This window comes from Lethenteron reissneri, chromosome 9 (assembly GCF_015708825.2).
Source record: "Lethenteron reissneri isolate LAM-NWPU_2019-01 chromosome 9, ASM1570882v1, whole genome shotgun sequence".
NCBI classification, from domain to species: Eukaryota; Metazoa; Chordata; class Hyperoartia; order Petromyzontiformes; family Petromyzontidae; genus Lethenteron; species Lethenteron reissneri.
The window spans coordinates 6529906-6601994 of NC_083787.1; the positions used below are offsets into that span (position 1 = coordinate 6529906).

General features: G+C 47.0%; 1 protein-coding gene across 2 annotated transcripts; it reads left to right on the plus strand.

The window, feature by feature from the left end:
- Positions 1-682: 682 nt before the first annotated feature.
- LOC133340499 (thyrotropin-releasing hormone receptor-like) lies at positions 683-23415 on the plus strand. Of its 2 annotated transcripts, XM_061548798.1 has the most exons (3): positions 683-783; positions 5020-5961; positions 20638-23415. In XM_061548798.1, the coding sequence occupies exons 2-3, from the start codon at positions 5044-5046 to the stop codon at positions 21310-21312; spliced, it is 1593 nt and encodes a 530-aa protein (XP_061404782.1). In that variant the 5' UTR covers positions 683-783; positions 5020-5043; the 3' UTR covers positions 21313-23415. The 2 variants fall into 2 exon arrangements, with proteins under 2 accessions (XP_061404782.1, XP_061404783.1); XM_061548799.1 differs by lacking the exon at positions 683-783 and having other exon boundaries at positions 4995-5961.
- Positions 23416-72089: the final 48674 nt, after the last annotated feature.

Here is a 72089-nt window from a genome sequence, read left to right on the forward strand (position 1 = left end):
TCTTCTTGGTTCTTTCGGTAAAGTCACGTAGAAGGGAAGTAATAAAATAATAAAACATAATAAAATAATTATCACGACGTTTCGGCCACAGCGCTGTCGCCTCTACAGACCTGGTTTTCACCTGAGGACGGCTGCTTGCGTTGTGGCCGAAACGTCGTGAGAATTATTTTATTATGTTTTATTTTATTATTTCCCTTCTACGTGACTTTATCGAAAGAACCAAGAAGATGACCATGCATTTTTTTTAAATAATTTTCCCGTTAAAAAAAATATATATACCTCACTAAATCAACATCAATTCACTGAAGATCAAGATACACATTTAGCACCCCTTCGTTGAGTTTTTCTTTCTCCCGAATGAACGTGTTTAGGACGCAGGGACTGAGCACGGGAAAAAAAAAACGTTTTCATTCATTCAACAGAATTTAACCCACGTGCAGTCGCAAACCCAGCGTAATCAGAGTAATACGGGTTGGTATTATATTTGCATGAAAGCACCATCACTCACGTGCGAGCGAGCGAGAGAGAGGCAGTAGAGTCCTTTCAACTGCTGAGAGAGTGTGGAGGTAGAGGAGAGTGGCTGTGATGAGATTGGGGGGGGAGTAAGGGAGTTGGAGTGGGGGGAGAGAGGGAGAGAGCGAGAAGACAGCCAGCTGTGTTAAAAGCTCCTTCCCTGCACACACACACACAGAGAGCTTCTACCCGCATTGGATTTGGCTCTGGGCACAACAACCCCGAGGCTGTTAGAAGTGCAAAGAGTAAGCTGCGTGGAAACTTTAGAAGGTGAGTTCTATCTCTTCCCTGACATTTTCATGTATTTATTCACAACATTAACGATCGTCTCGTAACAAGAACAACGACGCTTCTGTTAACGCTCTCGTGAACGTATTGTTTTGTCGATACGTGCACGGCGGTAGGCGATTTACATGGGATTGAAATAAATGTCTGCTTTAAATTGTCGCAGGGACTATAAACAACGTGAAAACTAGACACTTACCTGGGTCGCTGTTGAAAGAAATACGTTTGTACGACGTTTCATTTCAAAGATAAATGCACAGCATCCCCCGTATCGCCGAGGCTGCTGGGGAAAGTGCTGTTAGCGAGCACCTACAGTCAGGAGTGAAACTAATTTAGAAAACAATATTTTGGCCAAAACGTCCTTAAATGTGGAAGTTTCCTATTTCCCATTGTGCGTGCAAATAGACGTCACTTAAGCGGTTTCGTGTTTATTGTCACATACGCCGATTACAAGGTGCATGCTGGCTATATCCATCAACATCTCGTGCATACGATTCAGCGCAGTTACCATAGACTGCATTTACGTTTTCATATACTGTATTCAATGCATATGGGGGTGGAGCTGTGGCGCATTGGTTAGCGCATTGCACAATGCACCCTCTCCGAGTTGAATTCCCGACCACGGATAACATCAGTGGCGAGTGATATGCGAACTGGCCCTAGGACCGACTTCCTCTCTGCTCACCAAGGCGCGTTGACCGTGGTGGTGAAGTATGGTCCAACAACCCCCAGCCACCGACAACAGCGTGGGGAAGCCTTCATCCAGCAGTGCATTGACAGAAGGGCCCTCTCTGTACGTGTTCCGCCTGTTTGTGCATGATGTATGACCTCTGTGTAAGTGCTGTCACATGTAAGAATATGATTAATTATTTCTAAGACTTTATTAAACTGCCACCATGTAACGCAGTTGTTTTTAAAACGTTGATTTTACGCATTTCAAGACTCTGTGGTCGCGAAATTGTTTATTGATTTGTATGCATACACTACCAGTGTACACTGCTGTTTTTTATACATGTTTATTATAAATCAATAGCAATATCGATGGCTCAGCGCACGAACAGCAACGTATGTACATACCGTTCCACAAGTATATATGTGTATCTCGTTTCGCCTTATATACTGTCAAGGTGAGTAATGTTAGCGAGCACCTATTAAGCAGCTTCAGGGGCATATGTGAACCGGCATGCATATCGCACCAAATACTCATTTCTGATTGTCGACCGATGAGAGGACCGAGTCTGATTTTAGACACTAATTTCCACTGTTATTCGTGAGTAGCAATCGAATCGGATAAATATAAATCATCTGGATGTTACATCTTTAGGAAATTCAAGGTCTTCTATAAATGGAACGAGCATTGGGAAGTGATCGTTGAAGCTGTTGAAGTCTTGAGCCATTGGTGGTAATTTTAGATAGATAGATCGTTTATTGTCATTGTCACCAGTACAACGAAATTAAAAATGCTCACGAGTCAGGGCATCATTCATAATTTTAAATTAAATAAAACAAGAAAAAAAAATTCCACATTGCTATGACAATGCCCATATGATTAGAGCAAGCTCATTTTGCTTGCTTACCATATACCGTAGCGTTAAATGTATCCACCATGGAAATATGGTGATGATTATGAGTAAATGTTGGATGGGATTAAACGCTTGTTTTTCAGATTCACAGCTACTCGGCATCTCCACTAATCTGAGTGTAAAGGATAATAATTTACCACCAGCTTTGCTAATCCACTGCTGGATTGTGACCTCTCCATTCGGTGTCGGTCATTGGGGTTGCTTGCCCATGGTTCACCACGCTGGTCAGTGGGGGTTGGTGATGCAAGGGGCCCAAGACTGATGCAGATATCACTGGCCACTGATATTAGCTACGGCCCGGAGTCAAACTCTGCACTAGCAAGTTCACGGCGCAGTCCGCAAATAATTGCACCGCTGCTTGCACCCTATGTTCTGAATGTTGAAGTGGCATTCAGCTGGGGTTAAAATGCAACACAAAAAACCTTGTTCTACTGAAGCACTTTTTTTTTGCGAACGCCCAGCACTGCCTTGTTGCTAAGCTATGTTTATTAAGTCCTGGGTGATTGGATGGGCTCCAGAGCTGCAGGGTCTTTCCCTTGAGAGCAGTGTTGTCTTTATTAAGAAAAGGAGCCCTCTTCAAAATTTATTGCTTAGACCACTTGAGCCATTGACCTCCAGTGGACGTAGAAAAAAAAGGAAGCACCATTGACATGAAATTTAAACCTCAAAAATGTGAACGATCTCTCTGCACCCACGTGTGGATGGGTTCTTTAATTAAAATGATCAATTATTATTAATTCGTAGCAAACAATACTCGTATGGAAATAACTTGACATTTGTGAATGTCATTGGCCATTTAAATGAGATCTGGGATTTGTGTAAAAATACAGATGACAACACAGAAATAAAACATGGTTCGATGTTGTATTACATTATTAATAATGAAAATCCTTTAGATATAAAAAACGAGTTTATCCACTACAGCCTCGTTGAGACTCTATGTCAGATGGGTCCTACATTTATGTATGATGTATGGTAAACACACTGGACTTGCAATCCAGAGGTCATCCGTGCAAAGTGCCCACCCAGAGGCATGAATGGGTCGATCGGAAGGTCACCTGCGGTGGGGTCAAGAGTGAGTACTCCCACCTCTACAAAGACGTCTGGCCATCGTGGAAGAGTAGGCCAAATCGTTTTTCGCGGGGCTCTTTAGAGCGCCACATAGTGGAGGCCCTTCCAACAGCAGTGGCGTGAGACGGGAATTGCAGGGCTGCACTTTTATCTTTGACCTGGTCCATAAATCAGGCACGAAGCTGTTGCACTGACAACCTGTGGCAACTTGTCACACACCAGACGATTGCTAATGTATGGTTTCACATCATTTGAAAGCTTTAAACTACGTCAGGCCCACGAGCGATACAGCTCTGTTTCAGATGCGACCTGGCCACAAATGATAGCTCAACGAAGTGGCTTATCGTGTGGAAATTGATAGCAGCCAAATACTCTAAACGCATGATGTCGATTCTAAATATGGAGGGAAAAACCGGAGGACCCGGAGAAAAGTCGAGGCAACCAGGGGGGGAGAGACATGCAAACTCCAAATATACAGCAGCAAGCGTCAGGGTCGGGATCGAACCCACGACCTCCTGCATACCAGGCGAGGTAGTCAACATCTCGCCACCGTGGTGCCCTGGTGAGGCGGTAAATTATGATTCCGGGTGTAACGATGCATCCATTGATTGATTCTTAAGAATAGATGTTTATAATTGGTACATTTTGTCATTTAAAGGAATAAAGTGACATATGCAACCTCTAGAGGCCGCTATATTGGCTGCAGTGTTAAAATTTTAATTAAATCATGATTTTATAACGACCCTCAATAGTGATAATTGAATCGTCGGGAGAGTGAATCATTACTCTGTGCGTAACCACACTCTTATTGGTATTGAGATAGTGCTCACCTATGCTGGTGGAAATTCCACAGTCATGTGACATGGGCCAGTAATTCTCACAGGCAACGAATATTGACTGCTCACAACGTAGTGCAGCACTCATTGTATGAATCATTTTCAAGGTGATAAATTCTCTGAATGCAATATTGCACGGGATAAAAGGACAGACTTCGTAATCTCCAATTTTAAGATGGGTGGTGGCGGCGGCGGTGGTGGTGATGATGATGATGATGATAACAAGCATGACATGATGATCTCCGTGTGATTCACCAACCCCACCTGCAGAGTTTGGGATTGGGGGTGTGTGCGAACCCGTGGTGGTTCTGGCCCATTGTGGGGACGGGGGGGGGGTCCTCAACAGAAATTAGTTTTGGCAGCTCCACTTTCAAATAATACACTTCGTGACCGATGACAGAAGAGATTGGGACAACAGATATGGATTCGAGATTCCAGAAACGTTGACAAAAATTTCATAGAGATGTAGTGAGATGCAGACGAGATCGGGATGTGAGAGATTTAATTGGGTTTAAAAAAGGTTATATTTGTTATTAGGATTAGAATTGCGAGATATTTGACGCACCTTCGTTTGTTTTCATGAACTGGGGCTCCTTGAGTAAGCATGCTTGGGGCCATACACCTCAACTTGGCTTGCTTTTATATTTTGGCCAGGGGGGGGGGATCACCGACGCGATGTCACACTTCGAGCAGGCGTGTCGACCCCCTGCGTCCCCTCTCTCATTCCATAGCCGCCGCGAGGTCCCACCGGTGGCATGGACGCCCTCGCTCCCAATTCCACGGCCACGTCGCTCGCGGGGGTCAACGCGAGCGCCAACGTCACCTTCGCGGCCCTGTCGCCGCCACCCGGCCACTACACGGCCACGTACCGCGCCGTGTCGCTCGCCCTCGTGCTCGCCATCTGCGGCGCGGGCATCGTGGGCAACGTCATGATCGTGTTGGTGGTGGTGAGGACCAAGCACATGCGCACGCCCACCAACTACTACCTGGGCAGCCTGGCCATCGCCGATCTCCTCGTGCTGCTCGCCGCCGGGCTCCCCAACGTCTCGGACAGCCTGGCCGAGAGCTGGGTGTACGGCTACGCGGGCTGCCTCGCCATCACGTACCTGCAGTACCTGGGCATCAACGTGTCCTCGTGCTCCATCACGGCGTTCACTCTGGAGCGGTACCTCGCCATCTGCCACCCGATCCGCGCGCAGTCGCTGTGTACCGTGTCGCGGGCCAAGCGCATCCTGGCGCTCGTGTGGAGCAGCACGGCCATCTACTGCCTCATCTGGTTCTTCCTCGTCGACGTGCACCCGCGCAGCCGAGGAGGGGGCGGAGGAGAAGAGCCGCGCTCGAACGTCACAGAGTGTGGCTATCGCGTCAGCCGCAACCTCTACCTGCCCATCTACTTCTTCGACTTTGCTGCGTTCTACGTGCTGCCGCTGGTGCTCGCCTGCGTGCTCTATGCGCTCATCGCCCGCGTGCTCGCCAAGGGGGCGGCCGCCGCTGCTGCCAACCCATCCTGCCTCGCCTCGCCGGCACCCGTTCCGCTCCTGCCGCCTCCTACCGCGTCGCGGACGCTGGCGACGCCGGCCGTGCCGCTCTCGCTGCCCCTGGCCGCCGTATGCTCGGGCGCGGTGCCGTCCGTCAATCGCCGGGGCAAGAGCGCCTACTCCTCCCGCAAGCAGGTGTGCGCGCGCGACCGGGCGGTGGTGGTAGTAAAAACATTAAGAAAGTAAAAAAAAAGTTGACTTATTTTTAAATACGGTTAGCTTATTTACCCAGGAAAGCCACGCTACTGGGTCTGCTGAGCTTTTCTGATTTTTTTGAGACGTTTGGCCAGAACGAGTGCTGTTGTATGTTTTTAGCCACGGGAGAAAACCGGGAGAATCCCCAGAGAGATCTCACGCAGAATGTACAAACTCCACGCAGAAAGATTCCCAGGTCAGGAATTGAACTGTGGACCTTCTTGCTGTGAAGTACAAGCGTTACCAAATTCTTAATCAGGTGAAACCACACGACAGCATTATTATGTTATGACTATGAGACATCTCCTTTACCAGTGGCAAAATATAGTAATAGGTTTTTACCCTTTCAACTGGTACAAAAACTGACACCTTTATACAAGGCATCATGTTTGCAATAACCACAACACAAGCAGTCAAAATGCAAACAAAAAGAAACAACTCTGATAATGATATGCACTTATCCCGAGCTCTCAATACTTTGATAGTGCATTGTTTTTGAGTTGTACGCCTTTTGGCGTCATCTGGTCCAACACCAATGGAGACTAGGCTCTAAGAAAAGCTGTCTCGGGTGTGGACCAATCAACTTCAAGGACAGTGCATATCATTATCATTATCAGAGTTGTTTCTTTTTGTTTGCATTTTGACTGCTTGTGTTGTGGTTATTGCAAACATGATGCCTTGTATAAAGGTGTCAGTTTTTGTACCAGTTGAAAGGGTAAAAACCTATTACTACGACAGCAACATTGTTCTATTTTCGCCTACTACTATACGCATTTGTGAGATGGCGCCTTCGGGGGTGGCCTTGCACTATAAGAATGGCGGAAATAGCAAATCCACTAAATTATTTTTATCACGAGGATACATTCCACTTTGACTTTTTCCAATTTCAGGTGACACGAGCAGATGAGTAAACGGAATGCAAGAGCGCCGGCTTTATCGGAGCCTCCTCCACCAGGCAGCCGCATGAAATCCACGCAGCTTCCCTAGAGTGCTGGCGACAATAGCGCGATAGCTACGCATTATAAACTCTATCTTCTCGTGGAGACGGCCGGGTGGCGTGAGGAACTAGTACTGTGTCAGAGCACTGAGCTGGTGATGGTGAGAGCCGGGATTTGAAAGCGTGCGGTTACCCATGATTCAACTGGATTCACAGACCAAGTGAGTTGATGGTCCCGGCTCCATTAATGACGACTGCGCGCACTGTCACGGCAAAAGGACCGCAGTGCCTGTCAAGGCGAGGGATCAAGTGGCCGGCTTCGGGCGTACACCCCCTTTGGAGTAGCATTGTCAAAAATATCGAAATAATAACCCCTGTTTATCATATATTCACCCAAAAATATGGAGGCTCAGCAGCCTTAAGCACTTGCGCTATCAGACACATTCCACTCAAAGTAATCATGAACACTCATGGAAGTAGATTTGTACTCTTCATACAGGGTAGAGTTGCTGCACTAGTTGCTATATCACAGCTATTAACGGAACACAATAGCATGCAATCAACGACCCAACGCATACACCACAAGCAACACAACACAGAGCATATAATTCCAGACGCTCAATCAACCACCTATCCACTTAATCCAAATAGCCCTGGCATCTGGGTACTGTGGGTATGCGACGTAGAATTTCCCCGAGTAGCGGGCACTCTCCCCACCAACACGCGGAGACACGTAAGGATTCCAGTCCTCTATCCCACCTTCTCCTTCACACACAGCTCCCTCCTTCATCCACAGCTCTCTTATATTCACCCACAGCTCTCTCCTCCCTTCAATTCTGCTGTACGTCCCCTCGTATCCCTACGGGCCCCCTCTCCCATTCCCTCCCTCTACCCTCATCCCCGTCTTCTCACCTCCAGTCACCGTCTTCGTTTCTCGGGGTTACTCGCGGTCACCTCGGTGCGGGGATCGAGGCTCTCGAGCGGGGTAGGGAATGCTGATGTTGCAGGGACCGTTATGGAGACTGTCACACCCTAATTGTCCCCTGTTTCGATGGCCTGGCGTAATACCGTGCAGGATCACAAAGTGTCACGTGTGGCTGCTTGGTGAGGTCCCCCCGTTGTCATAGAGATGGATGGAAGTCCGCCTTGTTTGAAGACGATGACACGAATCGCGCCCTTTCAGATGCGCTTCTGCGGCCGCCTGGAATGCTCTTTCGTCCGATATTAGGAAGCCACTGGAGCTATGCAACTTTTAAATATAGATTGAACACTCCGTTCTTTAGAACTGCTTGCTGTTAGTTTGTTGTCCTTTCTCCGCACCTCCGATTAGCACGGTTGGCTACGTACGCTGGTGCGAAATAAGTTCAACATACGTACATACATAGGTTCTGTCTCGGCCCGTACTCAATCCGTGGTGCTCCTGGCCCTGGTACTGAAGATTTGGTCACTGGAATGCTGCGAGGCCGCTTTCTCGCTGACTTAGCCCACGTGCTTGCAGCGGAGTGCCTTGACTCGGCCTCGTCAGCAACACTCCTTCTTCTTGTTGGAGTGACCGACTCCTTGAATGCCAGCACAGTCATTCAGAGCTGCAGCAGCATGTTCCGCATTTGCTGGGTTGTAAACCTCAGCTGGTGAGCGATCTCGGCCATCGGTGGAGGCCTCGTTTTTGACGGTTTGTTGTTTTTCTCCCTTCTCCCCACCTGCCTCGCCCTCTCACCTCTGGCCAGTGTGGAGAAGTAGGCCAGAGGGCTTCTCTTAGAGCTCTTGGCTCATGCCCGCAGTGGCATGAGCAATGAGCAAGAATTCGCTGGGATGCAGCTTCAGCTGCTCACAGGTTTCAACGTTTCAGTTTGATCGCCGTGCGATAACGACCTCTCACGAGGGGTGTGCGGACAAACTGCACGCCGGTGAGATGTTCATAAATAGTTCTGATACCGTTGTACGTGAACCAAGGCGGTGCACTGCCCCTCGTTGTGTGATTTTTGTCCGATTGGAAGTGCCTACACCTCGTGGCACGAAGCCGACAGGACAATTGGAATTTAATGGTTGGAAAGAGCAAAGGTTGTCTTCTGGTTCTGAAACGTGCATTTGAACGACTTTCTCGTGCCACCTGCGGATGAAAGACCCGGCACGGAGTGCGTCACTCTGCATAGCTGGAGCGGAGTGCCGACCTTAAGCTCATTTGAATGCAGTCAATGCTTTGATTCCACAAATAATGCACGCGGATATGAGTTTTTGTTTTTGTTTGCATGCATTTTTAGAAGGGACAATGAAATGTTGAAGGTCAACTTTTCAGCCAAATAATATAGGTATTTTATTATTATAATTATCGTCTATATTTACTCATTTCTTCCAGTTGATGGAATGCTTGTTTAACGGTGAGTTATCTGAGCTGTGTTCAATGCCTGTGGCTGCCCAGTAATTTCTGTAAGGTGTTAGGATGAGGGATGCAACAGGGCATCCGATCTATGGTGGAACAAAACATTTTCGTTGATTCTTCCGCTCAAGTTCCACGCAATAAATTAAACGTGTGAGAATGGATTACATTAAATTACGAGTTTGCATTTTAGACTAATCGGGCAAACGAAACGGCATGGACGGGAAAGAAAGCCACAGTGAGAAGCAGCACAAACGAGAGGGTAAAATGAGACAAAAAGTAACCGTTTATTTTAAGCGAATAGCAATCTAGAATTTTGACAATTCATCGAATCGCTGAGAGGGTGAATTGTCACATGCCTCGCGAGCGCCTCGCCATGTATCTATGTATGTTGAACTTCTTTCGCACCGTACGTAGCCAACCATACTAATCGGAGGTGCCATGACGACGATGTTAAAGATCCTGTTGCGCGAGTCACAAAAGGGAAGTCATTGTGCACCACAGTCTCCCAATTACTCACCTTGGAGTACATGTATTCTTCCATTGAAGACTGGTCTGCCTTAAGCATCCCAGCGTAAACATTCAGCATTCATTAACGAGAGAACGTGACGTTTTTCATTTGGCGTATGAATGTGTCGTACAAAATGAAAATTTATTAATTGTGCTTAATATTGTGCTCGTAAATTTATGGAATGCATTCCCACCGCATGAATGATTCCTTTGCATCACAATTGACAAAATATACCATTCATTCATAAATTAATTAATTTCATATATAAATTATATCAAAAATGTCATTAATAATGAATGAAATTCGTAACATTCTTACAGGTGAAGTACCCGTCGAGGACGCTTGACAACGGAGTTGAGGCACACGTATATTTATTTAACAAGTTGCCAGTACAGGACAGCCCTAGAGGGGGTAGCGGCCCCCTCACCCGTATAACTCAGGGAATACCCCTAGCTATCCATAGCCTATCCCCTGAGTCCTCCACTAAGAGCTAGGGGAGGCTGTCTGGCCCGACACTGGTAATCGGGCTCGGTACCCGGAGTCCCAGAGCACTGGCTCTGGTTCACGGGACCACGCCACTGGCTCGAGCCTGATCCCGTGGGGCCCTGATAAGGGCGGCGATCAGGGGGAGTCCAGGGCTCTAGCTACGACGTCTTCCGACTTCTTAGCTTAACTATAACATAACTGACTAAGCCCATATAACGACCCCTTTTTATACCCAACCCTCCTTGAGGGGTGGGGCCCCGGGGGATCGTAACGCCGAACCAGCCCCCCCCCAGGGTGTCTGGCTCGGACGTCGCAGAGGGCATCTCCCTGTGCACACACGTAGCCCCGCCCACTGTGTTTCTTTCCCATAGGCTGCCATGCATAACGGCCCTCTCTCCAACATCCCTACATCACTCCCCCCCGCATAGCTCGCAGCCGTCCCGGCTGCAACAATTTCAACAAATGAATCTTTACCCCCTGACTCCCCCCGTGTGTGCCCCATTTTTTCATTTAACAGAACGAGAATTGAACAACAACACTAACAATGCCCCTAAAGGGAGAACAAACCGACGCGCCCCCCCCCCCCGAATAAATACGAAATCCGTAGAGGCAAGATATGTACATTTCCCGGAACCCTCAGCGCACGCACAACACGCACACAAGACGCACACACACACACAGCCATAATACAACAACGCGCCAAGAGCGCCACACGAACGCAGCGTCCAGTAACAATAGCACACGAAAGTGTACCAGAAAACGCAAAAAAAATAAAAAAAATTTTCTTCTTATTTTCGTTTCGTTTTCACTTCTTGTTCGCGTTCCAGTGTTTTTATAAGAGTCTGCGCATTTTAGCGCGCGTCCTTGCCGCAGGCCCGTCACAAGGGCCAACCTCAGATGGCGGACCATTCGGTGGCCGCTGTCCCATCCGAGGCGAGTCCGCAATTGGAGTGGCGGGACCCTCGGCATCCCCCGTGAGGGATGTGCGCGAGCCCGTCATTCCGGGAGAACCTGGGGGCGGGGCAACCGGCAAGACGTCAGGTGAGATCAACAGAGGCGGACCCTCCGGGTCGGTCGACCCCTCACATGCTTGGCCCTGCGCGTGTGGAGCAGAGTCCCGCACCGCAACGAAGGGTTTTAGTCTAGAGGGGTGAACGAACCACCGGCGCCTCCCCCACTTGATACGAACGCACTGCGGTCGCAAAACCTCGACCACCTCGACGGGGCCCCGCCATGGCCGTACCAGTTTCGAGGAGGTCGCAAGCGGTACCTGGGGACAGTGCAGCCATGCCCTGTCCCCTGGCTTCCACTGCAGCACGTGCGCGCGCGCGAGTCTGAGGCGCTCATTCGCCTTTTGGCGCATGCGGGAATTGAGCATGGCAGCATCCCGCGCCTCAGTTAGCTTTTGAAGGTTAAATTTAACGTGCTCGTCCAATTTTATTTTACCTAGAGGCGCGGGGATCTGCAGCTGTGCCCGAACAGGTGGGTCATGTTCGCGACCATACATGAGAAAGAAGGGTGAAAATCCCGTGGCAGCATGGGGGGCCAATCGATATGCTGCCAGGACCCCTTGAATTTGCAAGGCCCAATTGGTCTGTGACTCCGAAACCAGGTGCGACAACATAGACGTGATGGTACGATGCAGACGCTCGACCATCCCGTCAGTTTGTGGGTGATAGGGAGAGGTACGAATCTTCTTTGTACCTAGGAGATCACAGACTTGTTTGAGGAGGTTCCCAGAAAAATTTTTACCCTGGTCGGTCAGCAGCCGCTCCGGAGCACCTTTGTCCATGACGTAGCCTTGGACAAAGGCGTCCACGATGGCTGCTGCCGACTGATTTGCCAGGGGCCAGGCCATAGGCCAGCGTGTGAAGTATTCGACCCCTGTTAGCAAATATCTATTGCCCCTAGGGGTGGCGGGAAACGGCCCCAGGATATCCAACGCTACGAGTTCGTTCACCCTGGAGACTGTGATGGACTGCAACGGCGGGTTCGACTCCCGAGCTGGTGGTTTGCGTTGCGCACACCGGGGGCATGCTGCCAGCAGATCCGTGACATCCCGTGTCATGCCCGGCCAAAAAAAATCCAGCTGGAGCGAGGCGAGGGTCTTTTGGGTACCCAGGTGGAGGAGGCGCTCATGAGCAGCCCACACCACCTTACCCCGTAACCCCGCAGGAACTACCAGCCGGTGACGGTGGGATTTACCGTCCCAATGCATGAGCAAGCCCGCGTGTATTTCCCAATTGTCGGCATCACCCGTCCCACACCCCCTCTCCCTGGCGCGACGACGCAGCGCGAGGAGGGAGGCGTCCTCCATCTGGAGGCGTCCCCACTCAATCACAGGCAACCCAAGCAGGGAATCCCTTCCCTGTTTCCCGATCTCATCGGGGAGCGATGTGTCAACATCGGCGGCGGCCGCCAGGACTGGAACCGTCATGTCCCCAGCTGGCTTGCAACGCCCCGACCCCAGGAGGCATGCGCATTCGGAGGTGGTTGGCATGCGCGACAGAGCGTCCGCATTTGTGTGGCGAATGCCCTTACGATAGGTGGTGTCAAAATCGAAATCCTGGAGGACCTCCAGCCATCGGGACAATTGTCCCGATGGCTGTTGAACCTTCAGGGCGTACTGCAGTGCTGCATGATCCGTACGGACAGTGAAATGCTGACCGTACAGATATGGGCGGTACTGTTGGATGAAGAAAACAATTGCCAACAGTTCTCTACGGGTGACACAATATTTTTGCTCCGCTGGAGACAACACCCGACTGCCGTACGCAACCACCCGTTCCACGCCATCAACCACCTGGGAAAGCACGCCTCCGATACCTGTGTTGCTCGCGTCGGTGTCGAGCAAAAACGGCCTCGAAAAATCGGGGTAAGTCAAAGGAGGAGCCTTCACCAATGCATCCCGAAGGGAGCAGAAAGCTACTTCCTCATCCCGACCCCAGTGGAACCGAACCCCTTTTGATGTCAAAGCATGTAGGGGTTTGGCAATTGTAGCAAAATTAGCGACGAACCGTCGGTAATATGAAGCGAAGCCAATAAAGCTCCTCACCTCCCCCACCGAGGTCGGAATTGGCCAGGAGCTGACACACTGCGTTTTGGCGGGATCGGTAGCAATACCCGAGCGCCCCACGATGTGCCCCAAATAACGCACTGACTCGCGAAACAAATAGCATTTTTGGGGCTTAAATTTCAAATTAGCAGCCCGCATCCTTTGGAAAACCGCCCGCAGCCTCTGGAGATGTTCGTCAAAGGTTCTTCCAAAAACAATTACGTCATCCAAATAAATCAGGCACGATTCCCATTGCAATCCAGCCAAAACCAATTCCATCAACCGCTGGAAGGTTGCCGGCGCTGAGTGTAAGCCCATCGGTAACCGGTTGAATTGGAACAGGCCGTGCGGTGTACGGAAAGCGGTTTTAGGCTTCGAATCATCGTCCAGAGGAAGCTGCCAGAATCCCGAAAGTAAATCTAGTGTGGAGAAGAATCGCGCTCCCGCCAAGGCGTCCAGCGATTCGTCCATCCGTGGGAGCGGGTATGCGTCGGCAACCGAAACCTTATTAAGGCGACGGAAATCTACGCAAAACCGCAACGAGCCATCCTGTTTCTTAACCAGGACAATCGGTGCTCCCCAAGGGCTGGTAGAGGGAGAGATAATGTCGGCGGCTAACATGTCATCGACAGCCGATTTGACATGGTCCTTTTCGGCGGGACTCAACCGAAAAGGATTTTGGCGAATAGGCGCGCTGTCACCCGTGTCAATATGGTGACGCAGCAGGTGAGTACAACCCAAATCGTATTTATTCCGACTGAAAACGTCGGAAAATTCCTTTAGCAGTGATCTAAGCCGTTGACGCTCTAAATTGGACAGGTTCGTCGATCCCGCACAAAGCGCGTCGAGCCACCCTTCATCGCCGTCCGAATGCGGGTGCGTCCGAGCAGCAGTGTCAATGTGGTTCACGGCAGGTTCCTCGCAGGGCACCGGCGTCGCGTGAGCGAGCACAGTCCCTTGGGGAACCACTACTGTCTGCGACCCGACATTGAGGACCGCGATGAAGGGGTCCTCGTCCCCCCTTACAATGGTCTGGGCCGGAATTAAATGAGGCCCATTAACCCCGGCCCTAGACGGCCCCAGCACAACACCCTGATCCCCAACACCCTTAGCGAAGGGCCTACGAAGTTTAAGAGGTACCAGCATTTGTGCCCCCGGCGGCACACGCACTGTTTTTACGACGAACGCCGGTACCGTCGCGAACGCCATCCGAGTCGCTACAGGGGAAGGCAGGAACGCCATACGTCGCCCCGACGGAAGCTCAATGCATCCTTGGTCGATCAAAATACGAATTGGCATCCTGCCCAAGAAGTCCGTCCCCAGCAGGCACGGAACTGCCAGTGAGGAGGAGACAAAAATCGGCCCCGACAATTTGATGTCCCCGATAGAAATTTGCGCTCGAATCTGTCCCACGATGCCGAGAGAGCCCCCGTTAGCGGCATAGAAAGGGACATTAACCGGTAGCAAAGGACGGCTCTGCACCGGTAGAATATTGTAAATTAGTTCCGAAATAATTGTCGCCGATGCCCCTGTATCGACTATGATGCGTACCTCCACCCCATCGATGTAACCGACCACGGCCGACGATCCCGACGCCGCGGCCACCACGCGATGGGCCAACACGGACCACCGCTCGGGCTCGATTTGAGTCCCCGCAGTGATCCGCGCCGGTCCATCGCAGCGCCCCACCGGCCCCCCGTTCGTTACGGTGCGAGAGTGTGCGACAGGTGGGTGCGTTGGCCAAACATGTGAGGTGCCGCGACTCGCCGGATCATGGTGCTGGAGCTTGGGAGGAGGAAGAGGAGGGCCGGCGTCCTGTCGAGGCGTCGTCCCCCGCTGTCGAGGAGAACGGCACCCCGAGGCGACATGGCCCCGGATGCCGCAGTTGAAGCACCGCGGGAGCGCCGATGGAGACGATGGACGGTCGAAACGCCTCGACCCGTCCCGACCCGGCCGCGCCCCCGTCGTCTGTTGCCGTCGATGGTCGACGGCATAAAGCTCTTCTGACGGAAGGGTGGCTGCAGCCACCGCACGCCCAGCCGATGCCCTGTTTGCCTTTCGCCGCTGCTGCAGAAGGTTGGCGTGGAGGAGTCGCGCAGCCTGGAGGGAGGTCATTTCTGCATCCCCTTGTGCGATGACGACGATGTCGAGGTCGTCCGCCAAGAGGAGGATCTTCTCCGCGACCATTGCGTCCACGCCGTCGTCGTCCATGCGGGGAAAGGCTGTTTTTGCCAGCGCCAGAAGACTTGTCCGGAAAGCCAGAGGCGACTCTTTTTCACCCCGCCTGCGATCGTAGAACTGCTGACGGCATTCGGCTGAAGGTCCATAGACCCCGGCCAGCAGCTGTAGCGCCATTGGTAGTGTAGCCCGCTTCTCTTTTGGCGCCGACGTGAGTGCGGCGAGCGCGTCCCCATCGAGGAGCGCCGGCAGCGCGCAAAGGGCCTCCTCGTCGGACCACCGCGCCATCTCCTGATGGGCGAGGAAGCGTCGCCGGAAGCCGCCCCAGTCACCCTCCGCACCGATGAATTCCTTCAGCGGGGGCAGTCTTTGGTGAAGCGCAGCGGTCGATGTGGACTCCCGCAGGTTGCTTTCACCTCCCTTTGGCGGTGCCTCGGCGCGACTGGCCGATGGCATCGCCTGTCGCGGCAGCGATGACGCATCCTTCGGCTGCGATGACGCTGCAGCCCCGGCGACGGCGATGTCGGAGCCGATGTCTAAGCTGGCCACGCCCCGAACAGCCGCGGCGTCCATGGCGGGAAATTCAAATTTTGAAGTCGCTGAAATGGCGGGAAAGTGCTCCGGCCGCCGGTTCTCCTCGCCCTGCGGTGGACCACCAACCCCCAACCGCGTAATGCCTTCCAGTGTGGCGGCAGCGGCATAAAGTAGCTCCGCCAGCCGTTCGTGAGCCAGTCGTAGTGCATCTGGCTGCGGCCCCTCTCCATGCTGACGTCCCGGTGAGAAGGCGCCAGGCTCCGGCTGCACCCCATCTTGTTGCTCTGTCTCGGGCTCGGCGATCTCCGCGGCGTCCTCCTCTTGTGGTACCCTGGTCCGAGCTGTATGGCGCGTTTCCATTTTTACCACTTCTGACGCCAGATGAAGTACCCGTCGAGGACGCTTGACAACGGAGTTGAGGCACACGTATATTTATTTAACAAGTTGCCAGTACAGGACAGCCCTAGAGGGGGTAGCGGCCCCCTCACCCGTATAACTCAGGGAATACCCCTAGCTATCCATAGCCTATCCCCTGAGTCCTCCACTAAGAGCTAGGGGAGGCTGTCTGGCCCGACACTGGTAATCGGGCTCGGTACCCGGAGTCCCAGAGCACTGGCTCTGGTTCACGGGACCACGCCACTGGCTCGAGCCTGATCCCGTGGGGCCCTGATAAGGGCGGCGATCAGGGGGAGTCCAGGGCTCTAGCTACGACGTCTTCCGACTTCTTAGCTTAACTATAACATAACTGACTAAGCCCATATAACGACCCCTTTTTATACCCAACCCTCCTTGAGGGGTGGGGCCCCGGGGGATCGTAACGCCGAACCAGCCCCCCCCCAGGGTGTCTGGCTCGGACGTCGCAGAGGGCATCTCCCTGTGCACACACGTAGCCCCGCCCACTGTGTTTCTTTCCCATAGGCTGCCATGCATAACGGCCCTCTCTCCAACATCCCTACACAGGGTAAGTGCTGTTAGCGAGCATCTTTTACGATCTGCACGGCACACAAGGAGATGGTGTAACCTCACCAAATCCACGTCTCTCTCGTGCAACCATGGATGCACTCGCAGTAGGCTGTCATTTCATGCCGAGCAGACCTAGGGTAGGGGTCAACAACCTGCGGTTCCGGAGACGCAACGGCGGCTCTTTAAGGACTGCTTCGTGACATTATTTATGAAGGACCACCATCTTGTATTCACCATGTGCATTGCGGCTCTTGCAATATTGAGGTTTCTTTTCTACTGAATTCCAAAAAAATGGGCTCTTCTTGTTATTTTTGTTTTGCCGACCCCTGACCTAGGAAATGTCCAGGCCAAGCTCGCGTAACAATTCCCAAGTATAAAACCAGGCATGGAGGGCTTTTCCCACATTGCAAAAGTAATACCCCATTTAGCCGTGACAGCAGTGACACAAGCGAGTATAATGTGCCTGTTAATTCCACCACACCTCGCCATCGCTTCCATCCCCGAGTTAAATGCCTGCCCTTGTCACGTAGCAACAACTGCCAAAGGCAGCTAAATGAGTCTCCCGTTGTGACAATGGCAGCACACAAACACCGGACGTGCAGTAGCCGCTGCTCAGTGTTCGACTACCCACGAGCCACCACACCTTAAGCTACGTACATTTAATTGACTGAAAACATCTCAAGAGATAGAGGACTTCTGAGCTTGGGCAATTGTTGGCACCGGCTCGACATCTGCCTACCTTCTGGCTTGCCTGCGGTTCCTCGGCATTGTGAGATCACGCGATTTGCACGAACGACGACGCGACGTGAAACTGAACGTTACTGTTACATTATTACATGTGATGTAGACTGTCGGAGCAAGTGCTGTTAGCGAGCACCTATTAAGGCCAACATGGCATACGACGGTGTGGTGTGGTGTGTTGCGAACAGCACGCCTCGCTGATTTTGTCTCTCCCGTGCTGATGTTTGCACAGCACAGCGGGTACTGTGTTTTTAAGGCTGAGTTGACCTATGTGAGATCCAGCGGAAGTTCTGGGTTTATTCGTTGCTCACATTAGCTGGAAATGAAACTCTGGTCGCCGGGTTCGTGCGCGATGCGGTGACCGCTGCGACACCGCCCCATGCGCACAAACAAGGTTCAGACCTCCTGCTAGTGTTGCCTATTGCTCAGAGAGCCAATGAGTTCCCGACGTGTGGATTAGTTGGTGTGTTACACTATGGGGCAGAGTTTCTCAGGCTCATTGCGAAGAGTTGGGACGGAAGCAAAGTTAAAATTCGACGGTTAACGCGGTTTACGTAGCACACAAAAGCTATGTAATTCAAAAGTGAAAATCTTCTTTGTCCAGCATTATGCTTGTGTCAATGGTGAAAATCCAATCGTGGCAAAAACGAAAATAATCCAAACAGCGTGTATATATATGGCTTTGAATACATTTCTCAGAATTGTCAAAATGTATTTTCGCATCCAGGTGGCGGCTCACAAAATTACCCAAATCCATCGGTGACCGGGTTAAAGTTCCAGCAGCTTAGAGCACACAATTTGGTGTAATATCAATTTCAGACTGGATTCTCAGGGTCTGCCTTGCACCTGTTGTTGTTTCGAAGCTATTGGATCAGGTGACTCGGGCAGCTGCTCGCTTATTTGTGTAGATAATAAAATAACCACATCTGCTGCTGCTCGAACTTGGATACTATATCAGGCCGTTAATGTGTCGAGAGATATCAATGTTAGCAACAATTAGGTCATATTTTACGTGGCGGTTACTCTCTGTATGATAATTATCATGGTGGCTATTGATGGCAGTTTGCGAAGGATAGTGGAGATATTTGGGAAAAGATACTGCAGATCACACAAATCTCCTGACTCCCGGCAAACCCAACTTCCTAAAGTCAATGACGATCTCCATAAATTGGAGAAATAAAATGTTCGCGCTTGGAAAAATACAAAGCATGATGGGCGGGAAACATATGCCACGTAATCCGTAGAGTGTAGTGTGTACACACATAGCTTGCCCTGGTAAAAGTAAATAATAATGATACTTTCATTGTATAGGCGGCATTCGTGCTCGTAGCATCCCGTAACGCTGTACATGAATTATATATGAGGACCAAATCCCATTTACAGCCACTATCAAGCAAATGAAAAACCCCTACTACTACTACCAAGTAAAATCAAATAAAGATGAATCAACAAATACAAAAAATTACACCAAAACAAAAAGCCAAGGTGCAGCCCTGCAACTTGCTTGCTCACGCCACTGCTGACAAACGGGCCTCCACTCGAGGAAGCGTTCCCAACCAATCGGCGTGTTCCTAACCCTGTGGGCCGCAAGGCCGTGGCACGTGATCCGTGAAACTGGCAGATATTTTTTTTTACAAACACTGGATTTTTTTGTTTGTTTGTTTACTGCCACGGTGCACTGTGAACATTTGTTGAGGGTTGACACTCGTCCGCGGGTCCAGAAAGGTTGGGGACCAATGCTGTAGAGCTGGGGTGGCCAACCTGTAACAGCCCAAGACTCACAAATTACCCATGAGCTCTGCAAAGAGTCAAGTGTAAAAAAATAATTCATTATTCTTTGCTACTGTGATAGTCCTTTTACATTATGCCCCTTCCATAGAGCTGCACGTGGTGGATTATAAAGCCGCTTGACAGTTGGCCACCGCAACTGCAGAGAGTATTTGGCCTACGTTTCCACTCTGGCCAGATGTCTTGGAAGAGGTGGAGAGGGGCCACACTTTACCCCCCCCCCCCTACACGCACACGCGACCTACTGCTCGGCTAACCGTGGCTCTACCAAATTACCCGTTGACTGCCGCCATCGAAAGAGGCGGTGGGGGAGATTTAATAAGCGTGCACCATTGTTTTCGACTGCCACGTCGGGAGATTGAACTGGCAACCGCCGGATTGCAAGTCCGGTGCGCGAACCGTTATACCACGGCAGCATCTCATCGTGTGCTGTTACGGGGGATTTTTTTTTATCACCCAGCGTGACAAATTAATTTTTCTTTGTCACGAGAATAGTGATGCATGCCTGTAATCCCATGGTGGGAAGGGGCGAGTTTGTTGGATTGCACAGAGATCAGCATCTCTGTGACACATCAGCTTGCAGGGGAACAGTGAGGGTGGATCAATAGAAGGCAGTACATAAAGTAGGTGACTCACTTACTGGCACGTACGTGGGGTTTACGTGGGGCCTTTGATTTCCATCGTACAGCCAGACATATTCAAGATGGGAATTGGCCAAATGTCCATAGCAGCAGTCTTGAAAATGAGTCTTGAGACTCGGTGAGTTGTGGGTAAAACAATTGTACGGCGAATAAATGAATTGATGCTGAATCAAGAAAAAAATAATTATTACTCCGATTCTCTTAATTTTTTTGAACAAAACATTATACCATAGGAAGTGTCTACGCAATGTATCCACGATTTCTCTACGCAAAAGAAACATTCTCAATGCACTCTGGTCGCTGTTTTTGACCGTGTCAACAATTTCTTAAATCAATGGATTACCGATTTTTCTCCAACCCGTCCCTTTCTCATCCTCTCTCCATCTGCACACGCACAACACGCAGGTGACCAAAATGCTTGCGGTCGTGGTCCTGCTCTTCGCCATGCTGTGGCTGCCCTACCGCATGCTGGTGGTGGTCAACTCCTTCGTGTCGTCGCCGTACCACGACGCGTGGTTCCTGCTCTTCTGCCGCCTCTGCCTGTACGCCAACAGCGCCATCAACCCCGTCGTCTACAACGCCATGTCACAGAAATTCCGCGCCGCCTTCCGCAAGCTGTGCGGCTGCTGCCCTTGCGGCGGCGGAGGCGTCGGAGGAGGAGGAGGAGGCCGGGGCAAACAGTCGGGACGACGGTGGCGTGGCGACGGCGGCGGCGGCGGCGGCATCGCGGGCGGTGGTTGGAGGGGGCGGCCGTGGTTCTGGTACGGCTTTCACGACGGCCGCGGTGACAGCGGGCGCACGACGTCCTACAGCCAGCACCGCGGCTGCGGCTACGACGCGCGAGACAGCTCCACGACGCGCTGCAGCCCCAGCCCCGACCGCTACAGCCTCAGCACGCAGGAGTCGGCCGCCGTGGCCGCCGTGGCAGCGGCCGCCTTCCACTGGGGGAGCGGCGGCGGCGGTGCCGGAGGAGGAGGCGACGCGCGACGGCCGACGGCGGGAGACGCGGGGGGCGGAGGGCAGGCCCGGTCCGACCACTGCCACCCGCCGCAGAGGAGCGTGAGCTTCTCCAGGGTGTGATTGCCCCACAGCTACCACCACCAACCTCCCCTCCCCGCACCCCCGTTTCCCCACCACTACCCCGTCTTCGAGTGATTTTGCTCTTGCGGAAGACGCTGAGATGTGCCGGCTCCAAGTGGAAACGGAAGCTGAGCCAGTTTGAAACCTCTGCCGGTCGATGATGAGAGCGGCTGCTGTTTTAGTCCATGTGACGGCAAGTGACGGATGCGCACGGCGCGTTCCTTGAACTCGAGTGACACGATGCGAATGTGGGAAAGGCCTGGAAGTGATTGCCAGAAGCAGCTATGTGGAACATTGACTCAGTACAAGGTCCCAGGATGCGTTTGTTCCCCAAAGTATTCCACAGATAGTGGCGTTTTCAGCAATTGCTTTCATTACAGTTGAGCGGGCAAAATGTTTGTAATGACATTTTCGCTTCTTATGAATAATATTTTTTTAAGTTTCATTCGTTTAAATCAAGTGAAAAAGGTAAATTGGTGATGAAATTACAATTGAATCGACACACTGCATAATGGCATTGCTTGTAATGTGCCAAGCAAATTAAAGGAAATAGCGGATCATGTAAGTACGTGCAATTTTAAATGCGCAATTCTTATAAGCTATGTTATCACGAGTCCATATGTGATACCTGTCTTTTAACTTGTGACCAACAGAGTATCGGTTTTCTTCCTAAACACGAAACTTCAAAAATATATATATTTTTAAAACAGCACCTAGGGACTTTTTGAAAATAAAAAAAATTACTTGTCACTGCTACCATCCAGTAAAATAAATTATTTTAGGTCACCTGCTGTTGGTGTTGATGAATGTATAGAGTGTATCTTCCTGTTCGATAGATGGATCAGTATTCTTGATTTTCACTTATACAGTTGCTCCATGCTTTTTAAGTCTTCAACCGTAATTGATGAAGTCTAAACATCGTAATTGTTTCTGGCACCCTCGTGTATATGTTAACTATTCGTGCTGTAGAAGAAATTTTATTCCGAGTATACAATATTTGTACAGATGTAATTTTCTTGCATTAATTAATGAATCACACAGACGTTTTACATGACACTGACCTCCATTGCTGTCAATCAAATCTCTGAATTAATTTCAAGGTCATAAAGCCAGTGAAGACTGTTTCTCTCAACCCTCAATGTTAGGTTATGTGGTAACCTTACATGCGTTGTGTGCATGTGTCCTCGTCTAAAAATATATATAAGAGACAAACCATACATTTTCCACAAACAAACAGATTCTATTTTATTACTTCCCTTCTACGTGACTTTACCGAAAGAACCAAGAAGATGAAACAGATGCTCCACAGATTTGACGAATCCCGACAACAATTTAAAATTTTGCACGTGGAAACGTGAAATTAAAAATCTGGCACGAGAAATTTTTGTTCCAAAATTATATTAAAATTGTGATGTGAGTGGGTGGCAGGGTGACACAGTGGTAACGTACTCTTTGGTTCTTTCGCTAAAGTGTTTGCAGCATTCCCAGCGTCGTCGGCTTATCTGCCATGCGTGCTCTACCGCCCTCCCACCTCCCTGCGCCCCGCACTACGCACCCCCCCCCTTCTCCGTATCTCCTCCGTGGCTCCCCCCCCCCTCTCTTATTTATTTAGCGTCTTGTTTCACCGCAGCTCTCTTACCCATTCCAGCAGATGCTTATGGCTGTGGTGGTCCCACCTGATGACGAGCGCCTGTGTTGCGCCCGAAACGTCGTGATTTTATTTATTTATATTTTTTTACTTTTATTCTTTTTTACCTAACGTGACTTTACCGAAAGAACCAACGAGTATGAATCCTTACAGTCACGAAAACAGTGGTAACGCTTGTGCCTCGCAGCAAGAAGGGCCTGGGTGTGATTCTAGACTCGGGGGGCCTTTTTCGTGTGAAGTTTGAAAGTCGTTCCCTTCTTCTGCACGGGTTTCCTCCGAGTTGGCTCTCAGCAAAACATCAACACACAATGTAACTGTTATTGGACAAACATCCGAATGCTGACAAATTTGCTGCAAATTACTCAATTGGGATTACAGAGAGCAGCATCGCGCTCCCCCTGGCAGGGCCCTCCTGAAAACGAGTCTTGAGATTCAGCGAGGCGTTCTTGGGTAAACGAGCGTAACAATAAAAGTAACAATCTTCTTGGTTCTTTCAGTAAAGTCACGTAGAATGGAAATAATAAAATAATAAAAATAAAACAAATTATTATATTACTTTATTATATTGTTTTATTATGTTTAATTTTTATTATTATTTTATTATTTCCATTCTACGTGACTTTACCAAAAGAACCAAGAAGATGAATCCCTGCAGTCACAAAAGCTTTAAATCGAAAAGTAACAATGTCGTGTAATTGAGAAGAATACATTTCCATTCTGGAACTCGGCAGGTAGCAGTGCATCACCCCGTGTCTGAGAACGGCTCCACGTGCATTTACAGAATGGGTGCAGAGGGAAAACAAAAGCAAGTGGGTTGTGTTGACGTACATGATTACATTTGACCCGAAGCTCTCTAATTATTAAGGTCACGTATTGCAATAAATGCACCGCGGTTCGAACACATGAGGCGGTTGACCAAATATCTGAGCTTCCCTTTTGGAAAGATACACGACCCCATACGCACCCCTCAATCATCACGCAACGATGAAATTCCTCTTTTAAACACCAGTGGGGTCAACGGTGCTTAAGCCATTAACAAGGAGACCCGAGGCAATTGAGTTGAATGTGGCACATTCCCGTGTTATTGAAAATCCTTTCATCTTAACCCCCTTGCCCGTTTTTCTGCTCCGCTGCTCAACAGAAACGATTGCCGTTTCATCCTCGTGTTAACTTTCAACGCTTCTCATTTATCTCGCAGAGGATCAAGCGTGATTACGATGATTACCCGTGTGCCCTTAATGTATTGGTGGCGTTGGCCTCTTGCTAACATGCGTTGTGAATCAATGTACTGCCAATGTCCCACTCAATCTTAATTTTTGGAGCTTTCGTGACTGCAGGAATTATTCTTTGTTTTTTTCGGTAAAGTCACTTTACCGAAAAAACCAAAGAATAATGTCCCCCTCGTCACTCGAAGCACCGTCAATTAACATAAAAACAATGAAGTTGAATCGTGTAATCAGCCACCGTTTTTCTAGTTACGCCGACAACAGGGACACATAGATGCACAGACTCTTTAAAGTAATACAGACAAATACATTGACATCGGCAGTATTAGGACATTGATACAAACAACGATTTCATTCTAATCGAATATCAAATGCAGGAATCTTCAGCATTAATGAGCATATGCTGTCAATGTATGTGATTCGTGCACCAGATGTGGAGTTTGACATTTAGCTTCGGAGGGAGGCAGTTGTGTGGAAGTCAGCGAGCGTGCAGGTTCCGAGAAGGCTGTCGTATCGCAGGATCATGAGGGCTGGCCTTGATCCAGCAGTGGATTGATCACGGCTACTGCTGCTGCTGGTGATGATGATAATGATGATGATGCTTCGATTTGAGGTTGTTCTTGTTTTACTGTCCATTGTTCTCAAAGCATGTTGCCTAGCCCACCTGACCATAACACATTCCTGCGGAGGGAGCTGGTAGGAACGTTGGGCTGCTCGGTCAATGGCCAGGGTCAACGGCGGTGTGGTGTATTCCGCAAATATGCCCGACTGTGAGGGCGGGTACAAGCCGGCGTGAGTAGGTTAAACATTGAGTTTTATAAGGGCACCACGGGGTGACCAGACCCTCCCCACCCAGCCCCACCCCTCCCACCCCCCACCCAGCCCCACCCTCCCCACCCAGCCCCTCCCCACCCTCCCCACCCTCCTCACCCAGACCCTTCCCACCCAGCCCCTCCCCACCCTCCCCTCCCCACCCAGCCCCTCCCTCCCCACCCAGCCTCTCCCCACCCTCCCCATCCAGCCCCACCCCTCCCATTTTTGAATGCACGACGGACGGACGGACACAATAATCCCCTGTGGGCTGGTGGAACCAGGAGGTTCCTACCAGTCATATACGGCATTCTCGGCATTTCAAATTGAGGAGCGATTATGGAAAATGATGTGGAACAAATCGCACACAACAGCCTCTGCACTGGCGACAAGATACCGCTCTGTGCTGATAAGGCTATCTAGTCAAACTAATTACCGCACTGCGTATGAAAAGCCTACAGCCAAAATGTATTGTAGCAACCAGATGATCAGCAGCTCTTACCCTAAATTAGTAGGGGACACCTAATATGAAGACATAAGATCCCCCGTATAGCGTTAATAGACTTTTGGGGCAAGTGTTGTTAGCGAGCACCGATGAAGACCACCACGGTACACGAGGGGGTGGGAGGAAAGTACCACGCCCGACCGCCTTTGTTTTCCCCTAGCGTTGATATTTATACACCGCACCAGATATTAATTTGAGGCCGAGTCAACCTAGAGTCGGCCCGGGACCGGCCCAGATGATAAAACTCGAGATACCGGGTTCGCAGCGCAGTGCGCTAACCACTACACATTAATACACAAAGACAAAGATCCCCCGTATAGCCTTAACATACTGTTGGGGCAAGAGCACACACACTCACTGCTCCAAAGCCATTAGCCAGCGCACCAACGCGCGCGGGGACATTGGCTAGAGAGGACATAAACAATTAACCCGTAAAAACAAAGTTTTTCACTATAAATCCTTAATATGCGTGTTCAATGGATCACAACCCAGCCCACATTGGTCTTTGAAACGGGCGGCTAGAGTCCTCTCGTCCTCTGGCTTGAGATGGCTGCCACCTATGGGTCAGATGATTGCCTGCCACCATTAAGCAATTGGTAATTAAATATAAAAAAAAATTCCTAAAAAGTGTAAAATTTTGGAATTTTTTTCAAAATACATTGTCACGCACAACGAGTCTGTGTGCAAAATGTCAGCTCGATTGGATCACGGGAAGTGGGTTAAAAAACGACCGAAAGATGTGCACGGTCGTAAGCGCACAATCAAGCAAGCAAGTGAACTTAATATAAAGGATTTAAAAACCCTCACATGGCACAACCTCCCACGCCATCCATTACGAGAGTCCTTGACCATCACTCTGCCCGGTTTGGTATTAAAGTGAAAGCAACATTTGCTACCCTGTAGACGCGCATTTCATGGATGTTGGGTAGTGCGCTGGCGGCTAGCCGCTTAGTTTGCACGGCCGATGCAAAACCATTTGTGCGTAAGAGGAGCAACAGGGTTCGAGACAGGCCCATGGTGACCTATACGGCATGCAGCAGCGGCGGTGGCAATTGGGACTATTTAACCGATGTTGCTTAAAAGGTAATTAAAGCTCCATGGACCGGAGCTTGGGACAGCTTCAACCTGTTCATTCTCGGAGGCAGCCAGCCCTCTTTGTGTGCTCCACAAAGACCAAAGTAGGCACACATGCATGGCGAGTGTGCACGAAGTGTACTGGAATGCACGCGTATTAATTCATTGTCGTCCAACATTTGAGTCGCGGAGAGCCCAATTTGGGATGCATCAGCTGTGTTGGGAAGTGAGGCAGACGCTTGCCGTGTCAACGTTGATGGATTTATTTGCGACTTAGCTGAGGGTAATATTTCATATGGGACTTAAATCTAAGATTGTCTAAACGAGTGTCTACAAGCCAGCTTCGTAGCAACATTTCAATAGACCGAGCACTGTTTCTGGAAGGGAATAGATAAGACATTATTTATTCTTTAAAGTCTACCGGAAAATGCACACTGCATTAAACACGTTTTACGTATTCTCTATTTATTGGTATATATGTACAAACATTTACCCCACCCCCCTCCCTCGATTACATTATTGGAGTTGTGAGACATAGTATGTATAAAAATACAACTTGCGTTCAGTTGCTTACATTGTTTTTACTGACATTTGCAATATGTCTCATGCATATTAAATACTTGTCTTAAATATGCTTCGAAGATCGTACGTACGCGTGTACGTGTGCGCTGTGCGTGTGTGTGTTTGCGTGCGTGCGCATACGATTGGTAAGTTTAACCGGCATGAGTTTTGTAACGTCATTGTGAACGAGCTGTGTTTATGTTTTCTCTAGCCATGTGGCTTCAGGGTATAATGCATGTAAACAGCACTTAGCTAACGCCAGTGTGAGATCGTGTATTCAACTCCTTGTGTATCTCCAGACGACACAACGCCAGGTGTTTGTGGTTGTTGAGTACAGGGTAGTCCAGATGTATTGTGACCCCAAATTAATTGACCCCTAACATATTGTTTTACCCTTTGCATATAAATTTCTGTTTTAAATAAACCTCGTGAGTCTTCTTGGTTCTTTCGGTAAAGCCACGTAGATGGGAAGTAATAAAATAATAAAAATAAAACATAATAAAATTATTCTCACGACGTTTCGGCCACAACGCAAGCAGCCTCACGACGTTTCGGCCACAACGCAAGCAGCCTCACGACGTTTCGGCCACAACGCAAGTAGCCGTCCCCAGGTGAAAACCAGGTCTGTCGAGGCGACAGCGTCTTAGAGACGCTGTCGTTACTTGCGTTGTGGCCGAAACGTCGTGAGAATAATTTTATTATGTTTTATTTTTATTATTTTATTACTTCCCTTCTACGTGACTTTACCGAAAGAACCAAGAAGATGAATCCCTGCAGTCACAAAAGCTTTAAATCGAAATTTTATTACGTTTTATTTTTATTAGTTTATTATGTTTTATTTTTATTAGTTTATTATGTTTTATTTTTATTATTTTATTATGTTTTATTTTTATTATTTTATTACTTCCCTTCTACGTGACTTTACCGAAAGAACCAAGAAGATGAATCCCTGCAGTCACGAACGCTTTAAATCGAAATTAAACCTCTTTAGGTTTTAGTGAAATTAATTGGGGGGGGGGGGGGGGGTGTCACAAGACATCTGGACCGCTCTGTACAATGGGCATCGTGAGTCATCACTGACTCACACAACAACGAATTGATGTTGGCCTATGTATATCGTTATATATATATAAATACTGTGATTAGGTCAAACCCAACTCTTATTTGCTAGATAATTACGAAGTAAACTGCTCCTTCATATCCACTTTTGAAGAGAACATTCAAGTGATATGGATCACACAAGTCCCTTTGATGGCAAACCTGGAGTCCATTATAATTACAATCACAGCACTATCGGTAGCTGAAATGGCAATTACACCGTAGATGTGATTCATTGCAAATTATGCAAATTAGAATTGTAATTGACCCAGGGTTCTGCATTGAAGTGTGCACGAACTGCCAGATCAATGACGGATTGTGAATGGGCCAGTTTTAAAACGGATTGTGAATGGGCCAATTTTTTTGTGAATGGTACCATTTTTATCAATGGCAGCATTTTATATCAATTGCAGCATTGCTATTGAATAACATTGTTTTGTATTTACTTAAACATGTATCGTGTACATATGAGCATTCATGGTATAACTTTTTGAAATCGTGTTGGTCATTGTCTGAGCAAATGTAATAAATTACGATGATTGTGTTCTTTTGCTAATTTGGTTTCGACTTTTGTCTTTGGCATAAATACACTTCAGAAAGCTCGATTCGAGAATCACGTCTGCTCTATTCGGTGTTTCGTGCTGTACATATACATACATTCATTTACAGAAGAGTGCCCACTTTGAGAAGATACCACAAATGTCATGATCGCGGTGAATTCAAAGACACAGCATCGTGTCACCCTGCGGAATTAAATTACACCATTAAAATAAATGTATCGCTCTTCATTTGACAAGGTGGTAGCTCAATGAGATTCAGTGTCCCTTTTTTCGAGGCAGGCCACGGTAACTATCGGGATGTAGAAGCAGCCATTATACTAGTAGGAACCTCCTGGTAACACCAGCTCACAGGGGATTATTGTGTCCGTCGTGCAGGGAGGGGCTGGGTAGGGAGGGGATGGTGGGGAGGGGCTGGGTGGGGAGGGTGGGGCTGGGTGGGGAGGGTGGGGCTGGGTGGGGGGTAGGGCTGGGTGGGAAGGGCTGGTCACCCCTGTGGTGCCCTTATAAAACTCAACGTTTAACTTACTCACGCCGGCTTGTGCCCGATCTCACAGTCGGGCATATTTGCGGAATACACCACGCCGCCGTTGACCCTGGCCATTGACCGAGCAACCCAACGTTCCTCCCAGCTCTCTCCGCAGGAATGTGTTTTAACAATACATACCGGGTGGACGTTTTAAAACCGTTCAATGACATTGACACGGGGTCTTCAATGTCCTCAAATAAAACTCAACTATTTAATTTTACCAGCTCAAGCCCACTGAGCTATGCAGCTCTTTCCAGAAGTGACCTGGCCACAAATGTTCGCTCGACGTTGTGGCTTATCATCATGTGCATGTACAACAGCCAAACATGCTCAACGCACGTTTCTAAACGAGGACGCCGAGAATAATCTACGCGACCGCGGGGAGAACACGCAAACTCCACATATACAGACATAGTCAGGGTCAGGCTCCGAGACCCGACCTCCTGCATACCAACACACAGGAGATAACATCTCGCCACCGCGGAGAGATCTATCCTCACAGGAGGAGGAGGAGACACCCCCCTCCCACGCCACCCACTCCCACCGCACTAATGTGGAATTTCAAACATCGGTTCATAACGTGCAATGGAGATGAGGACTGCCCCTCTGTGCTTTAAGCACGACGACGCTGCGATTGAGACGCGGCTTTACTTAGAACTGACAGCTTCGCTTGGCTAATGCCGAGTAAAATGTATCACGCGGTCGGGGTTAGAGTTGCGAATTGGTGCAAATTTGACGGGCTGGCGAAGCCTCCGACTGATGTGCTCCACGAACCCACGCAGGACGCTTGCATTCCTGCAGCTCTGCCTTCCAATCATTCCACCTGCATTTTGTTAATTGGATAACAAACCTCGACTACGCGAGCGTTGATTGCCGCTCCACGTGGAAAGGGCACGCCGTTTCTAGCTCACTCACAGGCAGGGGCGGTTTCTTCATTAGGGCGATTGGGCGACGCACCACCAATGTCATTCAACCACAGAGTCACGCTAGCCGTCACTGTCAGCCTCTGGATATAGTCCAATCAGCGTCATGTCACGTTCTGTGGAGTACCGCCTCTTTTTGGGCAATTTCACTCCGGCTGAGAATCGCCACGAGTGGCCCCATAGACTTACATTCAAAGATGTTTTTTTTCGAAGGGCGGGCGCTCCAATGCATTCTCAATGGCTTCCGGGAGGGCTCGCCCTAACGTGCTTACGTCATCATACGTAAGCACGTTTCATCCAACAATATAATTTATCGCCACCTAGTGGAATCTTTAATAAAATAAACTTGAGTGGTTTGTTTTAATAGTGAGTATAGAAACAAACAAGATGTATTGTAAGAGTCACTTTATTTTTCATTAATATTAAAGAAGTGAAGTTGCCTTTACATGCTTAAGCTGTTAATTTATCCATTGCATGGGTGGACCTTATCCTTATCAATCATCCAGACATTTGCCCCCCCTGAGAGATTTTGCAGGAGCCGCCACAGCTCACAGGTCATTCAAAAGGACGAGCATTTAAGCAATTCTGTTTCACATGACCGCATTGTTACAGTTGTGTTTGCAGGCAAATAGACATTTGAACAAAAATTGGCATTATGAACAGATTGAAAAATACCCACGTATGTGTACTTCTGGTGATGCAACAATAAAGTACAATGTAATAGCATTTGGATGTATATAGCATCTATTTGTGACCGCGTATCAAGCCACTGTGTAGAAAACGTGGGCATATTTAGTTTGTTGATAGAGGCAGTCAGTCATAAGCAGTGGAACATGGAAGGTCTTCAGGCTGGACTTGAACAGGGAAAGGAAGTCTATAGCATGGGTGGCTGAGGGTAAGGAGGCCCAGTCTCTTCAGTAGCATGAGCCACCTGCCACTGAACGACGGTGGACTGTTGTGTTGCTTTAACAGACAGACTTGGTTGCTGGGGCAGATAGTGCATAGAGGGGATTAGAGTGAGATGAGAGGTAGGAGAGTGCGTGGAGGGGAGTAGAGTGAGATGAGAGAGTGTGTGGAGGGGAATAGAGTGAGATGAGAGGTAGGAGAGTGTGTGGAGGGGAGTAGAGTGAGATGAGAGAGTGTGTGGAGGGGAGTAGAGTGAGATGAGTGGGGAGAGGTAGGAGAGTGAGTGGAGGGGAGTAGAGTGAGATGAGAGGTAGGAGAGTGTGGAGGGGAGGGGGGTGAGATGAGAGGTAGGAGGGTGTGTAGAGGGGAGGGGAGTGAGATGAGTTGGGAGAGGTAGGAGAGTGTGTGGAGGGGAGTAGAGTGAGATGAGAGAGTGTGTGGCGGAGAGTAGAGTGAGATGAGAGGTAGGAGGGTGTGTGGAGGGGAGGAGAGTGAGATGAAATGTAGGAGAGTGTATGGAGGGGAGGGGAGTGAGATGAGAGGTAGGAGAGTGTGTGGAGGGGATTGGAGTGATATGAGAGGTAGGAGAGTGTGTGGAGGGGAGCGGAGTGAGATGAGAGGTAGGAGAGTGTGTGTAGAGGAGTAGAGTGAGATGAGAGGTAGGAGGGTGTGTAGAGGGGAGTAGAGTGAGATGAGAGGTAGGAGGGTGTGTAGAGGGGAGTAGAGTGAGATGAGTGGGGAGAGGTAGGAGAGTGCATAGAGGGGAGTAGAGTGAGATGAGAGGTAGGAGGGTGTGTAGAGGGGAGTAGAGTGAGATGAGTGGGGAGAGGTAGGAGAGTGCATAGAGGGGAGTAGAGTGAGATGAGAGGTAGGAGGGTGTGTAGAGGGGAGTAGAGTGAGATGAGTGGGGAGAGGTAGGAGAGTGCATAGAGGGGAGTAGAGTGAGATGAGAGGTAGGAGGGTGTGTAGAGGGGAATAGAGTGAGATGAGTGGGGAGAGGTAGGAGAGTGTGTGGAGAGGAGTAGAGTGAGATGAGCTGTAGGAGGGTGTGTAGATGGGAGGGAGGTCTTGCATCCACAATTATTATTCTAAACTATATAAAACTATCGACTTTTAAATTACTCGCTAAGGCCCACAGACTAATTAGCTATTTTCAAAGTCGACCTGACTACAAATGATAGTTCAACGAGGTGGCTTATTGCATGTGGGGATTTACTCTGAATGCACGTTGATTCTAAATGTGGAGGGAAAAACCGGAGGACCCGGAGACAAATCCACACGACCGCGGTGGAGAGAGGACATGCAAACTCTAAATATACAGGCGTCGTCTTCTTGGTTCTTTCGGTAAAGTCACGTAGAATGAAAATAATAAAGTAATAAAAATAAAACATAATGCAATAATTCTCACGACGTTTCGGCCACAACGCAAGCAGCCGTCCTCAGGTGAAGAACAGGTCTGTCAGAAAGACATCTGCTTGCGTTGTGGCCGAAACGTCGTGATGAATTATTGTATTATGTTTTCTTTTTATTATTTTATTATTTCCATTCTACGTGACTTTACCGAAAGAACCAAGAAGATGAATCCCTGCAGTCACGAAAGCTTTAAATCGATATACAGGCATCGTTGGGGTCGGGATCGAATCCCACGACCTCCTGTATGTCCAGGCGAGGGAGGTAACAGCTCGCCACCGCGGCACTCCCATTCTGTTAACTTGTAAATGCTAATTTTAAACCAATGCGAAGTTCAGTGTAATGGTGTATGCAGAGAGTAATGTACGACAAGCACCACATCAAATAGGCCATTTCAGGTCATCTCATTAAATGAGCACCGGATTGGTTGACAGGCTGCGTTTTGTGTCGTGTTACTGGACTGGGCAGGTTGCGTTTGTCTCGAATTACCGGGCACACCGAACGCACCGTGTGGTGGACATTGCAAGGGCTGCAATGTGGATCAATCACAATTCAATGAACACACACCACGCCTGCTGTATCACGTTAACGTCACTCACACTGTGATCACGACAGACGCCGGGCGGCAACGTGTTAGCGCTTAACAGCATCGGTGCCTACATTCTGGCATTTTAAATGAAAATGCATGATTGTGGAGTTGTGCTTTTTTGTAGCTTGATCGTTTGTTGCTGTTGTTGATGAATATTGAATACAAAGCAGGGACGAGGATGGTGTATGTTTATATACAGACTGACGCGCCTATATGCATGCCGCGGTGACTTCTGATGACCCTTTAACTTTCCTCTCAATGCGCGATTGAATGTTGTGCAAGTGATGTCTCCATATCTCACAGCGGAGGAGAGTTCAACGATTTAATCATTGAATTGAGCTTGGTGGCAGACGCGTCGGGGACTTTGAAATAAAATGTTGTTTTTCTCTCTCTCTAATTTCTCCGTATGACCGAGTGGTGGGCACATGTAAACGGATCACCCAGAAGATTCACGCCAATGTCAAGTGTCTCCCTGTTCACATGGAATGGAAATTTCCACACTGCCACGGCAGGAGACAGTCCCGTATGTACGTACGTTGGACTTTCTTTCGCACCGTGCACAGCTAGCCGTCACCCCATTTGATTGCCACTGTTGACTATTCACAAAGTAATATTCATTTTAATACTCACCACTCCAAGCGATTATTTGAACTTGCAAACTTCCGATCGTGAGCTGCGTTATCTGCCAACACCACCTCCAAGCCATACTTGCATCAAACCCGCTTTGCTATGTGTTTGGCAGTTTAACATTTAAAGTTGATCAAAAACTTTGTAATATACTGCGTGTTATTGCAACAAAATAAATTATAGTTTGTGTGTGCGTGGAGTGCATCTACCAGTCGGTTAGTGAGTCCATAACATCTAGGCTTGTCCCTAACCTCCTGCCAGCGAGCCTTTGACACTTTACGTGGCATCAAAGTGCACCTAGCCTGGCACACGTGTCGTGGCGACGTCACGGCTGCTTAGTGGTGAATGGCGGTTGTTGTTGTGTTCATATTCAAGAGGCGGATGGCATTCATATACATTGGCATTCCTGAAAATTGCACATTCTTATGGTGACAAGCAGCCGTTATCCGTTTCTACACACGTTATAATCACAAGTACGTGCTGCGAGTGATCTGAATGACGCGGTTATTATTATTACACCAGACATAATGAGATGTAAATACGCTTTGTGGCCCAAAATCCCACCCGCAAAATTGCATTAGCCAAAAATGACATCAATGGTCGCGTTTAGGAAAGGGCCCAACATTATTTTCTTCAGAAACAAATAAACAGCTGTTGAGGATCAGCTTAACTGGGACAATTTATTATGCAGCGCATAATCCTTGCACGCGGTGTACGAAACACATCGGGCGACAACGTGGCGTGACTGCACCACGTGCGCTCAATTAGCGATCTTCCCGGATGCACAGCGGCGTTGAATCACGTTCGTATGCACGGCCAATTAAGCCATGGAGAGGCTTCGCTACTTGCTGCCGCAATTCCATGAAGCGACTACAACGGCGCCATGCAATTATATTTTAATGATAATTCCCGAACGAGATTTAAGTAGCCGACTGTCTTCACGGAGTGCCTGGTTCGTCAATGTACTTGAGTTGTGTACGTACAGTTCACTTAACCGTGGACCAAAATGATTAATTTGTTATGTTTGGTCATTTGTATTCAGATCGTGCCATCCGTGTCATGTTTCTCCATTAGAATGTCTCGCAAGAGAGTGACCCGTTCGTGTCCTAGAGAACGGCCGATGAAAGTAGACAATACAGAGCCGCCTCTGAGATCCCTTTAAGTGACCTCTGGTGCACACACCGGAGAGGGAAACACTCTCCAACCCACTCTGTATATGAGAGTACCATTCTTTGCATGACTGCATGACAATCAAACCGATATATATATATTTTTTATTTCTTAGTGCTCGAATGAAGTGCAGAATCAAACTGATTTCGATGGCCTTTTTTGTTGTGTTTATTGGTGCTCGTGTTGATACCATCGCATCACGTACACCCGAGGACCGGATGTAATCATTGCCGCCAGCTCAGCCCTCTGGCTCCTGCACCACCCAGCCACATGCCAGAATCGCTTAACTCTACGTTGAAATCATTAAACGGCAGAAGGTTGCCCTCAATGATGAGAACTGCTCCCTCGTCAGGATTCACCCGAGACCTGATTCACACTAAATTGCTCAACGCTGAGCACGTGACACTGTTGCATGCATGTTGCGCTGAACTTCTTTCGCACCGTTCGTAGCCAAATGTGCTAATCAGAGGTGCGGGGGAAGGACACGACTGTAGGCTAACTGTGATTGGCTACTGTAAATGACAAACGTGTAAATATTGGTGTAAAGTCATTTGGCAAACCACTGTTGGATGAAGGCCTCTCCAAACAAGTCGGTCATGGAGTTTGTTTGACCAAACTTCAGCATTCTGGTCAGAGCTTCAAAACTCGTCGAATTCCTCCCGTCTAAATAAAGATTCAGATTGATTCTGGTGCAGGACTCATTTGGATATCACTCATCGCTGATGTTAGTCGTGGCTTGGAATCTAATTCGGGTTATCGAGTTCACGGTGGAGGGAGCTAAAACGCCCCACTGCTCCACTCTACTCCACACTGCTCCACACTACATTCACTCTACGATTGGCTAAAATGCTCAGAGGCAATCGGAGCAGGCGAAAGTTGCCTTTGGTATTGGCGAATTTGGCAGGGCTGAGAAGAGACAACAGATTCAAACTAGCTGGATAAGTAAAGTGTTTTGGGACCGGCATTAAACGCCCAGATGCAATTCTCAGCATGTTCTCAGGCTGCGCCTAAACTTATTTTCATAAATGTGCTGGAACGTGTGCAGAATATGTTCCACTGTATTGTAACTACAAGACAGGCCGCCACATTCATATCCTGATGAAATTACCAAAAACACATCACCTTGCCGATTTGCCCTTTTGATAGTGATGGAAATCAAGCAATGAATGAATATCCTGCCAAATACATGAATATGTATTCTCTACTTCTAACGTCTTTGCCATGGAAATGTGAAATGCTCACACCCGGCTCAAGGCTACTAACAGACTCTTTGTTTTTTTCGGTAAAGTCACGTAGATAAAAAATTAAATGAAAATAAATTAAATCACGACGTTTCGGAGGCAACACAAGCTTTTGTCTTTAGGTGTCACCGTCACAGCAAAATTACTGTATCAAATGAAAAAAACCCAAAGAGTATGGACCCTAGCAGTCACGAAAACTTCAAATCTAGAGCTACGAACAGACCTGTGCTGCCTCACTTACTAATAAACACAATAATCACAGTGTAGAGCCATTGATCAGTCTGCTACTGTTTAAGGCCTCCCCATATTGTGCCAGGCACGTGGGTGTTTGGCCATTCTTCACTACTGTAATGTGAGGATATATCCGGCTCACTGACGTATCACAACTCGTCATGATGATTGGCTCTGCCGGTCCTGGTTTATAGCCAATGGGGGAAGCCTAGGGGCGTGGCCCTGACGTAATGGAAAGGTGACAGCTGTAAGGATTGGTTCTGCTGGCTTTGGCCACAGCCAATGGGGAGAGGAGTCAGGGGCGTGGTCCCGGGAGCTTATGAGGTGGCCTGGAATATTCCATGGAGGCTAACGAGGATTGGCGGAAACGTACCACGTGACCCGGGTATTAAATAGGGGTGGAGACGAACGACACGTGGTCAGAACGGGAACGAACAGAGGAAGGGGCCACGCGGGAGTGGGGCTCCGGGTTGCCACGTGGCAGTGTGTCTCGCTCTCTCTCTCTATCTGTCCCTCTCACGCTGCCTGCACATTCTACCCGTGGTTGTGTGGATTTTTCTCTGGGTCCTCCGGTTTTTCATTTGTAGCAATTGGCTGCTGTACATTTCCACGTAAAAAGCCACTTCATTGAGCTATCATTTGTGGCCGGGTGGCTTCTGAAATAGAGTTATAGAGACAAATAGGCCTTACCTGGTAAAATAAAAAGATAGCATCTGACAGTCATCTCAGTCAGTGGGCATTGATACACATTCCCAACTGCACCTTTGTCTGCCTTCGTGGTGACATGGATTGCACTCTTCCAAGATTCTCATTTTAAGCTGAATTTACCGAGTTGAAGCCCAGGCAAAATTCAGATAAAATATACTGGTTTGTGTTGTGTCTGGTAATTGAACCTGGGTTGTTGGAATTGTAGTGCACTCTGCCACTGCTGACACAAACTTAGATTTTAAATGTAATCAACATTTACACAATCACTCCTGTCCCAGCATACACATAATGCACAAGTAGACGCCTTTACATTAAGCTCGACATATCACGCAGGGAACTTTCCTATCTTGATGGATGACGATCTGTTAACATATTTGTGTTGTTGTGTTTAATCACATCACTGAATTTAATTACGTATTATTGTGTGTGTGAGCACTATCACACGTGTACCCACGACTCTTTTCTCATGCAAGGATCATCATTACAATGCGTTTTTTTTTGTGTTTAACGTGTTAAAGATGAGCTGCTATACTCACCCAACGTTGCTGTGGTTATTAATCAGTGAATATTCTTCGTGGCTGGTCATCAAATGTCCCACAAACAGAGAATGAGAAGGGGCACTTTTTAAATTCCCCTTTGTGAGACGAAAAAAACATCCCTTTACCCTAGCTCCCTTGAGGATCCCAATTTCCATTTTGATAAGGTCTGAGCATTTGTGTGATTTTTATATATGAATTGAATATTTATTTATTTGTTCAAGGACTGCGAGGAAAGGACAATTTCGTGTGTTGACAGCCACTTTAGAAGGGCGTTCAGTGTATAAATGACAGCATGGTGAGCGTGTGCTCAGTGTGCGGGGAAGGTTACCCATGCCTTGAACAAAAACTCTGAAAGCGTGGCTTTATTATGCACCGGAGGTACACCGTATTATAATTACCACAATTAAAGGTTAAACACATTCCTGCGGAGGGAGCTAGTAGGAACGTTGAGTTGCTCGGTCAATGGCCAGGGTCAACGGTGGCGTGGTGTATTCCACAAATATGCCCGACTGTGAGGGCGGGCACAAGCCGGCGTGAGTAGGTTAAACGTTGAGTTTTATAAGGGCACCACGGGGTGACCAGCCCCTCCCTACCCAGCCCCATCCCTCCCACCCCCCACCCAGCCCCACCCTCCCCACCCAGCCCCTCCCCACCCTCCCCACCCTCCCCACCCAGCCCCTCCCCTCCCCACCAAGCCCCACCCTCCCCACCCAGCCCGTCCTCACCCTCTCCTCCCCACCTAGCCCCTCCCTCCCCACCCAGTCCCTCCCATGCACGACGGACGGACGGACACAATAATCCCCTGTGGGCTGGTGTAACCAGGAGGTTCCTACCAGTAAGATGCAGCCCTACAAATGCTTGCATGCTACTGCCGGTGAAAGGGTTTCGGACTAGAGGAATATATTTTTCCCTCATTTCCGTGCTGGTAAACTTATAAGAGGTGGGGGAAAAACCTCCACTTTACCCCACCACCCTTTGACCTGCTATTCGACTAACCGTGGTATACCCATTTATGCCGCTGGTGTGGAGAGAGGCGGAGACAGTTCAGAAACTTGCACCATTGTCTTTGGTGTGGACCAATCAATTTCAAGGACAATGCAAACATTATCAGAGTTTAAATTTCGATTTAAAGCTTTCGTGACTGCAGGGATTCATCTTCTTGGTTCTTTCGGTAAAGTCACGTGGAGAACAGGTCTGTCGAGGAGACGGACTCTGTCTCCTCGACAGACCTGTTCTCCACCTGAGGACGGCTGCTTGCGTTGTGGCCGAAACGTTGTGAGAATTATTTTATAATGTTTTATTTTTATTATTTTATTATTTTTATTCTACGTGACTTTACCGAAAGAACCAAGAAGATTATCAGAGTGTGTTTTTTTGTTAGAATTTTGGCTGCAGGTAGTGTGGTTAATGTGAACATGATTCCTCGTAAAAAGGTTTCAGTTTTGTTGCTAGAAAAAAAGGGTAAAAAACCCATTATTATTGCACCATTGTTTTAACGAGCGTCTGAGGACACTGAAGCGGGGCAACCTCTGAATTGCATTCATTTGTTTAATTATCATCATAATTGCAATGATTGTTTTGGCCTATTAACTATGAATAATTTCTACACAGTGCAGCAAACCCTTCCTTCTCGTGGGTTTAACTCTCGCGGTTATGCACTACATTTATTGAGGTACACTATGTATTCTTTGTTTTCATCCTACACATTTACGGTACAAGTTATATTGAACACGAGGAAATTCAAATCATATGTTACATTCTTAATGTTTGGGTCGATGTAGAGTTACATAAAATTAAAGGATGGGTGGGTGTCGTATTAAAAACCGTTAACCAAACCCTTGTTTTCCCATTTGTCTTTGAGTTTGCGATCGCGGATTTGCCCAATTCGCCTATTTTCAAGAATGTAACCCCACGCCATGGGCAAGGGTTTGCTGTATTGGTGCAAAATACATCACGATTCCTGCCTGATCGCCTTTAAAATAATGTATCTTATACAATATCACTTTTATTTAAAACAGGAGTTTAAGACATTGTATTGTTCGTTTCGGGGTAAATTGCTCGTAGAAATAATGATACATCTTCTTTGTATGCATTCGCGTATTTGAAAGCTCCTCCAGTGTTTGATAAAGCAACATTAGACAACATCTCTGGTGCCAAGTGCTTGTTGATTCACGTTAGGGTTGTGTGTAACCCAATTTCCGGATAAATCAGAAAGAAAAAAATCGAAAACCAGGCCGAGGTTAGGGGCCGTCCATAAATGACGTCACGCATCTAGGGAGGGGGGTCAGATATTTGTTACGATGTGTGACGAGGGGGGGGGGTGAAAAATCTGACGTCGCATCAAAATTCGCAACTTTAAATAAATAGACAACACGTTCTACCTAATTAAATATACTTTTTAAATAAATGTTTTCTCCTACAACATCAGAGTGCAGCGCCACATTAAATACGCACTACAATGACAATAGTTGACGTCATTTATGGACGGCCCCTTACAACGTTTTGAACGATGCGTAAAAATAAATCCCTTTGGTTTGATCTGAGAGCATAATGTCACGCGGAGTAACGCGGCATCACGACCACACTTTTTCAGTCAAAATTGGCTTCACGGAAACAGCCATTAAAATTCTGAAAATACACGGTCAGTTTAACACGTAGGCTTTCGCGACCAATATCATCCATATTCTTTGGTTTTTTTCGGTAAAGTCACGTAGGTAAAAAACTTTAATTAAATTACATCACGACGTTTCGGATGCAACACAAGCCTCCGTCATCAGGTGTAACCGCTCCGGACTTTACAAAAAAAAAACAAAGAGTATGGATCCTTGCAGTCACGAAAATTTCAAATCTAGAATATCATCCATAATCTAGTTTTTTGGGGTTAGCTCGCATATATATAATCTGGAATGTTTAAATCTGCTAAACCCTGCTAAGTCGTCTATTCAACTGAAAATGTTAATTGAACATTTATCTGCAACGTTTTTGCAACGAAGTTTAACATTTCGATTTAAAGCTTTCGTGACTGCAGGGATTACTCTTCTTGGTTCTTTCGGTAAAGTCACGTAGAAGAGAAATAATACAATTATTAAAATAAAACATAATAAAATACAATTCTCACGACGTTTCGGCCACAACGCAAGCAGCTGTCCGAGGACGGAAAGAACCAAGAAGTTTAACATTTCGAATTTCGGCGACGAGAAGGCATCGAGATGAATCCACAACTCGCCACCGTTCGTGTGCAACCGATAAATCGCCACAGTTTTAGAATTCCCAGCTCTGTGTTTCAAGGAAAGTTAGTGGCCGAGACCAATGTGAAAGCTACAACAACAACCACCGCCATTCGCCACTAATTGGCGGCGACGTCACCACCGCGCTTGTGCCAGGCCAAGTGCACTTCAAGGTCCACGTGAAGCGTCGAACGCCCGCCGGCAGGCGAGTCACGGGACAGACCCAGATGCCGTGGGATGACTGAGATGATTGGCCGATGCATCACCTGCATGGCTGTGGAAACTACAGAAACGCGCACACATTGAGAGCGGATCTGGCGATAGGGTTTATTTCAGCCCTCAGCACCTGGTCACGGGCAATTTCCTTTCGACAAAACGGTGCTGGAGAAATGTAATTAGGGGGTAATACAATTAGATTGGTTTCATTGGAAGTGCCTTACCAGCGCTCTCTTAATGCATTTCCGCTGATGAGCTTGAGTGATAAAAAGGGATTTTCCAAAAGCAGCACTCCTGCTTTTCGTAGGGAGGAAAAGCACATATGGTGATTACGGTAAATTCGGACAGAGACGACCACTGCATCGTGCGCTTTAAGATGTGTTCCTGCGGCCGTCTGGAACGCCCCTTCCTTTCGATATGAGGAATCCGCTTGACATGTACACTGTGAATTATGGATTGAAAACTAAATTCGTGAGATCTGATTTTTGCGTTCAGTTTGTTGTCCTTCAGCCCGCACCTCCGATTCGCGCAGTTGGCTACGTGAGGTGCGAAAGAAGTTTAACATACACACACACATATATACAAGCGAGAGTTAGGTTCTGGTATAAAGTGACCGTTTAAACAAAATAGCCTTGGAATTGAAAGTGACCAAAGGTAGCAAAACGTGGTCACGGTTTTTGTTGTTGTTTAAGTTAAAAGCCTGCTTTGAGATATTTGTATCAAAATATAAATAAACCGCATTGAAATCAATACATTTACGTGTAGGTTTATTGCCAATTTTCTAACCGTGTCTGGACAAATTGGACTTTAAATCCTGTAATTGAGAAACACGGTGAACTGTAAAGTTTGTTTACCATTGCCCATATTGCGCTGCGAACATTTCAAAGCTAATAACAATAACTCAGAAGGGAGCACGTGTATGGATATCTTGGCGTCAGTGATGTCCAAGTAAAATACGGAAGTTGATTTACGGAGCTTTATAAATCCACCGCTGGAAGGCCCCCACCACTTCGGGTTGTTTGAACAATTCTTCACACCATGCAGTGCCCGATTATCCTAGTGGCAAAAGTGGCTACATATGCTACGTGCCCCGCACTTTTAGCGGCCCCGCGCTAAATGCTTTCAAGCTATCGATTCCGGTTTTAGTGATTCCGCACTTGCTCTATTACAATAGTACTATACCGCCTTCGACTTTTATGAATGACTGGGTGTTTAAGGTTAGCGATTTGTCGTATTATCTGGCTGTAAAACAAACTAAAAAATACAGTTACTTTACTATGAAAGTTGAAAATGTGTGTTTTAATATTTAAGTGTGTTTTTAAATTTTATTTAGGTCCTCTTTATAACTTATGCTACAGGCCCCGCACTAGCTTAATCCGGCACTGCTTCACACCATGTCGGTGAGTGGTGGGTTGGCAAAGTGCTCTTCGCCGCTTCAGATATCGCTTGCGACTCGACACGTCAGCTGTGGCCAAAAAATAATTCGGTGCTCACCGACCACTGTGCCACCGCTCCACCCAATTCAACAAGGCGTGATTAATGGAACTGTAAACCCGCCCCCCCCTCCTCCCAAAAAAAAAGCAACACGGAGGAATAACCGAATAAGCCGACACACGCATGAATACCAAACAAGGCTCTGCCCGTGGCCATACTGCAGGAATACAATTCCATTCGGATAAATAATCTGCGTTTGATTCGTATCGCTTTAGAGAGGGTCTTCTTGGCTGAGTGTGCTTTTCAATGCACCGTTCGGACAAGAGTGGTAAATGATTTTTGCCGAGTGTACGTGTGTGTGTGTTTGTGCGTGCGTTTATGTGTTTGCAAGTTGGGGAGGTGAGCGCACTCAGCCACTTTCTGTAATGCACCAAAATCCCATCACCATGGGCTTAATTAAAGGCCATGTACACCTTTGGCAATTGGCCTTTGAATGCGACTCGGGTCTCCCCGAGGTCAAATCAGCCTTAAGCGAGTATTTGGTGTTATCAGTACAACGCTGTGCTTAATTGGTACACAATATTTAATACAATAATAAAATACAGTCCCCTCTGTTAATCCCTCGGAATTCTCAGTTGGCTTGTGCAACCCAAGCAATCAATTCATCACGCTCGCAGTTTACCCTCGGTCAGACTTGCCATAGTAAATTATGTTTCAAAGCATCACTCTAATTCAAGCGTTGCAGACGTTAATTAGATGATTTTAATTCATAACTAGGTAAGAGCTTATTCAGATCTCAGTGGACACCTGGATTAAATGAGTACTGTACAGCGATTTTAGATGTGTACACTAAAAACGAGGCAGAACATTCCAGACAAATATTGATAATACATTTTTATTTAAAGCTTTCGTGACTGCAGGAATTCATATTCTGGTTCTTTCGGTAAAGTCACGTGGAAGGGAAATAATAAAATAATATAAATATAAAACAATAAAAATTATCACGACGTTTCGACTGCAACACAAGCAATCATCATCAGGTGTGAAATCCACAGCAAGAAAACACTTTTTTCAAATTTTCTTTCTGTGGATTTCACACCTGATGATGATTGCTGTGTTGCAGTCGAAACGTCGTGAGAATTTTTATTGTTTTATATCAATATTATTTTATTATTTCCCTTTTATGTGACTTTACCAAAATAACCAGAATATGAATGATAATAAACTAAATAAATATTAAATGTTACGTTCAGATATGTAAAGGTGGCAAGGGTGCAGTCCTGTAATTGCCTGCTCACGTCACTGCTGAATTATGAGCCTCCACTCGAGGGAGTTCTGGGGAGCTCCTTGAGAGGCTATGTTGGCCTACTCTTCCACGCTGTGGGCCAGACGTCTCGGAAGAGGTGGTCGTGCCTGCACCTTACCCCTCCGCGCGTGACTTGCCGATCGATTGACTCCGTGGTGTGCCCATTATACTGTTGGGTTGCCACAGCGTGGGAAAACAGCTGGTGCATCTGCCAGCCATCTCAGTCGGTCAACCCACGGCACCTGTGCCTGGTTCCGGGACCTCCTGCCAGCGGGTCTTTGGCACTTCACAGTGGCCTCTAAGTGCACCTAGCATGGCACAAGCGGCGTGGTGGACGTCACCGTCACTTCGTGGTGAACGGCGGTTGTTTGTTGAGTTAATACTGTTGGGTGGATAGAGGCGGATGAAGGGGTGTTTGCGAAACTTGCACCTTGGTTGCAACTACCATGCCGGGAGATGAAATGGAACCGGCCTTCTCTGGATTAGAAGTCCAGTGTTACCAACCGTCACAACACGGCAAAACGCGTGAAAAACATTTCAAAAGCACTCGCATTCCTAGCTGGCAAATCGAGCTCCTGATAGCGACTTGAAACCCGAGCCATCAGGTGGAACGGATGCAATTTCTCCGTGCGATGGTGAGGTGGGGTTGGGGGTGGGGGGGGCAATCGCGAATGAGAAGGAGTTCAGCCAAACGTTGCGGTGCCTCTTGGAAGGTGACTGAAATTTGTGGAGGGGGGGCATCTTCAATCACGAGGATTCGCCTCCGCGTGGGCTCGGCAAACCGCGTTCCCCGGGGACCGGCGAAGCGAAACGCGGCGTGGCCGATGCGACTCGCGAGCGCGAATGCGAGTTAAGTGGACATCGCGCATGCACGATCCGTACCCAAGAGCGAGCTGCCAAACCCGGTGGGGAGGGGGGGTAGAGGGTTCGCATCATCCCCCTTCGTCTGACGGGGCTACTTAGGGAGGTGTTGTTGACGTGTGTCTGGAGAGATGGCCTTTAAAGCGGTGAAGGTATGCATGCGCACGGGCTTGTTTCACGGCTTAACGGCGTATAAATGAAAACAGACAGCCAGCCCCCTTTTTTAGAAGCACTAATTTCTTTTTATTCCATTTCAGTAAGCGCTCGTATATAAGAATTTTCACGTATTGCACGCGCACGTGTAAACACGCGCGCGCATATAACACACCGGACACGCACAAAGATACCTCGTGCAGCCTAAACAGACTGTTGGGGCAAGTGCTGTTAGCGAGCACCTAGGAAGTCCGGCCGCCTTTGTCTCCCAATTGGCGATGTTTTACTCATCGCACCCGGTACTCATTTGAGGCTGAGTCGACCTAGGGAAGGGCCAGAGCCGGTTCAGGTAACCGTCAATGGTTTTGGCCGTGAGTGGGAATTGAACTCGGGTCGTGGGTTTGAAGCGCAGCGCGGTAAACACTCCGATACCACTCCCCGACAAAGACAAAGATCCCCCTTATAGCCTGAACAGATTGTTGGGGCAATCTGTTGTTGGTGCTGTTAGCGAGCACCTATAAAGGCCTCCCCGACACACGCATGATTATTATTGAATAATCTTGCACGTAATGATGACACATAATGGGTGTTAAATGCTTCTGGACACTCATTTGAGGTTAAACAGTCGTGCAGTAATTAATAGGGAATTAGAGCGGTGTCTATTTGTGAAGGTCACAAATTACGTGGTCAAGCCAGAAGTATGATTTTCTTTTCTGCACGTCACAATTATAATTTGAATCGGTAATTGCGTCTGCCTGCCATTTACCCTTTAACGTGCAGCGATGGACATTAGGTCCAGTCAAGGGAGGCAGAATGCAGTGGTTAATCAATGTCAATCTTCTCCACACTTGCCATTTTAATAATTTTATGTGGGGTGGCAAACATAAATGACAGAGCAATGCAAATTCCGGTTAGACTCCTGCACGTATCGTGTTGTCTGTTCGTAAACAGATCGTGTGATAATGCTGCTGCATTGGCAGCAGTGCACACGCACAGATAGCAAACAAATCTCAACATATTCGTCAATAACACTATGGCCTAAGAAAGAAAAAAAATATGTAATAGGAGAAGTTTTGAGCAATCGCCTTTCTTCATAGCACTTTAAAAAACAAGTATAACCCGTAAAAACAAAGCTTTTCACTATAAATCCTTTATATGTGTGGCGGCTAGAGTCCTCTCGTCCTCTGGCTTCAGATGGCTGCCACCTATGGGTCAGATGAATGCATTGCACCATTAAGCAATTGGTAATTAAATATAATATTTTTGTCCTAAAAAATGTAAAATTTTGGAAAACATTTTTCACGAACATTAATTGTCACGCACAACGAGTCTGTGTGGAAAATGTCAGCTCGATTGGATCACGGGAAGTGGGTTAAAAAACGACCGAAAGATTGGCACGGTCGTAAGCAAGCAAGCAAGTGAACTTCATATAAAGGATTTAATAAGATGTATTGCCTGAGGGGGTGACACTCTGTCGTCCATACGGATGGAAACAGATGGCGATGTGTCCACTCGCTGTACCGCCTTCTCTGGACGAGCCTGGGTATGGCACCACCTCGATGCCCATGGGAAGAGAGTTTCACAACAATTGTGCGATCGATACCCCGGCCCTCGCCGCCTCCACAGTGCTGGATTGCAGGCCACGTGCGCAGCCACCACCACCACCACCACCGCCACCACCACCACCGCCACCACCACCACCGCCACCACCACCACCACCGCCACCACCGCCACCACCACCGCCACCACCGCCGCCACCACCGCCACCGCCACCAACACCGCCACCACCACCACCGCCCGGTCATATTTAGCACCAAACACGGAGCACGAGCATGGAATTGTCAATCACGCTGTTAAGTACATGAAAGAGAATAAACACTGCTGAGGCTACTTTCCTAAATCATTACATTCACCAACAGGCAATGCACAGTTTGTAAGGTGAATTCCCGTTTCATTCCGTGAATTTATTTTAGGGTCGAGATACTTTGTTTGTCCTTAATATTCGTGCTCGTTCGCGCATAACTCACGAAGCTGTTTTGCTATGAAGTGATGCGTTACAGTCTTTTGCAGCGAAGCGATTTTCTTTAATAACAAAAAAAAACATTTATGCAGGGTGCCCGTGTCACATTGACATCACGTGAATGTAATGCATCATTGAATATGCAGTCTGTCAGCTGCAGATAAAACATTTGAATGTAAATATGCACGTACGTATGTGAAATATACAGGCAAAGTGCGTATAGCACGCACGCACATTTTTCAAGCCAACTAATAACCCTTTCGTGATGTCTCCCGTTCTCTTCCCCAGAATCATCCCTGCTGGCAGTATTCCAGTAAACACGGGACGTTGTGCCAACGTTGGGTCTCACAGTTCCAACCACGTGCCAACGTTGGTTTCACGTTGGTGCCAATGTTGGTCTGACGTACATTTAATGGGTATGTGCTATGCATTTACGCTGCCCTCTTTTTAAGGATTGCTATCACAAACCTTGACTTTCCCGAATCTTTTGAAGCACTTCCTAAAAAGGCCACTCCACCGTGCGAACGTGGAGGGCAACTTGGTGCAATAGGACATCTCGTGAACAAATGTCACTGTGCCCATCACCCCCCCCCCCCCCCACGGACATGTCTGTGACATTCGCACCGGATCTCGCGATGCTCTTTGACACGATATCAAAATTTAACGTGACAGTGCGTGAAATGTTTGTGTTCCTCTATACGACATCACGCTTAGTCTTTATTTCTGCCCAGCTGATTCCCCCCTCCCCTCGCCATCGTATGCAAACCCCGCATTTCAAAACTATCCAGTCTTCTGATAACATATTTTATCATTGTCTTGACAGTTTGCTTATTCAGCTCTCTACCAAGTGAAATCAGGATTGCTATGGATAAAAAAAATATATATATATACTGCTGTATATGCAAAAACACATGCAGTGGTCATACATTACATTTCTTATTGCCTATTCAGAATGCCATCGAATTAATCATACATCGAATCACACGATAATGGAATTACAAAGTAGGACGCTGACAATTCAATACAAGACGATGCAACCCAGTAATACCCCCGGTCTACGTCAAGGATGCGTTCCTGAAAGATGCGACGACGAAGATCGAAACGACGTGTGATCGAAGCGATTTACAGCGTCCGTGGTGGTGGTGGTGGCGACGGCTGAGAGGTGCCGCATAAAGAGAAAGGACGGACGATGATGCTGTCAGCGACGTAAGTGTGGGGTTGAGGCGACGCACATTGAGGAGTGGTGTTCATGATGAAGTGACGACGCGTTTGCGAAACGAAGTCCAAAGGGAAGACGTGGATTGGGGTGTTTCTGACAGACAAGCCCATTGCACTGCCACACGTCTAATATGCTCACGATGTTCTTGTGGCATCCGCTTCCTCAGTCCATTAGGGGATTTCTGAGTCATTGTCCCTTTTTTAAAAATCACGTCTTCAAACTCACCTATTTGTAAGGATGTCCCCGCAACGTAAGAGCTGAAAAGCAATGTTGTCGCCTGATTGGATTTCTCTGTAATTATTATTCGCCGCTATCATGTAGTTCTTCGTTTTATTGGGATTTCGAGTGCGGTCATTGATACTGTTATTATGAGCTTGCTATTTCGCTTAGATTTGATCTCGACTTGTGAGTTGAGTTTTTTATTTTTACGTACAGCGCGTTGAGATACGTACTTCAATATGAAAGGCGCTTTATGAAATATACATTATTATTATCACTTCATGACTGTCCACGGACATATATACTGTACGACAGTACACGTACAGGACAGTCCACGCGTAGAGTTCATGCGTGGGGCACGCTGAGCTGATCAGAATCACAATATGTATTCGTACCGCAGGAGGAATCCGAAGAGCTATAAAGCTCTTTATCGCAGATGTCCAGTATTTCACTGATGATCTACAGTATGTGGCTGGTCATGCGGGGGAGGGGGGGGGACAAAAATACCACGCCCGGGGCAATTATGGAAAAGAAAGGCACCAAATTCGGGATAGGCGGGCAAAAGGCAAAAATCCTAAAAGATATATAAAGAGTGCTTTTAAAAAAATGTGAACACTTCCGAGAATTTGCAACAGCACCACAAGAAATGTTGTGCCTCCGGACTCTGGAGACCACCTGGAGAAGATTCCAGGCACGTGTTGATAGTGATGGCGAACAAGTGGGAGACATCTTGAAGCGATTAACATTCCATTTGGTTATTCTTTGGTTATTTCGGTAAAGTCACGTATAAAGATAAAATAATAAATTAAATAATAGCATACTACGACGTTTCGATTGCAACACAAGCAATCGTCATCAGGTATAAAAGAAATAGCAACACAAATCTAACCAGAAAACTATAGACAGACATATAAGCAGACAGACATCATAAAGATACACAGAGAGAGAGAACACGTATCGGCACAAAGAGATAGGTCGTCTCTGTGACGGGGCCTTAAATATAGAGAGGGGCCGGGGGCTATTATTTAATTTATTATTTTATCTGTATACGTGACTTTACCGAAAGAACCAAAGAATAATTCCTGCAGTCACGAAAGCTCCAAAATTAAGAATATTCCATTTGGTTATCATGTTACAGTGTATATTATCCGTTCTTTCTCCATTAAAAACGATAGTCCCATATAAGTGTTACTTTTTTTTAAGCACTCTGTATATTTAACACGTAGGCTTTCGCGACCAATATTATTCATAATCAACGTTTTTGGGTTAGATCGCGTTATTTATAAATGTGTCGTAACCCTCCACCACCCGACACGGCCAATCAGCAAAAAAGTGTCACGTTGGACAAAAGACAAATAGTTCACTACTAATTCTGGCGAATTGCCCGATGATGCTTGATGCAATTCCCAGCGAAACGTCGTACTAAAAAATAGTAAATGTTGTGGTTTCACGCTTCAACACACCGGTGGGCTAAAGCAGTGAACTATGTGTCTTTTGTCAACGTGACACTTTTTACTGATTGGCCGTGTCGGGTGGTGGAGGGTTACGACACATTTATAAATAACGCGATCTAACCCAAAAACGTTGATTATGAACCCTGTATATTGGCGGGAAAGGAGAGCATAGAGGAGGGGATATAAAGAGGTGGATGAAAAGGGCTCGTTGCTCCGGGAAAAAAACATGCTGGGAATCAACTGCAAGCGTCCGTGCTGTTCCCTGTCCTCCACTAAAAATGTTCGTGCTCGTAGAAGCGGAACAATGACAGTTTCCTTGTCCACGCATCAGCACCTTCGGGCACACTTTCAGATGTTTTGTTGTTGTTGAACATGTTATGAACAGATGTTCCATAAAGCCTCGCTTCTGCGAGGGCAATCTAAACCAGTTCAGCTCTTTATTAAACACACCGCCTGTAATTGAATGTACACACATGAGTGCAAACAACAACAGACAACACGTGACGAATGGTAGTGAGGGAGATTATAATTACAATCAATGTCCTATTCAGTAAATGTGCAGATGCACTTGGGTATGCTATTCAACCCGTAGCCTGATATGAACATATGAGCGCGTCAATAAAAGAAACGCTTATATCTGATGGGCAGTACGGTACTGTATTGCGGACATACAATCGATAACCACAATGTAATGAAAAAAAATAAACAAAACCCCAATGCAGCAAAGATGTGGGTCTGATTTTGATTTTCAAACGAATCCCCAGATGTAACGGCTTTGATAAGCTAGTTGAGACTAGAATAGTGTATGCCTCGATATGGTTTTTACTGCAACAATGGGAGATAAAACTCAATTAAATGGTATACTATTCTTGGTTCTTTCGGTAAAGTCACGTAGATAATTTTTTTTAAAGAAGACCGCTTGTGTTGCGATCGAAACATCGTGCGTTTTTGATTTAATTATTTTTAATTTATAATTTTAGATTTTTTTTAATTTTAAACGATAATTTTGTTTTTACACTATGGGGACCTCATTTGCCAGTAAAAATATGATAATTGGTTCTTTACCCTTCTATCTGGCAACAAAACTGACACCTTTTTGCAAGGAGTCATGTTTGCATAGACCGCAATACCTGCAGTCATAAATACAAACAAAAGACATAACTCTGATAATGTGCACTGTCCTTGAAGTTGATTGGTCCACACCCGAGACAGCTTTCCTTCGAGCCTAGTCTCATATGGTCCAACCCATATGAGACTAGGCTCGAAGGAAAGCTGTCTCGGGTGTGGACCAATCAACTTCAAGGACAGTGCACATTATCAGAGTTATGTCTTTTGTTTGTATTTATGACTGCAGGTATTGCGGTCTATGCAAACATGACTCCTTGCAAAAAGGTGTCAGTTTTGTTGCCAGATAGAAGGGTAAAGAACCAATTATCAATTTTGTTTTTGTTTTCTATCTACGTGACTTTACCGAAAGAAACACGAATATTAATTCCTGCAGTCACGAACGTTTTACGTCAACATTTAAATGGTATAAGAATAGGTTTTACCCTTTCTGGCAATAAAACAGTTGTGTTAAGATGTTCAAACACCAAACAGAAACCTTTTGCAAGGAATCATGTCTGCATTAATCACGCATACTTGTGGTGAACATGCAAACAAGACATGGTCTGATTATGCATTGCCTTTGAAAGTGATTTGAGAGACAGCCTTCTTTAGGGCCTAGTCTCAACCAGTGTCAGACCAGAGAACGCCAAAAGGCGAACAGCACAAAGATAATGCCACAAGTATCAGGGCATTGATAGCTCTGGGTGTGCAGCTACAACAGGGGGCCTTTCTTGCCAGTATCTAACTATATGAATCGGTTTAACCATAGCTATAACACATTCCTGCGGAGGGAGCTGGTAGGAACGTTGGGTTGCTCGGTAAATGGACAGGGTCAATGGCGGCGTGGTGTATTCCGCAAATATGCCCAACTGTGAGGGCGGGCACAAGTCGGCGTGAGTAGGTTAAACGTTGAGTTTTATAAGGGCACCACGGGGTGACCAGCCCCTCCCCACCCAGCCCCACCCCTCCCACCCCCCACCCAGCCCCACCCTCCCCACCCAGCCCCTCCCCACCCTCTCCACCCAGCCCCTCCCCACCCAGCCCCTCCCCACCCAGCCCCTCCCCACCCTCCCATCCCCACCCAGCCCCTCCCTCCCCACCCAGCCCCTCCCTGCACGAGGGACACAATAATTCCCTGTGGGCTGGTGTAATCAGGAGGTTCCTACCAGTATTAAATGACTATATATATAAGTAAATGGTTATTTCTTTTTTGTTCCAAACTGCTTTCCATCAGCGCTAAACAAAAGCGCGACGATAACGAGTATATATATATATATATAAATCTACATTTCTCAAGAATAATAATAATAGTATAAAGCCATTTGGGCCTTTTTAAAACCTGCGTTTTGCTTATATCTGCGCCCTAGACACCACGTTAGCGAAGAAGTGTGCGTTTAAACTGCAGCCTGGAAAGGTTCGTGCTAATAACCCAAAAATGATGGGCTGTGAGCTTGGAAGTCCTCTCATGCGAGAAGGGGGCAATCTTCTGTCATCTCCCCATGCACAAAAGCGCGTAATAGGGTCCCTGTGTGTGACCGTTATTTTAAATCGCACGAACGTCATCCAGAATTTGCTTTGTCAGCATAAAGCCAGGAGTTGTGACCCCCCCTCACTGCTCTCCTGGGAGCCAGTGCTGTGGCAACAAGGGTTTGACCGATCGTGCAGATGTTGTCTGTGTGGTGGCCACTTCGCGGGACAGTGGTACAGATAACTGAGCGTTGAGCCCATCCGTGCGGTGCTATGATTTCGATTTAAAGCTTTCGGGACTGCAGGGATTCATCTTCTTGGTTCTTTCGGTAAAGTCACGTAGAAGGGAAGTAATAAAATAATAAAAATAAAACACAATAAAATAATTCTCACGACGATTCGGCTACAACGCAAGCAGCCGTCTTCAGGTGAAGAATGAGACACTGCCAAGCTAGGAGCTTATATATAAGCTGAGTTGGCATGAATATGCTAAATTCCTCTTGATATGCACATTTTTTGTTAAGGCGCTCTTCTTCCACCTCCAACTCAGCTTATATATAAGCTCCTAGCTTGGCAGTGTCTCATTCTTCACCTGAAGACGGCTGCTTGCGTTGTAGCCGAAACGTCGTGAGAATTATTTTATTGTGTTTTATTTTTCTTATTTTATTACTTCCCTTCTACGTGACTTTACCGAAAGAACCAAGAAGGTGCTATGATTGTCAATGTTCCACTAGTAGAGCATTTTCTCCAGGTACTCGTTTCATCCCAAGAACAAAACAACAATTGATGGCATTGGCCATCGCTCAGTTCTTGCCCTGTAACAGTCCATCAAGCTCCTGCACACGAGATAATCCATTTTCGCCTTAGGGGCCGTCCATAAATGACGTCACGCGATTTTGGACGATTTTTTACCCCGCCCCCTCGTCACACGGCCTCACAAAAAGTCAGACCCCCCCCCCTCAAATATGATGTCACAAAGCTCTGCCCCCCCCCTCCAAAATAAAATAAAACATGCTTCAAATCGCTTTAAACTATTGTCATTGTAGTGCGTATTCAATGTGGCGCTGCACTCTGATGTTGTAGGAGAAAACATTAAAGAAGTCTATTTATTTTTCGATTTAAAGCTTTCGTGACTGCAGGGATTCATCTTCTTGGTTCTTTCGGTAAAGTCACGTAGAAGGGAAGTAATAAAGAACCAAGAAGATGAAAAGTCTATTTAATTAAGGAGAACGTGTTGTCTATATTTATTTAAAGTTGCGCATTTTTATGTGACGTCACATTTCTCAAACACTCCCTCCCCCCTCGTCACACATCGTCACAAATAGTCTGACCCCCCCCCCCGTGCGTGAGGTGCGTGACGTCATTTATGGACGGCCCCTTAGCTCTGCCGTGGACCTCTTGTGCACGTCCCCCTCCTTTGGCTGCGACTCCATCATTAGCCTCGACCACCGGCCGTCGTCCCATCGAACAAACAAACTCCCGCTCAGGCCCCGTGACGTTTTCTCATCAGCCAACTACGATGTCGATACTTTGGATACGTTCCCTAAATCCACACGTTCTAATTTCCGTCGTTAAGTGTCATTCCAAGCATGCACCTCTACACGCTTCTTAGCGCAAAATTTCAGTTTAGTTGACGGCGTCAAATCCAAGGGTGTTTACTTCGTGACAGAGTTGTCGCGTAGACATTCGGTAAAGTGTACCCTGGAAATTAAATTGTGCGAGTTCATTTTGTTCTGCAGATGAACGTGGCGAAAACGGAATCGCCGGCTTTTTCTTTTTTTCAACGGTCCGCCGTTTCCCAGTCGGTATTGACATCGCAGTCGCAACTTTCTTTTAAACAAAAGAACCCTGATACGGCAGAAACAATCGACCGTCAATGCTCTTTATTAAGCGCCTACAGTGTGCCTTTAAAAGCAACAATGTAATCGCGTGAAGGGAAGGATTTCGTTACCGTGCTCTGAATTGTACTCGACCAAGCGTGAGGCGTCAGAGTGCAGTTTGTGATTACACAAAATGAGCCTCTCTCTCCCACTTATTTTTTTAGTTTTTCCACCCACCTTTTAGAGTCTGGCGGGCATAATCATGAAGCTTAGAAATTATACTGAGCCACTCCAAAGAATATACGTCAAAATTGCCTGCCGCTCGTGTCGCACGAAAGGCAAGCGCCTTGTCCAGGCTCGTTTTGAAAGAGGAGGCATTTGATTATTGCTGTCCGATGGGATTGAATAAAGTTACGGCAGTTACTTCCCAGTTTTCCACGAAAATAGATGTGTAGAATTTGCTGTGAAGACAAGCGGTTCAATTTGAGGGTCTTTTGGCTTTTTATTTTGAGTAATGAAAGAATATCTTGTGACAGCAGAGTGCACTTAGAGATATGTAAAAAAAATGTCCTAGATTTTAAATGGTTTTCTGGTATTATACATATTTATATTTCGAAGATGAAGTGTTACTCATGAAAAAACAACACGTTAAAATTAATACACACGGGTCTTCACATGCAAGAAACGTAGCATTTGTGCAATAAAAATAGCTCTGATATGGTTCCGTGGTACAAATAGAAAACAGAAAGGAGAGAGATAATATGAGAAATGTGTTATCGATTGAGTTGACAATTATTAAAACAACGAGGAATAATGTAATTTCAAATGTTTGCACAACACATTCAACTTAAACCTTTATACATTGAAAATCACGTTTGTCAAAATCTCTATTGATTACAAATATCAACAAGGCATGACGAAAAAGTAATTCTATATCATTGACCTCGTATCTCTGTAGTTGCAGTATTACTCCTATCGAAGGTGAAATCAGCACAAAGTTAGTTGATGATTGGTAAATCACAAATCGTCGCTATAGCAGAGCAAGACGACCCCTGCAAGAAGATGATCTGGCACGGCAGGATATGTGTGTACCTCCGGTAATTGCTGGAGACAGATGGTGGGCAAACAAAGGTGAATCAACGAGGAGTCCTAGCGCAAAGTGAAGCACAATTGGAAAGCGGAATTTGATTGTGAAAAGCGGCAATGCTAATTCGCCTAAACATTGCCCACTGCCAGCTATGCGGTGCAGATCGGAAACACGGATGTTGACAAAGAGAATGGACCAAAGGCTAAACCTCATGCATGAAGAATTTGCGTGCTTGGAATGACAATGAGGAAAACGTAAAGAGGGGGATATGCATCAAGGAACAAGTGGACATCAGTGACTTAATATTGACTTTAAAAAAGCGTCTTTTATCGGCTAGGAGAAGGCATTTAATTCAGTGGAAATGGAAGCGATTATCTAAGCCGTAACAAAAGGGACCTCAATACAAATATAGAGAAATCATTCAGCACCAAGAACCGATTACCTTGAGATTGCACGAAGAGAGGGAGAAATGCAAATCGGAGAGACGTGTTTTCAGTTCACGTTGTGTTAACCAGGTGAGAAGTCAAGAGATCAGGATGAGTCTCGGTTGCAAAAGTCACCTGTGGCATTAGTCTGACAATAGGAGTGGGGATGGGGGGGGGGGGTACTGCTATATATAATCCAAATTGAGTAAAATGCGAGGTGTCATTTATTTAATTTCGCAAAATTTGGACTCCGACGCCAGCACACAATAGCCTATTCTTACCAATGACATCACGGCATCTTTCACGTCCGCAGCGAAGCAGACAACGCGTGGCATTGTGCTCATTACGCCAGCAGTATTAATCAGGGAGGTGGCTGGATTCGAACTCGAGAGGATGGACAGTGGCATCGCCAGATTGTGAGGGATGGCGACGGGAACAGGAAAGCCTTCATCCAACAGTGGCTAGACATGGGCTTCACGAGGCACGTGTATATGGTGCCGAAGTAGGGAGCAGTCGTGGCAGCGGTCAGCGCGCTGCGCTATGAACCATACACGGGGTACAAAATCATGCATTACGAGTTAATAAAAGGATGAATTTGGTGTGCAACTCTCGTTATCCGCCAAACAAAATCAGGGGTGATAGAAGTCTTTAAATTGCAATGCGTCTCCGTGTCTTGCCCTGTGTCTCCGTTTCTGTGTGTGGGGAGCGGTAGTGCAGCGGTAAGCATCGCTGCTCTAGGAACCCGGTGACCCGTGTTCTATTGCTACTCACGACTAATACCAGCGACCCCTATCTGAATCGGTCCTGGACCCCCCCCCCAAGGTCGATTCAGTCTCAAATGAGTACCTGGTGCGATGTGTGATCTTCGCCACTGGAGAGACAAAGGCGGCCGGACGTGGTGCTGGCCACCCACCCCCTCGTGTGCGGTGCCGACTTTTATAGGTGCTGCTACTCGCTAACAGCACTTCCCCCATTTGTCTGTAAAGGTTATACGGGGGATCTTTGTCTCTGTAGTGGTTGCTGCATTTCGTAACAAACCTGGCAGTCTGAATTAGATTCCCAGCCATTGCTAACAGCAGCTTACGTTTTGTTATTCTTCTGTAATGTAACGAATGTCTCAAGCAGCAGTGGAGAGACATCTCAACCAATTCCGGTCCTCCCTTAGTGCGACTCAGCCTCAACTGAGTGAGTGCCTCGTGTTGTGTGTAAACATCAACGCTGCAGACACGGGTGCCCTTTTGAGCCATGCTGTAATTAATGGGTGATCACTAAAGGTCTATAACGGCTATATGGAGGTTATCTATCTTTATACGTATGCATATATATGACAGTATGTGCCGTAACTAAATCAGTCAACTCTTTTATATAGATGATCAGCGAAGAAGACCACCAAGGCAATTTATCTTTTGCACGAGGAAGTCCGAATGAAACATAGTACAACATTAATCATGATTTAAATGATAACGCAGTTTGCAACCTGTTATTGGAAAGAAAATAAGTGGACGTTATCATGATGAAAGATGGATGGGCAAATCAGAATGAACAAGACCACTTGGAGTTAGGAAGCCTTGACATTCAACTGACCCGGTTCCATCTTCACATTGTACCCCGTTGTCGACCACCACAGGCTTTTATAATATGGTCATCCCACGACGGGCGGAACAGATACGTCCCTGCAAAGAATTCTTGGCAGGATGAGTCGCAGTTTCAAACGACACGCACAGGTGTCTAAAACGCCCTCGGCCTTTGTGCATTTTCCAGAGAACACCATCAGTTCCCGAAGAAGTGCATTGTGGTCCTCTCGTGGCAGGAGTGTGACGTCAGAATCGTTAATTAAACCGGAAGAATCCGATGAGCTGTGAAGCTCTTTTTCACAGATGTCCAGCAGGGGCCGGTCAGCCAGTTCAGCCCCGATCAAGCTTGGAGAGCTGAATGGAGTTTAAAAGAACTCACAAACACCTTGTGAAAGACCCAACTCAGAAGATGCCTGGTTTGGATATTCTACGAAGCTCGTGGTCCACCCTAAACCGCATCCACTGCTCAAACCATGGCAGATGCGGATACCTGATGCACACACGTCGTAGTAAAAACCTTCCAGTATGCGACTGTGGTCATCCAGAGCAGACCGTACACCGTATAATTACGCAATGTCCGATCAACAAATACGGAGACATCGCAGCGATACACTCTTCCGCTGCTCCTGACTTGGTCATCCGTTGGCTTGACCACCTGAATGTGAAATTTCAGTTGTTGCTCTGCATCTACATCAGCCGTTCGAAAGAAGAAGACGACGAAGCTATCTTCTTGGTTCTTTCGGTAAAGTCACGTAGAAGGGAAGTAATACAATAATAAAAAGAAAACATAATAAAATACAATTCTCACGACGTTTCGGCCACAACGCAAGCAGCCGTCCTCAGGTGAAGAACAGGTCTGTCGGGGAGACAGCGTCTGACAGACCTGGTTTTCACCTGAGGACGGCTGCTTGCGTTGTGGCCGAAACGTCGTGAGAATTATTTTATTATGTTTCATTTTTTATTATTTTATTACTTCCCTTCTACGTGACTTTACCGAAAGAACCAAGAAGATGAATCCCTGCAGTCACGAAAGCTTTAAAACGACGAAGCTAGTTACACGGTTGGAATGGGCCCCCTGGTCGCAGGAACAGGATGGAGGCCACTGCCTCTCTACCTCCTCCCCGTGGCCCATTGCCGAGGTCCCCTCCGAGCTTTTGGCTCTCATTTCACAGGTTTTCTTATCATCGCGCCGGCTTCTGGTCTTGAAACGAGTAGAGTTTAAGAGCCTTCCACCGGTTTTTAAAGCCTTTATATTAGGTTCACTTGCGCGCTTGCTTGCTTACGACCGTGCAAATCTTTCGGTCGTTTTTTAACCCACTTCCCGTGATCCAATCGAGTTGACATTTTCCACACAGACTCGTTGTGCGTGACAATTACTTTGCGTGAAATTTTTTTCCAAAATTTTACACTTTTTAGGACAAAAATATTATATTTTACTAGCTGTACTACCCGGCTTCGCCCGGGACTTGTATCTACCACGGCCGGCCGCCTTTGTCTCCCCAGTGGCGATGTTAATACGCTACAGCAGTTACTCGTTTGAGGCAGAGTCGACCTAGGGGAGGTTAAAATAATCGTCACCGGTGGTGGCCGTGAGCGGGAATCGAACTGGGTTTGCCGTGTTGGTAGCGCAGCGTAGCGTTAAGCACTACACCCACCGCTCCTCACACACCACACACGCACACACACAGACACACACACAGACACACACACAGACACACACACACAGACACAGGCAGCACGCTAAGCACTACACTACCGTTCCCCCTACACAACACACGCGCGCGCGTCCATAGGTACACATACACGCGCTTGCTGCAGACACACACGACTTTCAGGGTGCGTACGGCAGTAAACGACTGAAATAATAAAGCGGCAATGCTGTGTAAGGAACGCCTTAGACCCGCATTACACATTTGTGTAATGCGAGCGTAAACACACAAACACACACGAACACATACACAATACACACACACATACATGCAGACACACAGACAGACACATAACACACATACATACACACACATACAAACACAGAAACACATACACACACATACATAGACACACACATACACATCCACAGACGTACATACACACATACATACAGGCACGCAGACATACACATAAACACATACAAAAAAACCCACATACATACACACACACATACATACACACAAACACATGCACACACATACATACACACATGCATACAGACACACAGACATACACATAAACACATACACACATACACATGACCCGGCTTCGCCCGGGACTTGGATCCACCACGCCCGGCCGCCTTTGTCTCCCCAGTGCCGATGTTAATACGCAACACCAGTTACTCGTTTGAGGCTGAGTCGACCTAGGGGAGGTTCAAATAATCGTCACCGGTGGTGGCCGTGAGCGGGAATCGAACTCGGTTCGCCGGGTTGGTAGCGCAGCGTAGCGTTAAGCACTACACCCACCGCTCCTCACACACCACACACGCACAGACACACACACAGACACACACACAGACACACGCAGACACACACAGACAGACACAGACAGACACACACACACACAGACACACAGACAGCACGCTAAGCACTACACTATCGCTCCCCACACACCACACACGCACACACACAGACACACACACAGACACACACACACAGACACAGACAGCACGCTAAGCACTACACTACCGTTCCCCCTACACAACACACGCGCGCGCGTCCATAGGAACACATACACGCGCTTGCTGCAGACACACACGACTTTCAGGGTGCGCACGGCAGTAAACGACTGCAATAATAAAGCGGCAATGCTGCGCGAGGAATGCCTTAGACCTGCAACACATTTGTGTAATGCGAGCGTAAACACACAAAGACATACAAACACATACACACACACACATACACACAAACACACACACACATACACACACATACATACACACAAACACACACACACATACACACACATACATACACACAGACATACACATACACACAAACACACACATACATACACACACATACATACACAGAAACACATACACACATACATACACACACACATACACACATACATACACACACACATACACACAAACACATACACACACGTACATACACACATACAGACACACAGACATAGACATAAACACATACAAAAAAACCCACATACATACACACACAGACATACACACAAACACATACATACACACATGCATACAGACACACAGACATACACATAAACACATACACATGACCCGGCTTCGCCCGGGACTTGGATCTACCACGCCCGGCCGCCTTTGTCTCCCAAGTGCCGATGTTAATACGCCACACCAGTTACTCGTTTGAGGCTGAGTGGACCTAGGGGAGGTTCAAATAATCGTCACCGGTGGTGGCCGTGAGCGGGAATCGAACTCGGTTCGCCGGGTTGGTAGCGCAGCGTAGCGTTAAGCACTACACCCACCGCTCCTCACACACCACACACGCACAGACACACACACAGACACACGCAGACACACACAGACAGACACAGACAGACACACACACACACAGACACACAGACAGCACGCTAAGCACTACACTACCGCTCCCCACACACCACACACGCACACACACAGACACACACACAGACACACGCAGACACACACAGACAGACACACACACACAGACACAGACAGCACGCTAAGCACTACACTACCGTTCCCCCTACACAACACACGCGCGCGCGTCCATAGGTACACATACACGCGCTTGCTGCAGACACACACGACTTTCAGGGTGCGTAAGGCAGTAAACGACTGAAAAAATAAAGCGGCAATGCTGTGCGAGGAACGCCTTAGACCAGCAACACATTTGTGTAATGCGAGCGTAAACACACAAACACATACAAACACATACACACACATACACACAAACACATACACACAAACACATACACACAAACACATACACACACATACACACACATACAAACACACAGACATACACATACACACAAACACACACATACATGCACACAAACACATACACAATACACACACACATACATGCAGACACACAGACAGACACGTAACACACATACATACACACACATACATACACAGAAACACATACACACACATACATAGACACACACATACATACACACAAACACATGCACACACGTACATACACACATACATAGAGACATGCACACATACACATAAAGACATAAAAAAAACCCACATACATACACACACACATACACACAAACACATACATACACATACATACACACATACATAGAGACACACAGACATACACATAAACACAAACACACATACACATGACCCGGCTTCGCCCGGGACTTGGATCCACGATGCCCCGCCGCCTTTGTCTCCCCAGTGACGATGTTCACACACGACAGCAGTTACGCTTTTGAGGCTGAGTGGACCTAGGGGAGGGCCAGGTCCGTTTCAAATAATCGTCAGCGGTGGTGGGCGTGAGTTGGAATCGAACTGGGGTCGCTCAAGCAGCTTAATGACTGTTTGTACAAAGAACATATAAAGAATCGATTATAATAACCAGGCAAGAGTCCACATTATAGACTGCCAGTACACGCACTCAGCTTCATAAGCAGGCTAGAGTGTACATGATAGAGTGGCAGTACGCTCACCGAGCTTAATAAGCAGGCTACAGTGTACATGATAGACTGGCAGTACGCTCACCCAGCTTAATGAGTATTTGTACAGTGAACATTAAAGTAATCGATTGTTGGCGCGTTGGGTTTAAAAGTAATATTAATAGCACACATTGTGGTGGGGGTGTAGTGAAGAGTAGGAAAAACTTTGATGAATTTACCTCAGAGTGGCGTGGTGGGTGTCGAGGCCTAGTAGCGTGCAAAGCCTGCGGCCTCGCCTAAAATTGTCGGCTTGGAAAAGGCAGGGTACGGGTGGCGTTCCTTCCCCCCCCCCCCTAGCGCTCCAACAATACTGTGTAATGGCTATTATTTAATTAAATACGGAGCTTATGAAAGTGGCGAAGGCGTGGCTAGCCGTTGGCAGGGGCAACCGCCGTCCAATGAAACTGCAGCCCTTGGCGAAGGCGTGGCTAGCCGTTGCCAGGTCCAATGAAAGCGGTGAAGGCGTGGCTAGCCGTTGCCAGGGGCAACCGCCGTCCAATGAAAGTGCGTATGGGCCAAAGTCCACACACACACACACAGACAGACAGACATGAACGATTTTATATATATAGATTACCAATTGCTTAATGCTGGCATGCAATCATCTGACCCATAGGTGGCAGCCATCTCAAGCCAGAGGACGAGAGGACTCTAGCCGCCACGCATATAAAGGATTTATAGTGAAAAACTTTGTTTTTACGGGTTAATTTTTTAAAGCCTTGCATGGGCCTGCACCGCTGCCATATATTCACGAGTTAATTCATCCATACCACCTCCTCAAGGTCGTTAAGATCCGCAGAATTCGCCCTTTAGTGTCATCCTCGATCCCGGCTGCGTTTCCTGGGGTGAGCGGCCACTCGCTGTGTCTGTGTCTCGGTTGTAGAATTCCCTACCGATGGAAATTCGTTCGTCCGATAATGTGGATCCTTTAAAGTCTCGTCTTCAAACCACATCTTCTTAAGTCAGTTTATTATCTTGATTTGAAGCTTTCGTGACTGCAGGAATCCAAACTCTTTGGTTCTTTCGGTAAAGTCACGTAGTTAGAAATAAAATAAAACAAATCACGACGTTTCGATTGCAACACAAGCAATCTTCATCAGGTGGGACAACCACAGCAAGAAAAAAATTAATTTCTCCCGGCATTCCCAGCTTCTCCAGTCTCCAGCCCCGCCCACTTCCCCCCCCACCTCACGTCCTCTCTCCCCCTAACGCTCACGCAGCGCCCCCTACCCCTACCCCACACCCCCCCCCCTCTCTCTCCCCCCTTGCTCCTCCCCCCTTTCTTACCTATATAACCTCTTGCCACGGCAGCCCTCTCGCCCACTTCATCAGTTTATTATCTAAGCTGTCTTGTGGTTGTTGTTGTTGTTTGACTTGCATCGCACTGAGATTTTTGCACACAGCGTTGGTGTACGGTGTTTTTTCTGCAATATTTTTGCTGTCTTTTCTTGGATTTTCTGTTTGCACTTAGTCACATATTCACTTTAAGATGTTTTTTGTTCATGTTTTTGTTTTTTGTTTGTTGCGGTTGCACCCGATTCAAGAGCTGAATGGCTCACAGGGCTATACCTAATAAATGAACTTGAACTTGATTATATTTAGCTTCTCCGTCTCTCTTGGCGTTTCCTTTATCCTTATTCTTACAAGGCGCCTTGAGACATAAGTGCCAAAGCACCTTGCAAATAAATATAAATTATGATGATGTAGTTGTACGGCCTGCACACTCGCTAGCTATACTATAGGTTGGTGGGACACACAGAGATAAGCACCTGCATTCAACAGTCGTGTGCAGTGACTGACGGAGGTAGGATATTGGCATTTGAAATGTATTGCTATAAAAGGATGCTTACTGCATCTAAACTGGGCCCAAGGAGTGACCAACGTAGAAGGATGAAAAAAGTTGCACGTCGTTGAAGACCTGATGCGGGCAGCGATGAGAAGGAAACTGGCACTATTTGGACGTTACAGGAAAATTTTAAAGTGTGTTGTTCGGATAAATGAAAGGAACCGGAAAAAGAGGAAGACCTCATAGAGAATGGCTTGACGACGACATCAGCGATTGATGGCAGAGAGATGTGGCCACGACTTGAGCATGTTGGCACAAGACAGAGGAAAGTGGAGGCCAATGATTAATGTGCGGTGGGCACCTACTACGGACTATCTGCCCATGGATCGTGATGATGACGATGTGCAGTGTAATGTAATGGCTTGTAGAAGGCAGCAAAGAGAGTTTGTTTCCGGCCGACCTATATGGAATTTCCGATGGATTTTATTTCACATCGATGGATTTTATCCAGCCATCTAGTTTTCCTCCAACAATGTGAATAAAAAAACCCGCTCGAAAAATAGATTGGGCCAAACACCCCAATAGTGATCCTTCTATAACGACTCTGGATACCTCATTAACATGTCCCTGGGTAAATAAACAATCGGTTTGATTAACGCCATTCAGCAGTGTTATCTTTGCACGCCTACAAACTGTCATCATCATTCGAAGTGTATGATTTGGTAAAACGAGATGCTGATTGCAAATGCACGTCACCCTTATATATGCCCAAATCATCTGAAAGAAAGCCTCTCGTCAGATTTGAGAAGCTAAGCAGAATTTTGAGCCTGGACAGTGCTTGGATGGGCGACCACCACGGGCTTGTTCTACATTGTGGGCAGCAGAGGGCAGTGCAAACAAATCCACTGTTATACTCTACTTCCATGCTTCCCCAACTTCACCAATGAGCACTGAGCAACATGGTCAAGTAGAATTAAATGACCCTCCTACGGACCCGTACGGAGTGGGGAGGCTCTCATCCAATCCGCGGATTGCCAAATACACATTCATAATAACTGAACTTAATTAATTCATGGTTATCAGGTTTCTTTTGCAAATGGAGAATTATTTCAGTGGGCTTTTACATCGTAAGATAAATGACGATGGCTGATGGTCGAGAACAATGGTTCTTAATCTGGGGTGCACGCACACCCTTGGGGTGCGAGACACTGGCGGGGCCAGTGGAGGGGGTGGGGTGGCACGTGCCCCCCCAATGATCCAATCTAAATCCCTAATTTCGATCGGATCATTGGGGTTTATTGGTAATAAATCGGCGTTTTGCTACCCCCGCTGCCACTGTGTAGCATGTTATTATGTGCCAGGGACTCTATGAGATGATAGGACAATAGTCTGAGTCAATAATTGGCAATAAGTAACGGCAAAGCAGTTATAAGTGACTCACATAATTGTGCACAGTTGCGTACACAGCACACGACTTCCCTGAAGGCATTCACCTTCAGCGAGCGCGATGCCGATCACACACGGTTCGAATTCGACCCTCGATCGATGGCTGCGCCATCGCCGCACACGCGTCGAATAAAAAGCAAGGGACAAGTCCTTACTCACTAACAACTCCTCTATCATTTTTCATTGCTGGAGGGGTTCCCCCCCCCCTACCTGAAAATCCTGCCTCCGCCATTAGTGCGAGATGCCCTTTCTGGGAACCAAAGCGGTGCAGGCTGGTCTAGAATGATGGTGGAGTGGCAGCCAAACAACGGCACGAATCCAAAAGGACATCAACTGGGGAGACAGTGATGGAATCGGCTCGCGTTCCGGTGTTCGGTGGATTATCGCATCACAGAATCATCGTAGATGGTGGCAGCTTGGAGGAAAGCTTCATCCAGCAGTGGATTGACCACGGCTGATGATGAATTATGGCTCTGGTGGACATGCTGTTGCATTAAATTGATTTTCTGTGCAAACTAGTTTATATTTCCCACGCATGCAAAATCCAATTATGTCACATTGACAAACTATGGATTTATTGGAGCAATGTGAAGGCTCATTTATTGGACTGGCCTATCCAGTGTATTTGACACTGGGCTTGCAATTCATCATCTAGAGGTGGAGGAGGAGATAGGGATTGAAAATGCTTATCTTTGTACCCAAAGGTGAGCAATACCCCTGGGCTGCCAGTAGCCTCCTACTGTGACAGTGATTCATAAATACATGAGGTTTTATTTTTTCCAGGGATGCTGCCGCGGTGTAAAGGCTCGCACACTGGACTTAGTCCACTAGCGCGGCAGTTGAAACCAGCTGTTCAGGTGTCTATTAACCGGACCCCCCTCACCGCCTCTGTCCGCTCAGCAGTGTAAGTGTGCACGCCGCAGTCTGTCGGCAGTTCGCGTGTGGTGGGGTAGAGTCCGGGTACTCCCAACTCTTCCAAGATGTCTGGCCAGCATGGAAGAGGAGGCCGAATACCCTCTAGTGGGGTACTATAGAACCAACTCTTGTGGATACTTTTCCACCAGCAGAGGTGTGAGCAAGCGATTGCAGGGCTGAACCTTTAAGGCTTAATTTGGAGTTGTGTGTTGGAGGAGTTAAAAGCAAATGTTTCCCTGGGAAGACTCATATACTTGTATTCGCTGACAATAACACTAATATTATCACTGCCAGTGGTTCAAACTTCAGCACTTGCAATTAGCGGTTTAACGACTGAGCCCTCGTGTTATGCAGGGTCGGTATTGATTCAGGAATTATTTCATTTCTTTAAACATTGTGGTGAATGTAGTGGCCACTAGAAGCTGCAGGGGACCATGTGATTCAATGACCTATATACATCATCATCATCATCATCCGCAATTATCAACCCACCGTTCGATGAAATCTTCCCCAAACTGTCGCCATCTCTCGCTGTTCTGCGATGTAACAATCTGTATCGATCCACCAAGCACATGAACAAGAGTGTAATTCATCGCTGAATGTTAGTGACATCTAAAATTAAACAACAAACTTGGTGAAGCTGAAATATTTAATTACTTTCTCCTTTGTGTTCAACATGTCTAGGTTTGTCTCGGCCTCGCTGTGCGCTGCGTTGCGTCACCATCCGAGTAGTCAACCTCGCATTCAATAAACTTTCAGAGCCAGGGTGAACATCCGACTCCGACGTATTTAATTAATTGAACGAGCTAAAACTGATGGAAAAACACAGCACAAAATACAGCAATCTTAATTTTGGACTTAGCAATCTTTGAAATACGTAATCGACCAGGCTATGCGTTAATTGTGTGTTGACCGACTCTCTGTGTCGTTTTACATAACATTTCGATACTTTGCTAGGTTATTTAATTTAGTGTGTTCTTTCTCCCTCTGAGCCTGCGTACTTTACTACGCGTCTCTTCGTACTCATTGACATGTACATTTTTTCCCTACCCCCTCCCTCTCTCTGCCTCCTCCCCCCTCTGTCTATTTAAGGCCACCCCACAGAGACGATCACCCCTCTCTGTACCTGTGTTGCTCGCTCTATGTATCTTGGTGATATCTGTCTGCTTATATGTCTGTCTATAGTTTTCTGGTTCGATTTTATGTCGCTATTTCATTATACCTGATGATGATTGCTTGTGTTCCAATCGAAACGTCGTATGCTATTATTTAATTTATTACTTTATCTTTATACGTGACTTTACCGAAAGAACCAAAGAATAAAATACAGCATCTGTTAATACTTGGAATATCAATACAATGAACACTGCAGCATCATAATATTGTCTTAGATAACATGAAACTCAACAATAGGTCCTGGATGGACCAGCCACCTACATTAGCACTGAATAGCTACACAAGAGAATAAGCTACTGTGTTTAATCAGGTCACATCGTGTAGTCACCATACTGCAGCCTAAATGTACAGCGCTGCACAAACACTGAACTGTGGATGAGATACTTCTTCATCCTTGCTCTCAGGGTCGCATTAAAGTTACATGGGCACAAGTCTGACTCGACTTATCCAACTACAAGTAACATTCACAATAATGCAAGTGGCAGGCTTCGTTGTTAACTAGGCCGCATATTTATCATAACAATTTAACGGCATTATAAAGGTTTTTACAGCATTATAACGGCAATCCTAACACTATAACAGCATTTCCAGTTTCGATTTAAAGCTTTCGTGACTGCAGGGATTCATCTTCTTGGTTCTTTCGGTAAAGTCACGTAGAAGGGAAGTAATAAAATAATAAAAATAAAACATAATAAAATAATTCTCACGACGTTTCGGTCACAACGCAAGCAGCCGTCCTCAGGTGGAGAACAGGTCTGTCGAGGCGACGCTGTCGCCTTTTATTACTTCCCTTCTACGTGACTTTACCGAAAGAACCAAGAAGAAGCATTTCCAGTATTATAAGACCATAAATGAACTTACAGACAATGCTTCTTAAAGTCCCACAATGAACAAATGCACCTGTCTTCACTGATACGCTATTTGTGCCTCCATTTTGTACTCTGTGTAATGGTTGATACCCTGCCGCATGGCTTAGAGAATGTCAAATCGTAACTTCCTGGTCACGTGACCAAACTCAACATCAATACAGGTAATTCTTGTGTACGCACACCCCCACACCTGCCGTGAGGCAGAACAAGGTTTCTAATTATTGTCCTGTGTGTCTATTTAAGTATTACTGGTAGGAACCACCTGGTTCCACCAGCCCACAGGGGATTATTGTGTCCGTCCGTCCGTCGTGCATACAAAAATGGGAGGGGTGGAGCTGGGTGGGGAGGGGCTGGGTGGGGAGGGTGGGGAGGGGCTGGGTGGGGAGGGTGGGGAGGGCCTGGGTGGGGAGGGGAGGGTGGGGAGGGGCTGGGTGGAGAGGGTGGGGCTGGGTGGGGAGGGTGGGAGGGGTGGGGCTAGGTGGGGAGGGGCTGGTCACCCCGTGGTGCCCTTATAAAACTCAACGTTTAACCTACTCACGCCGGCTTGTGCCCGCCCTCACAGTCGGCCATATTTGCGGAATACACCACGCCGCCGTTGACCCTGTCCATTGACCGAGCAACCCAACGTTTCTACCAGCTCCCTCCGCAGGAATGTGTTATTCTCAGACGCCTGTTAAAGTTAACATTCACGATATTTATGAATAATTTAGGATGTCTGGGAATGTAATAACTTTCTGTAAAAAGTTGTGTTGTTTGTTCTTATGAAACACAATTGTAGCTGCCAGTGAAGAAGATTTACGGAGAAACTGCAGAGCCAGTGAGTTATATATTATATCGGCATACATCATCCGTACAGTAGCAAACAACACACAAAGAACGGAGGATATTAATATTTTTGAGTCAGGTTGAAAATTTTGCACAGGAAAATAATAATGTCAAAAATTGCGGAATATGCCATTGTATTTCAAAACTTAAATAACTCAAAGTAGTTTCCAGATAAATTGAGCCAGTGGTGTGTGGTGCTTCCACATTTCTATAAAGAAGACAAGTCAATGAATGCCAACAACAGTTTGACTTCCCAAAACAGTGGTACAGGTATCCCTCGATTTATTAAAGAGATGCGTTCTTGAAAACGCACGCGTGAAACGAAATTTTGTAAATCGGAATGGCTTTTCCCATTAATTTAAAACTAAACATTAGGGATGTCTTTCGGACAGTAATTCCAACTCTTTCCTAAAATATAAACAAATATATGTAACTTTTCACGTTACAAAAATAATAATAAAGAACATAAATATGAGAACGATTGACTAATTAATTCTAACAAAAAATATAATTAACCTCTTCGGGGAACTCACCAAAAAGGTCCACAATGCTGTTTTGACTGGCAAGGTGATGCAGAGGCGTTGCTGTTGCATTGTGGGGATACTGGGACATGGTCGCACATGGGTGAACCCATCTTCCCGGGTGGCATCTTGTTTGACGATATCATGGCGCGTGCCGTAGTGAAATTTGCGTTCACACGGAAATCCGATTTCGTCAATTGAAAAGTGTCCGTAATTTGTCGATTGCGTTAACACGACATTTCGTTAACCTACCGGTCGCAAATCGAGGGATGCCTGTACTTGATGTATTGACCGCAGAGAGATGACGGGATGAATCGAGCACTAAGATTTGAACTCGCACCTCTCACTACAGTGCCACCTGGCCAGCTTAGTTGTGCACCCGTATTTTATTTTAAATAACGTTTCTGTCGGTATTCTAAAATTTACAGTTGTATATCCACCTCGGCAACCATTGCAATAGAGACTTGTTTTTCTTGCGATTTCTCACTTAGTGAAATACATTTTGTTAATGTAATTATTAATTAGATTTTTTTTAAATAAACTAACATTAAACCGAGTTAATTACGGTATTCAATTATTTGCTCTACTTGTGCAAAGCTCAGTTTCAATTCGATGTCATTCATTTTAAATGAGTCATAGTCCATAGAGATTCTTAATCTCTCCTTTAAATAGAAACCTGGCTAAATGGCTGACAGGCAGTGTTTTTTCATATATGTCCATTTGTGTTGAGGCTGTTTTTTTCGAATGTAGGTTATTTCCTTGGTTTTAGTGTCTGGCACATTCCATCGTCAGGGTCTTTAACAGCTGTTCTACAGAAGGGGAATTTTTATAATTTCTCACAGAAGCCGCAGACAGGTTCCAGTATTGAACCATCAACTTTCATATTACTTGGCTCTATACCAGGGTTTTTAACTTTGGGTGCGCGCATGCGAGATGCCCTTTATGGGGCTGCGAGGCATGGCCATATTTTTTTAGACGTTAAATTATCGAAACACAAATACAACTTACTTTGTTTCATCAAACCTATGTATGTATTTACATTATTAAAAAAATTACGATTAAGAACCAAAGGGATGCAAAGCTGCAGTAAAGGTTAACGACCACTGTTCTATACAGAAGTCATAAAGCCATTCCTGTTACCCAAACTACTGTGAAATGGTGGGCGCGACAATACAAAAATCAATTCCTTCCACTTCATGATAATCGCATACGTTAAGATTGCCATTCACAGTATCAAGCTTGAAACTCCTGATATATAACACCCTGCCTAAAGTCTTTGGGGAAATTCAAGAATGTCATTCGTGTCCACGCAGCTTTTCTTCTTGGCAAAACGCAGCTTGCTGGCAACCGAAACGTTTTTGTCCCAGTCTCGACAGCTTATTCAGGCATTGCATGATCCCAGTGCTTGACCTGAGATTGCTTTGAGGTCAAGAGGTGGAGGGGTTGATGTTGCTCACGAAAGTGGCACGCGTGGAGGGATTGTCTCGCACCAGGTCACGGGGTTTCCTGACAAACGTTTGCCGCTTTAATGCTCTCTGCGTCGAGCATCGAGCGACACTCGGAGCAGGAGACAAAATGAGCTTTCGTTAAGTCCGTGTCATTGTCACTACCAGGGGCGCGTGAAGGTGATAGTCAAGGTGCGTTCACTGGCATTTCTTGCTAACGCCACTGCTCGGCGGAGAGGCTCGTATGTATGTGTGTTCAACTTCTTTCGCACTATACGTAGCCAACCGTGATGAGCAGAGATGCGGGGGAAGTAGACCAAACTAAATACAAAAGTCAGTTCCAACGAAATGAGTTTTCAATCTCGAGTTAAAAGTGTGTAGCTCCAGTGACTTCCTCACATCGGAAGGAAGAGAGTTCCAGACGGTCGCAGAAACGCATCTGAAAAGCGCGCGATGCGGTGACCGTCTTTGTTCGATGGCTAGCCAAGAGGATGACCGGAGTTTGCGTGACGGTGGTGTGTGCTCCTTGCTTCCATTGGAGGGAGCCCTGGAGAATCGCTCAAGAGGAGGGCTTTTGGCCAACATTTCCATGCGGTTCTAGATTTGAAGCTTTCGTGACTGCAAGGATTCATATTCTTAGGTTTTTTCGGTAAAGTCACGTAGGTAAAAAAAATTAAATTAATAAAAGTAAAATAAAAATAAAATAAAAATCACGACGTTTCGGAGGCAACACAAGCTTCCGTCTTCAGGTGGAACCGTCACAGCACGACAGCTGTATCAAGTGAGAGAAACTCCAAGAACACAGCACTTGTATATATACTGGTTGCGGGTGGGAGGAGCCAAGGTAGGTCCTGAATATTATTTCTGTGAGGTTCGGTGCGGCTGAAACACGCTGTTAGAAATGAGCCTTTGTCTTGGAAGACGTAGTAGTCCCTGCGCTGTCCCCCCACCACACACGACCTGTCGTTCGAACGTGGTGGGTCTGTCGCACTGATGGGTGTTTCGATTTCCGCTCCGGGAGGTCCAATCGACGACGACCTCTGGATCGCAAGTCCAGTGGTGCCGACCATTGCCCAAGGCGCACGTGCTACCGCGCCGACGTTTAACCCCGATGTTAGAAAAATATCGCGCTGTTCTTGTTGTTGCAAATCTTTATCACAAAAAAGTTTTGAAAGCGTCAAAGTTACAAAACTGCCACCT

Excerpts from the sequence above, each read along its gene's own strand:
- LOC133340499 (XM_061548798.1), top strand. The coding sequence starts at position 5,044 with ATGGACGCCCTCGCTCCCAATTCCACGGCCACGTCGCTCGCGGGGGTC. Across the intron at positions 5,962-20,637 it reads CCTACTCCTCCCGCAAGCAG|GTGACCAAAATGCTTGCGGT; the intron begins GTGTGCGCGCGC and ends CACAACACGCAG.